The 72,089-nt window shown below is 35.4% G+C and overlaps 5 protein-coding genes across 5 annotated transcripts; 2 read left to right on the forward strand and 3 right to left on the reverse strand.

Moving 5' to 3' along the window:
* Nucleotides 1–13,659: 13,659 nt before the first annotated feature.
* Nucleotides 13,660–15,379, forward strand: LOC119982993 (hydroquinone glucosyltransferase). Its single transcript, XM_038826627.1, has one exon. It carries the CDS (start codon nucleotides 13,813–13,815, stop codon nucleotides 15,208–15,210), a length of 1,398 nt encoding a protein of 465 aa, XP_038682555.1. The 5' UTR covers nucleotides 13,660–13,812; the 3' UTR covers nucleotides 15,211–15,379.
* Nucleotides 15,380–22,193: 6,814 nt separating this feature from the next.
* Nucleotides 22,194–26,203, reverse strand: LOC119982233 (histone H3-like centromeric protein HTR12). Its single transcript, XM_038825499.1, has 7 exons — nucleotides 26,069–26,203; nucleotides 25,927–25,976; nucleotides 25,525–25,570; nucleotides 25,324–25,442; nucleotides 23,809–23,886; nucleotides 23,285–23,360; nucleotides 22,194–22,490 (listed from the first exon to the last, which is right to left on the reverse strand). The coding sequence occupies exons 1-7, from the start codon at nucleotides 26,118–26,120 to the stop codon at nucleotides 22,435–22,437; spliced, it is 477 nt and encodes a 158-aa protein (XP_038681427.1). The 5' UTR covers nucleotides 26,121–26,203; the 3' UTR covers nucleotides 22,194–22,434.
* Nucleotides 26,204–31,120: 4,917 nt separating this feature from the next.
* LOC119981777 (glyoxylate/hydroxypyruvate reductase HPR3-like) lies at nucleotides 31,121–33,243 on the reverse strand. The gene is made up of 2 exons (XM_038824908.1): nucleotides 32,674–33,243; nucleotides 31,121–31,861 (listed from the first exon to the last, which is right to left on the reverse strand). Exons 1-2 carry the CDS (start codon nucleotides 33,139–33,141, stop codon nucleotides 31,337–31,339), a joined length of 993 nt encoding a protein of 330 aa, XP_038680836.1. The 5' UTR covers nucleotides 33,142–33,243; the 3' UTR covers nucleotides 31,121–31,336.
* A 7,314-nt stretch (nucleotides 33,244–40,557) lies between these two features.
* LOC119982635 (xyloglucan endotransglucosylase/hydrolase protein 22-like) lies at nucleotides 40,558–41,857 on the forward strand. The gene is made up of 3 exons (XM_038826114.1): nucleotides 40,558–40,913; nucleotides 40,995–41,188; nucleotides 41,298–41,857. Exons 1-3 carry the CDS (start codon nucleotides 40,653–40,655, stop codon nucleotides 41,704–41,706), a joined length of 864 nt encoding a protein of 287 aa, XP_038682042.1. The 5' UTR covers nucleotides 40,558–40,652; the 3' UTR covers nucleotides 41,707–41,857.
* Nucleotides 41,858–41,978: 121 nt separating this feature from the next.
* Nucleotides 41,979–46,233, reverse strand: LOC119982634 (chitinase domain-containing protein 1). Its single transcript, XM_038826113.1, has 9 exons — nucleotides 46,136–46,233; nucleotides 45,435–45,727; nucleotides 45,239–45,312; nucleotides 44,875–44,955; nucleotides 44,580–44,664; nucleotides 44,199–44,296; nucleotides 43,928–44,015; nucleotides 42,998–43,352; nucleotides 41,979–42,508 (listed from the first exon to the last, which is right to left on the reverse strand). The coding sequence occupies exons 2-9, from the start codon at nucleotides 45,711–45,713 to the stop codon at nucleotides 42,255–42,257; spliced, it is 1,314 nt and encodes a 437-aa protein (XP_038682041.1). The 5' UTR covers nucleotides 45,714–45,727; nucleotides 46,136–46,233; the 3' UTR covers nucleotides 41,979–42,254.
* Between the last annotated feature and the right edge of the window lie 25,856 nt (nucleotides 46,234–72,089).

Raw genomic sequence — 72,089 nt, forward strand, 5'->3', positions numbered from 1 at the left:
ATGACAGAAGGCCATGTCTGATGAGCTTATCACACTTTTTTGAAATGGAACATGAGAACTCATTACCCCCTCACCCTCTCAGAATATTGTTGGATGCAAATGATATTTTCGCATAAAATGGCATCCCGATGGTACATTATCGAAGTACAAAGCCCGTCTTATTGCAAAAGGTTTTCATTAACGTCCGGGTATAGATTTTCATGACACCTTCAGTTGTTGTCAAACCAACGATAATCCATCTTATTCTCACTCTTGATTTATCATCTAATTGGGCACTTTGTCAACTGGATGTGAATAATGCTTTTCTTCAAGGAATTTTCTCTGATGAAGTTTACATGCAACAACCACCTATGATTTTGTTAACTCCCACAGTGACACCTCCATCTTCATTTATCATAACAATGTTACTACGCTTTATTTTCTGGTGTATGTAGATGATCTGATTGTGACTGGTAATGACATTAAGGTTCTCAACTCCTTCTTGCAACCTTGTCCACTTGGTTTTCTATAAAAGATCTTGGAGCAGTTCACTATTTCCTAGGTATTGAGGTATCACCAACATCAACGGGTCTCCTTCTCACTCAGCACAAGTACATCCATGACTTATTGGATCGCACCGGCATGACTGTTTCCAAGGAGTGCACCACGCCAATGTCTTCCAATCAATAACTCATTCTCAATGATGGTTCACTGTCAATGGATGCTACAAAGTTTCGCCAGGTAATTGGGGCACTACAATCTTATCTCTCACTAGACCTAATGTATCTTATCTAGTTAATAAGCTGGAACAGTTCATGCACTCTCCTACTGAGACCCATTGGTCTGCAGCCAAACGTATCTTACGGTACTTAAAATCCACAATACATCATGGTCCTTTCCTCAAACGACATCAACAACTTTCTATCACTACCTTCACGTCTGTTGATAGGGCAGGCAACCGTGATGATCGAAAATCATCCTCAACTCAAAGAAGCAAAAATCTATTACTCGATCATCAACAGAGGCGAAATATAAGGCTCTTGCTTTTTATGCTGCTGAGGTTCTCTGGATTTGAGATTTAATCACTGAATTACATGTTAAGTGTTTGCCATCTCCACAAAGTTTTTGTGACAACATCAGTGCAACTTATCTTTCTGTTAATCTTGTGTTTCATTTGCGAATGAATCATATTTCTATTGATTACAATTTTGTTCGAGATCATGTGGGCTGTGGATCCTTTATTGTCTCACGCATATCTTCCAAAGACCAATGATAAATGTTCAAATATACACTTTAAATGATAAATTATCATGAACATTTGTCATATAATTTGGACGTAAAGTGATTATTACACAATTAAAAGTAAAAATGTCATTTTTTAATCACTTTATATTTATTTCTATATTTTTAGGCCCAAAAACATATAACTCATATTTCAGGTCAGGCTTTATTCCATAAACAATCTTAGTTTTGTTTGACTTTGTATTCTGTTATATATATAAGTCGTAAAGTGCATAGTAACATTACTATTCATGAATAGTAATACATAAAAGTCGCAGAATGTATAGTAATATTTACTATTCATGAACAGTAATATATGTAAAGTCGCATGATGAATAGTAATTATATTATTTCTTCGTCGTTTTTTTTTCTTCTATAAATAGAGACGGAAAACATTGAAGAAAGACATCACAAAACCAGAGAAGAAATCAAGGAGGAAGAGGAGAAAGAAATCAAGGAGTGAGTTCTTGAGTTTTATTTTCTCTTTTACAGCAATTTGCTCACATATTCTTTCTAGAATTTTGTGAGATCAATTGTTGGTTGTGTAAACCTAGTATGAGGAACTAATCCTCTTACTAGGGTGATGATGGATCCACTCTATTGTATCTAAATAAATTTGGTTTGATTATTAGTTTATCTATGCTATGTCAAGTGTTAATTAGCTATTCTTTATTGATAATTAAATCTTGATGCTTAGCTACCATCTAGGTTCGATTACCATGATGCAAATTGAGACAAATGCCCATGTCCAATTTGAGACAAGCTTCTTGCAATTAATACCGGAGTTACCTAGACATAAATGCCATATGCTAGGATCTTTGTGATTGCTACATAAGTTACCATAAATCCTAATGCTTTCTTGATTATCCTAGCCAATCCAAATGCCCATGGATGGTTGCAATTGAGAATAGACGTGGTAAGTCAGATGCCCATGACTATTACATAAATTAGGGGACTTGATCTTTGACATGCATGAATGAAATGATAATTGTCGGCTAAATAATTTAAATACAATAGAGTTGGTGAAATCGGATCCCTAGTGTTTGTTTATTTGTGTTAATCCTTATTTATTTTGTTTCCACTGATAATTACATGAGTTGGAATTGCAGATATTTAATATTCAGTCCCTGTGGGTACGACACTCGTATTTGCCACTTCTATACTACAATTGATTCGTGCACTTGCGAGTATAATTTGGGTTTATAATCGCTATACTTTTAGCGGGTACTAAACCTCACATCAAGTTTTTGGCGCCGTTGTCGGGGACTGATTTAATATATTGTTATCTAACTCTTGTATATATGTATATATGTATATATTAATATTAGTATACTACACCTCCTTAATGGAAGGTTTTTCATTTTTCATTTCATTTTATTTATTTATTTATTCTTTTTTTTTGTGGATGGCTTTACCGCCCCATCTAACTATATATTATTGGCTGGTTCTACTGCTACCGCCTATATCTGTTTATAATAACTGTCACAAACATTTACTAACTTACTAACATTTATTCATTTATTTATTTATACAGTATTATTTATATTTGTGGTTGGCTTTACACTGCCCCACCTGTACATATATACTTATATGGTCGGCTAAGCCGCCTACTATAACTTTTTATTTCTGTTAATACTTATGGTTGGCCTTTATGCCCCATTTTACTGTCTTTTATATTAATTTTTTTATTTTGTGTATATTAACTCTTTTAATTTTGTTGAAAAAAAAAAACTACAAGTTCACCTTGCATAAAAAGTAAAAATAAAAAAAAAATTAAAAAAAATAAAAAAATTTCATTTTGGCCTTTCCACCATCATTCTCTAATGGTTGACTCGACAATCTGCCCAGTTGATATTCCTCATGGTGAAATTAAACGAATTTTGGAGAAGACTGTGAATATCAAAAGAACTGACTGGAGTATAAAATTGAATGATGCTCTTTGGGCATATCGCACTGCATACAAAACTCCAATTGGCATGTCTCCATATCGTTTGATTTTTAGCAAGGGTAGCCATCTTCTTATGGAGCTCGAGCATAAAGCATTCTGGGTAAAAAAAAAGTTGAATTTTCATTACAATGCAGCTGGTGAGAACACTTTGTCTTGCCCAGACATTACTCTCCAAGATCCAGGTAATTGAGTGTTGGGAACACTCCGTCTTGCCCAGACAATAAATACAGCGCTTATGGGAGGCAACCCATATTTCTTTTTCATCTATTTTTTTTTTTTCTTTATTTTATTTTATTTTATTTTTATTTTTTATATATTATCTGATTTAAAAAAAAAAAAACAAAAGAGAAAAAAAAAAAAAAAAAAAAGTCATCCTCGAGTTTGATAATGAGCCGCAAAGTGTGACAGTAAAGTAAGTACTGATGTGACAAGCACCACGAATTTCTTTCTTTATTGTCTCGATCAGTTTTCATTTTCATCTCACTCATTTTCTGGCAAGAGTGTGTTTTCTCTTAACAGAGATCAGAAGCCATGCCGAGGCAACCACGCACCATCGTATCACAATTGCAGTCCAGGCTTGCGTTGTTCAATAAAGCTGAAATAATTTCGGAGTGTCAAATTGACAAAACGATACAACGAGAAGCCATCAACAGATGGGCGATGAACTACTTGAGGGAGCATTCTTTGTTGTTTCTCATAGATCCAGATCCAGAAAATAACTTACTGGTGTATCCTCAGATCATTCGCTCTTTCTATCACACTCTCATCGAGTTACCACGAAGCGAGCGGACTAGGGATCAACTGGTTTATCAGGTTATCATTGCTGGTGTGAAAGTTCAATTCACAACAGCAGATCTGTGTTGCTGCTTAGGGTATCCACCAACAGATGATGAGCCCACTGGATCTCGACAACCAATCTATGCATCAAAGCAAGAAATGATTGATGATATGTGCGGTGGAAAGATGAATAAACACAATAACGCTGCACGCCGCGCCTACTTGCCATCAAAGATGTGGTTGTTGGATGATGCTATTAGGAAAAATCTTTGTCCTATAGGCCATGAGCAAGAACGACGGGGAAAATTCCTGTCTGTTTTATACTATATGTATAAAGGGTGTTGGTTTGATATTGGAAAGATCTATCTGGCCATGATCTGCAAAGCCAAATATGTTGTTGAGAATAAGCCAAAAAAGGTGGGGAAGTTATTTTTCCCACGGCTTATCACAAGGTTGCTTTTGTTCAAAAGCATTCGACCTCCTCGGCCTCAAGCATCTTTGGGTTATCAGGTCACCATGCTGGAAAAATGGACATGGCGTCAGAGCATCAGCCATTTGAAAACAACTTCTGCTAGACAGAAGCAGACCAAAGAAGCTCCCTCAACATCACCACCTGGAGATTCCTCATCAGGAGTTGCAGTATCTCCACAATCAGATCACATGAGTGCAACGATAGCCCGGCTAGAGATGGGGCTACAAACACTAGAGGATGGACAACACAGACTGGAGCACATGATGGCCGCACTCATGGATATGATACGAAAGTGAAAACATAGCCATCCAACGGACAGAATTGTTTTTGTGTCAGGTTGTATTTTTCTGAACCATAGCTTTGCATATGTACTTTTCAAATTTTCCTTTTTTTTATTTTTTTATTTTTATTTTTATTCTCTATTTTATTTTTCTTTTCCCATTGAGGACAATGCCAGATTTTAAGAGGGGGAGGAATTGGTTTGATATTTAAAAAAAAAAAAAAATGGTAGCTAGAGGAGGCAAGTGCTGTGCTACCTTAGGTGCAAGCTTGAAACACTTGTAGTTGATCTCTTAGAGGGATGCCAACTCAACCAGCTAAGTAATTAGTAGTTTGTCCAGGAAACAACCACCGATAAGGTATTTGGGAGTCCTAAGCATGGACTGGACGAAATGTCCATAATTGTAAAGCCCCAAAGTGGAGATACAAAGGACTGTTGACCTTGGCTTGGGTTTTATTGAGCCGACCAGAAACTCTTAGAGAATGACAACCTATTGTAAGGCCTTGTTAGCCTTTTGCCCTTGCTACGGGGTACATCTCTTTAGTTAGGTTGATAGTAACCTAGCATCCAGTCTCAAGGATCCTGGTGTTGAGACAAATTCCGTTTGTTTACGGTGCTTTAGGAATATTGAGTCTTAGAACCGTTTGTTTGTTAAATATCTATTCTGTTTAATGATTGCTAAAAAAAAAAAAAAAAAAATTTGTGAATTGGAAGTCATGTTCTTATCATATTTCTAAATTGGTCTGAATATCTCTAAAGTGTGGATAATAATTTGAGTTGAAAACCCATAATCACTTGTGGATTTTTCTGACTTTAAGTTTTGTCTCACCTATTCTATTTAATAATTGGATCAATTGCACAGAATTACATATTTGTGAGGTATGATATTTAAGATTAATTATGAATACTGTGATTTTCTTGAGTTGAATTAGAATTTTTTGAATATTAATATCTTGGGATACATGTATATATTCATATTTATGTTAAAAAAAAAAAAAAAACATTATGAATAAATGGGAGTGTTTGTAAGTTTTTCTGCTGAGTAACCGGGCCTCTTGCCTCAGTAAGCAGTGAGTGTTCGCGTAAAAAGGTAGAAAAATCAAGACATCAACCCATGTGACAAGCGAAGTTTTGTAGCCTTTTTGACTCGAGTTATTAAACCCGTTGGGGTGTCTTTACACCTAATGCCCTGAGCCAACTGGATTGGGAGTCATTGGTTGAACGCTTGTTACAAGGGTCATTTAGAAAGCTTAATGAGACTGAGCATTGCACAAGTCACATAATATTATATATATATAAAAAAAAAAATGAAAAGTCAATAAATAAAATCCCTTGATATTAATTATTCATTGAGTCTGATGATTCTTGTGATATTGCAATATTTGTGTTAAGATTAAATTAAAGCCACGTATTTATGTTAAATTCGCTACGCACTACACATCACGCTAAGATAGAATGGGTGATATGAGATTTAGTCAGAATGATTGCTTCTAGTGATGGTGGTTGGTAGATTCTTGCATATTTTCATACTCATGAGATAATTGGATTATTTACATATATGACATGAATTGTTTGAGCGCTTCAATTACTAGGGACTAGCAATAAGCTGGTTGGGGGTTGTGATAAATATTCAAATATACACTTTAAATGATAAATTATCATGAACATTTGTCATATAATTTGGACGTAAAGTGATTATTACACAATTAAAAGTACAAATGTCATTTTTTAATCACTTTATATTTATTTCTATATTTTTAGGCCCAAAAACATATAACTCATATTTCAGGTCAGGCTTTATTCCATAAACAATCTTAGTTTTGTTTGACTTTGTATTCTGTTATATATATAAGTCGTAAAGTGCATAGTAACATTACTATTCATGAATAGTAATACATAAAAGTCGCAGAATGTATAGTAACATTACTATTCATGAATAGTAATTATATTATTTCTTCGTCGTTTTTTTTTCTTCTATAAATAAAGACGGAAAACATTGAAGAAAGACATCACAAAACCAGAGAAGAAATCAAGGAGGAAGAGGAGAAAGAAATCAAGGAGTGAGTTCTTGAGTTTTATTTTCTCTTTTACAGCAATTTGCTCACATATTCTTTCTAGAATTTTGTGAGATCAATTGTTGGTTGTGTAAACCTAGTATGAGGAACTAATCCTCTTACTAGGGTGATGATGGATCCACTCTATTGTATCTAAATAAATTTGGTTTGATTATTAGTTTATCTATGCTATGTCAAGTGTTAATTAGCTATTCTTTATTGATAATTAAATCTTGATGCTTAGCTACCATCTAGGTTCGATTACCATGATGCAAATTGAGACAAATGCCCATGTCCAATTTGAGACAAGCTTCTTGCAATTAATACCGGAGTTACCTAGACATAAATGCCATATGCTAGGATCTTTGTGATTGCTACATAAGTTACCATAAATCCTAATGCTTTCTTGATTATCCTAGCCAATCCAAATGCCCATGGATGGTTGCAATTGAGAATAGACGTTGTAAGTCAGATGCCCATGACTATTACATAAATTAGGGGACTTGATCTTTGACATGCATGAATGAAATGATAATTGTCGGCTAAATAATTTAAATACAATAGAGTTGGTGAAATCGGATCCCTAGTGTTTGTTTATTTGTGTTAATCCTTATTTATTTTGTTTCCACTGATAATTACAAGAGTTGGAATTGTAGATATTTAATATTCAGTCCCTGTGGGTACGACACTCGTATTTGCCACTTCTATACTACAATTGATTCGTGCACTTGCGAGTATAATTTGGGTTTATAATCGCTATACTTTTAGCGGGTACTAAACCTCACATCAACCAACTTGCTGATGCTCTCACGAAGCCATTATCATCCTTCATCTTTCATCAACTACGTTCCAAGATCGACATCTCCAATGGGAGCAATGTCTTGTGGGGGCATGTTAGAGAATGTTCAACAGCTCAAGTCAAGTCATCAAACCATCCACAAACCACATGTTATTCAAATGAGCATATCTATTCTGATGCAGTTACAACAACAACAAATTCAAAAATGTGATTAACATTGATCTGTTTATTCAAGTTATTGTAACAAGTTTCATCTATATCTAAGACTCTTTGTAAGGTAGGACTCTTGGTTAACAACATATAGTTATGTACAAGTCACATCTATATATATCTATATTGTAAATCAAATACAGTCAATGAGAAAAGAGATTTATTTTAAACTCTATCAAAACTCTGTAGAAACTACATCCTCAACGTGATACGTAAACAACACCATAAAAGTTAATAAAAGCACATAGAAGCTATTTTAAAATAAAATATTTCATTAAAGCCATAATCATACTAAATAGGGTCTAAATATAAAGAAATTCATTATGATAATATATTTGGTTATGATGCAAGTTGTTACTTGTGGATTGGTTATGATGCAAGTTGTGCAAGCCTCAGTCGCCAAGAGTGAGCAATTTGACTAAGGAACCGGTTAAACTATTTTAATAAATATTGTAATACCAACGTAATGAAAAGAAAAAGGTTGCAGGTAACTTCATTTTAATATTGGGGAAATTAGGGGAAAAGACAATATGATGGTTATATATTCAAGGAAGAACAAAGTGGAAAAAATATTAGAAAAAAGTACATTTGTACTATGTTGACAAAAATACCCTTACAGATATCTCTAAAATCTATCTTAGAGTCACAGGTGTGATGTCATTCTTCTTTCTCCTTTTTTTTTTCTCTCTCTTCTTCTTCCTTCACGTCGATCACCGGAAATTGGTCGTCCGGTCATCATTTTCGACTATCGAACTACCTAATTAAAGCTCTAGGTCAGCTCAATCAAAGCTCAATCATCATTGGCCAATGATTATCACTTGATTCGCCAAAAAAGCTTCTTGAAATCACGGCTACCATTTGAAAAAAAGTTAGATCCGGCCAATACGGCCAACTCTGATGACCATCAACACCAATCAATTCCACGGATCAAGGCGCATCACCTTTAAGGTTTTATTGCTTTTTCGAACTCTTTTTTTTCCTTCTGAAATTGGATCTGAATCTGTAGACAATATATCTGTTTTGGATCTGTTCTTATATGTTATCTGTTTTGGAACTTCAAACAGATAATATTTCATTAAAGACAGATAATATTTTAACAAGACATATAACATTTAACAAGACATATAAAATTATGACAGATATCAAATTAATCAAAACAGATAACATATCACCTGTAGTCTACGACTGGAATCATAAAAAAAAACACGAAAAATCACCACAGAAACTGTCGAAAATAATGATGTGATGCAAGATCGAAGGAAAACTACAAGTCCTATGGTGAGTATGATCATATCTAGAAATTCAAACACCGAGAATATCCAAAATCAATAGAATCGCGAGATGAATCATTATAGAAATTCAAAATTGATGCAAGATTCATATTAGAAAATCAATTTCACAAAGAAAATTAGAAAGAACAATATTCTCTGCAGATATAGTCGTGAAAAAGGAGCTTTCGTAAGTGAGAAAGGAATTTATGTAAACTTTATGATTAATTTTTAAAATTTAAATAATTAAACTGAGATTATTTTAGTCATTTAAAAAAATTAGGATAAGAGTTCTTCTTTTTTGGAATATTAGTTTAAAGTACATGGACTTTATGGAATAAGACTTTTAAGAATGTCCCTATTGGAACAAAGCTATCTCATGAAGGACTTATATTTAATTTTCCCTTTAATATTTTCATTGATGGTAAAGACAACCATTTTTTGTGATATTTTTTATATAACAAGAGATATAGCGTCTCTTTTTAGTGTAAATCAGAGAATATTTGAGTTGGGGTTTGCTCGTAATCTAATATGTGTGAGACGAGGGATTGCACGTCCCCAAGAAAATAATATTCAAGGAGAAGTATTGAATGCTATTGTTAATAGATACATATACTAGGTGCGTAAATCCTCTCCTTATCTTCAAATGCCTTGACGAAGTACAAAGTATTAACATCGAGACTGCTGTTTGAATGAAAAGAAAAAAAAGAAAGACAAGTCAATCTTGGCAAATTCAAGGACCCTATATTCAACTTTTGGTTTTGTTTTATATAATAAAGTCTTCATGATTTGTTTGTATTGTAGTTTTGTTAGGTTACTCCCTCATTAATTTATGGGCCAGTATTTGTTTAATGCCTTGCAGACAACCAACTTTCAAATGTGACCTCCTAATTAGTTGGAACATTATCGTAGGAGCTCACATAAGCCTTACCTTTCAAATGACATCACAACCCATAATCATCAAAGGGTATTTTTGCCAAAACAAGAACGAGCCACACATTTCTCTCCGCTCTAGAAACAACATTCCTACGCATCCCAGCAACATTAATCCCAAAAGTATCCCAGTAGTGTGTGGCATTGATTCATTGGATGTGATTCATGTTTTAGAATGGATGTTGTTGAGATCCTGTACTCCTCCTTGTCCGGACTTTCCCTAGCTTGTTCTTATTATTTATTAGTAAGTAGTTGAAACTAATTTTCTTGAAAAACAAGTAGTTGAAGCCAACTTCAATCTCCTCTCCAAAGTATTTACAGATACATAGGGAGATTAGTCATATGCTAAGATCCCATTAAAAGAAAAAACATAAATAAAACGAAGTTCTTGCCATTGACTTGGCATGTGCTTCAGGGGATTACACCCAAAGCAACAAACATGTTAATGAGTTGAGGGGAGGAGGCGTAATTCCATATAACTTGGATGATCAAAAGTAAAATACAAGAGATGGGTTTGTGTAGTTGACACATAATACAAAATAGGATCACGTACCATATTTTTTTAGGGCAACTTGAATGTATATTTAACAAGCCGAAGACTATAACAAGTAGGAGATAACAACTTATACTTAAAGAGTTGTCCAATAAACAAAAAAAAAAGAAGATGGGAAATGGATCCTTTTGATCTAAATCTAGGCCAGTTTCCATAAGTAAAGTAACTATACTAGAAAAATAAAATCTCCTAACGTTAAACTTGATTTGCATGAGTAATGATTGCGGGAGTACATTTGATAACTCTAAAAATACATATGTTCTATGCCTCTATTTCTTTGGTTGTTGCTTTGTAAGTTCAGTTAGTCTTAGAGATGATTATGGTTATGGAGTAAATTGATGGCATTAAATTATTTTTTACTGCAAAGAAGTGTCGTTCACGCAAAGAAAGAAATTGAACTAGATTTGTACCGTTTGAACTCACACTCGAGCTCAAAAATCCTGATGCTTCAATAGAAGTGTTCAGAGAAGGTTAGCTTGAGCGGAAGCATTACCACTCGAGTGGAATCACGATTGGGTCACAAATTTAACCTAATTCTACAACTAATATGGAAGGGACTTTACAGAAAACAGGGGGACGATTTTGGACAACCGTCTCAGAGCATCTAGGTCATCAACTTAGAGCTTCAAAGGAGGATTTTGGGCAAAATAAGAGAGAAGAGGAGATGGGATTGGAGCTTGTCATCGATTAGAGAAATCCAACCAAAACTAGTTCGCTTCTTTTTCTTTGATTTCTCTTTTCCTTGTTGATTTTTCTAAGGCTACGATTTAGCCTCTCTCCATGAAGATTCAACTCTTTAGTTTGTGTTATTGAAAATTTATTAATACTTATTGAATATATATCATTGTGCCTAATGCTTTTGAATGATTTATCAATATTTGAATGAATTGTTGTGCATGTTGAGATCGAGAGATGATGCATGTAACTTGGTCTTGTGATGTATACCATGAATTGAACGAAAGATAAAGATGTGTCAACATGATTTGTGCGGTTTTGCTATGAAATACCATAAAACTTAATGTGCTCTTATGCTATTAAATTCACATAGAGATATTGTTGGTTATTGTGTATTTAGTAATTTCAATTCTACTCGAGAGAGAGTGTTGGATAAATTAGGGTATTTCACCATCAACTTGGATGATAATTATTCAGTGATATGTGTTCAGGGTTTGGATTGGATTGGTTAGATGAATAGGATGCCTTAGTGTTTTTGCCAATTGGTTGATCCATATTGTTTATAGTAATTTTATTAGTTTGATTTCTACTTAGTTTAATTCACAAAACATCCATTCTTCGATTTTTTTTCAAATAATTTAAGATTAGAACAATTTCATTGTTTGAAGGGTAAACAATTCTAGTGGAATTGACACTTTACTTTCAATATATTACGTAAGTGATTAGTGCACTTGCTAATTGCTATCATCATTAATTTTTATCGTAACAACTTCCAAACAAAGAAAAACACAAACCTCTAGTCACACATATATGACATGTCATTATGGTCCAATATAACGTCATCATCAGCATTTACATGTCTAAACAATGACGTTTTTAGTGTACGCCTCAGCCGCAACCTCTTGAGAGGTACCAAGAGTGAGCAGTTTGACCAAGGAACCAGTCAAACTATTTAAATAAATATGGTAAGATTAACACAACGAAAAGCAAAAAGGTCGCGACGTAACTTTATTTTTACATTTTAAGCCAATCTTTGATGGTAAAGATGGCGAAGGCTTGTACATCACCAAGAAATTAATCAAGAAGAAGTCTTGAACATATATATATATATATATATATAGTGTTTGGATTGAGGGATTTGGGGGAAGGAAAAATGAGTTTCCTTTCAATTCTTTTGCTCTGATAGTTTAGAAAAAAATAAATTAAGGGGAGAGATTTGAAGAGAATTGAGGGAAGATTTCATCAAATTTTTATCAAAATACTTTCTCTTCAAAATAGGATTATTTATAGGGAAAAAATGATTAATTAAGTTACTTATAAGTTAAAAACCGATTATACCCTTGCACATAATACTTTTAAAATAAAAATAATAATAAATTAGTAAATTAAATCGATTTTCTTTCCCTTTTTTTTATCTATCCAAGCATGAGAGAGGGAAAAATATTCTACCTTCCCTTCTATTCCTTTCTCCCTAAATCTCTCAATCCAAACACACGTTAAGTACATGAATCCTCTCCTTATATTCATATGCCTTAACAAAGTACAAAGTATTAACATGGAGAGTAATGTTTGAATGAAAAAAATACATAAAAGAAAAGTCATGCTGGGCAAATTCAACCACCCTATATTCAACTTTTGCGACCTTTTGGTTTTATATAATAAAATCTTTCATGATTTGTTTGTATTGTATTTGTATTAGGTTACTCCCTTATTAATTTTTGGGTCAGTATTTGTTTAATGCCTTGCCAACAACCAACGTTCAAATGTAGCCTCCTGATTCATTAATGACTTGTAGTACTCCAAAGGGGGATCACATAAGCCTTACCTTTGAAATGACATCACAACCCAAAATGATGTAGAGGAAGGAGCTACACGTATCTCTCCGTTCTAGAAATTCTACACTCCTTGTCCAGACCTGACCTTCCCTTGTTTTTATTTTTTGAAAGGGTTTTTATTATTTATTATTATTAAGTAGTTGAAACTTGAAACCAGTTCACATAAAAAAAACAAGTAGTTGATGCCAAATCCAATATCTTCCCTCCAAAGTATTTACATATATATACGGAAAACATAAATTTTACCCAAGAAAAAAAGAAGAAAAATCTTGATATGGAGCATGATTTACTCCAACCATTATAATTAGAACAATGCTAGAAACCCCTAAAATTTGACCCCCAAAAGTCTCATAAATCTATGAGGCATTAAAATAACCATTGATTAAAAACACACATATAGGACTCACATCACATCCAACACTTCACATTAAATGAGGGTCTGTTGGGATTACTTTTTGGGGTCTCAAACATTATCATTATAATTAATAGTATTATTGATTTGGAATGACCCTTTTTCTACTTGATTTTAAGATAATATTCTAAAAGAATCAACACAAGTAATAGTATTATTGATTTGGAATGACCCCACTAATTTGAAAGAAAGACGCACGGCCATCACACAATAATAATATAAATGTATAACACAACCCCCCCAAAACATCTATAAAACTAGCCACCATTCATTCTTCTTCTTCAACAACAAACCACCCATAACCAGACACAACAAGAGAAGCTCATCAATTTGACCATGGAACACCATATAGCCATTCTTCCTACTCCAGGAATGGGTCACCTAATCCCTCTCGTGGAGCTAGCCAAACGACTCCTAATCCACCAATTCTCAATCACCTTCATCGTCCCCACCGATGCTCCTCCCTCCAAAGCCCAAATAGCCGTTCTCAACTCCCTCCATAACAACAAAATTAACCACATCTTCCTCCCTCCGCCCTCTCTCGACGACTTTCCTCAGGACGCCAAAGCTGAAGTAAGGATTGCGTTGATCGTTGCACGCTCTCTTCCTTCTCTGCGCGAGGCCTTGAAGCCGATTGCGGCAACGAAAAGGCTTGTGGCGTTGGTTGTGGATCTTTTTGGTACGGACGCATTCGATGTTGCTAGGGAATTTAATGTCGCTCCGTACATTTTCTATCCATCGACGGCTATGGCTCTTTCTTTCTTTCTTCATTTGCCGAAATTGGATGCAACGGTTTCGTGTGAGTATAGAGATTTGCCCGAACCGATTGAAATACCCGGGTGTGTGCCGGTTCAAGGGAGGGATTTGTTGGACCCGGTTCAGGATCGGAAGAATGATGCGTACAAATGGGTTCTCCACCATGTAAAAAGGTATAGATTGGCGGAGGGTATTATGATAAATAGCTTCGACGAATTGGAAGGTAGAGCTTTAAAATCTTTACAGAAGTTTGAACCGGGTAAGCCGCCGGTATACCCAGTTGGACCACTTGTGAATATAGGCGGGTCGAGTGGCGGGTTGGAGAAGGAGGAGTGTTTGAAATGGTTGGATAATCAGCCACTTGGGTCTGTCTTATATGTTTCTTTCGGTAGCGGTGGCACCCTTTCATTTGATCAGATCACAGAATTGGCTCTAGGATTGGAAACCAGCGAGCAAAGATTTTTATGGGTGATGAGAAGTCCAAATGTGGTTTCCAACGCTACATTTTTCACCGTCGAAAGCCAGAAAGACCCTCTTGATTTTTTGCCAGAAGGGTTTTTGGATAGGACAAGAGGTCGAGGTCTAGTGGTCTCATCCTGGGCCCCTCAGGCCCAGGTGTTGAGCCACAGTTCGGTAGGAGGGTTCTTGACTCATTGTGGTTGGAATTCGACGCTAGAGAGTGTTGTCAACGGCGTGCCGTTAATTGCTTGGCCACTCTATGCGGAGCAGAAAATGAACGCCGTGATGTTAACAGAGGACATAAAAGTGGCATTGAGACCCAAAACTAGACCTGAAGATGGAGTAATTGGAAGAGATGAGATTGCAAAGGTTGTCAGAGATCTAATGGAAGGTGAAGAGGGTAAAAAGGTTAGAAGTCGAATGAAGGAGCTGAAGGAGGCTGCTGCTAAGGTTGTTAGTGAAGATGGGTCTTCCACAAAGGCACTCTCTGAAGTGGCTAACCAGTGGAAGAAACAATGATAAATTATGCAATCAATTAGTGTTATATTATTAGTGTTATCATGTTCTACTTTTCTTCTATATTTTATTTTGTGGCTACTTTTTGCACTATTTTAATTTTTACGTGTATAATAATCAGTCTCTTTTTTGTTTTGGCTTCACTTTATTTAAACATGCTGGTATTAGAACCTATGGGAATTAGGTTACATGCATGTGGGAACGGCCAGTTAAATTTGATGGACCCAAACGACAAGAAGATGGTCATAAAAGTCATTTGGGGTAGTTGGATGGCTTTGTCACCATATTAAATCAAAACTTGAGTACAGAAATTATGTTTACTGCTAGAAAATGGGGACTTGCTTGTCGCCAATCGTACAATTCCAAAAGAAAACTGTTTCACTGATCGAAAACTAGTAAGGAAGAAAAATGAAGGCAATTAATGGGCGCAATTAATTAGTATTAGAGATACATGCATCACATATCTACGAAAACATGGAACAAGACAAGGCCAAACGTTGTTTGTCGCCTCGTATCAAGTTAGATGATAACTTGGATACTCATTTTCCAAATACCAAGAGTTCTTGGTTCACGTGAGAGAGAGGTTATTGAAATAAAATATGTGAAAGTTTAGGCTCAAAATACACAATACATGAGAATCACAAATAATTCAAATGATATTTATGTGTGTATTGTCTTAAAGAGGTTTCGAGTTCGAGTGTCTCCCATGCTTTCACTTCCCTTGTAATAAAAAAAATACACGATACGTTCGGTGGAGCGGAAAAATTTCCCCACAATATATATATATATATAATTTAATTATTTATTGGCATGATGTTGAGGCCACGTCTTTTACTATATGTTTTATTCAATCATATGCTAGACAAATATCGCGAACGTGGGTCCACAACATCTTTCTTTATCACTAAACGCCTATTTCTTTGAACCAGAGAATGAAGAAGCCAACACGAAGAAGACTCCTCAAAAGAGTACGAGAAAAGTCGGCACATTCTTTGCATGCAATGTATGTGACCATTTTTTGCAAAACATTCATTTCTACGACATGCTTTTGTAAGCCTAACGTCATCTGTGGGTTCCATCCGCAATGATTTACTTAGTTATTATCCTATGGATAAATGTTGTTATTGCATGTCTTTAAGTAGGGATGGAAAAAAAATGGTTTCCAGTCGGTTCCAAGTTCCACAATAACAAGTGCTTATGAAATATGTACATATATAGATCCTAACTCGAATTGGATTTTGAACATACTTAAATGACCAACTCCAGATTGGTTTAAATCTGGACAAGTTAATCGGACAATAACCTAATCCGGGTTAGAGTCCAAATAAATAAATTGGACAAGATATCTTTATTTAGACCCGGATCCGGTTTTAAACCGAACAAAGATTTTGTGGTTGAACCCAGATTATGGACATATAACTTATATCCAAACTTAATTTATTCCGAATCGAACAAATTCGATTATCCGGTAGAGTTTTGCAACCTGAATCTTTAATTAATTGCCAACTATATAAATAAACTCGAATATTTTTTAAAGGACTTTTTGTACCCTAATCTTCTTCATTATTTCCCTATACCAACAAATATATATTGGCTCCAACAAACGTTAATATCATCGAGTGAGGGACCTACGATTCAAATTAGCAATATAATCTCAAAAAGGCCTTTGAACCACTCACAAAATGGATAACGTAGCTTAGATATTGCCATGTCCCCACAAAAGCACTCTATGAAGTGGCTCTAATTTTTATCTACTCAATCATTTAGGGTTATAATTATTATGATGTAATCATTTCTTACTTTTATTTTATCCTTTAATTTTTAGTTTTTCAATGATTAATTAGTAATAGATATCTCAAATCAAACTTTTATTACAATAGTTCAACTCTAAATTTTTTCAACCCATGAAATTCATCATTGCATAATATTTATTCCATTAAAAATAAATAATTTTAAAAAATATTTTTTATTGACGAAAATACCATCTAAAATTCTTGGACTTTTATGTCTAAAATGTGTATCAGCAAGAGGGGATTGAGGCAAGCCATCAATGACAACAAGTGAATCCCCTCTAATATGACCTCCCGGCCATTTATTTTCCAAAGCAAAGGCTGCATAAAGGCTTTTGCTTATCAAAACTTAACTTCGCGGATAATCCTTGTTTGGAATCTAATATCATTCCTTTCTCTTCTTCCTTCCTTCAGCCGCTTCTCTCTTCTTCCTTGATTGACACTTCCTTTCTCTTTTTCCTTTGCTACTTCTTCTCTCTTCTGAGGGATCCACTACAAGAAAATAGGTTTTTTGTGATAGAATTTTTCATCGCAAAACAGTGAAATTCCATCGCTAATCCTATTTGCGATGGAAATTTGTCCATCACAAAAACTATCGTCGCAAATAATTAGCAATGGTAAATTGCGACGGAATTTAGTGACTGATTAGCGACGGACTTTTAGCGACAGAATTAAGTTGCGACGAAATTTCTGTCGCAATTAATGGATAAAAAAATAAACTTCCGTCGCTAAAAAAACTGTTTTCTTGTAGTGATCTTGGATAACACAATAGGATGGGATGAATTGTGTCTCCAAATTCCAAATGAGAATCCCCTACACCAAATTCAACAAAGTAATCACCAAATCACATACAAGTTGGTCTCTAGTGATTATCCTAAGTCAATTTCAATCAATGCACAATGTGATACAAATGTGATGTATGACAAGATAATCAAGTCAAATAAACTATCTAAGCACTCAAATATCACCAATTGGGCAATAAGCATAAAACAAGCACTACAATTGGGTATACAATGGTTTACCTAGCAATTCAACTTCAAATCAATCCAAATTTCATACACAAATTAACAATACCCTAATGAACAATATATATCAAATTCAAGTCCAAAATCACAAGAGAACCGAGTCAACTAAGTAGGGCATATTCGGGACAGATTATGAACAAGAGGCTTAATCTACTTAAACAATCAACCTAATGATCTAGAGAGATCTCCACTAATACAAATAATAAACCTCACACAAATCCTCAACACATAAGGGTAGAAAACTTATTTTAATGCAAGGTCTTCAATGACCATAATCGATTTTGAAAGCAAGTAAGCAATTAGGCAAGTAATAAAGCAAAAAATCAAAAATCGTCACAAATATTTAGAGTGGTTCAGAGACCCTTCTCCTATATCCACTACCTAGGTTCACCAACTTAGTACTTTTTCAACTCCACTAAGGTGTGGTTTTAAGAGCCTCACAAAACTCTCTACACATGGGTTTCAATGAACTCCCCCAAACTTCAAGTTTACAAATGCCCTCACAAGGGAATTTTGCAAGTATGGTAGAACAAGGTTCTCACAAGGTAGCACGAACCTATTTTTGATTGAGAACACTCAATAAGATTCACACAACCTCACGTGAGGGTTTAGAAGTTTAGCTTGAGAGGTATTTTTGAGAGAAATACAAACTTGAGTAGCTGATGGGTAGGACAACCTCTTTGCATTAGCAAATTGATGAAGTTTTCTACTATAACTCATGGGTAGAAGCTTAGAATCTAAAAGAATGTAGGCTTGAAAGCTTGAGCAACTTGAGAGCTGTAATTTCTTACTTTTCCAAAAAATGTCTCCAAAGAGCGAAGGTGATAAAGATCCATACTAAGAAAGAGCTTCTCCTTCAATACTAGCCATCAGATGTAGTGCTTCACATGATCTTGGCCATCAATGTAACTTCTAATCTCAACCCTTGGAAGATTTGATTTAACTTCATAAAATCTCCACCATCCATAACCTAGTAATTGCACACAAGTAGCAAATTAAGATGAAAGCTTTGTATTTTAAGGAAAATGACATACATACATAATTTTTTAGATACATAATATACGTAATCTATGTGGCATGCCAACTAGGCATGCTACATAGATATATTGACACAAAACCCTAAATGCCCACTTTTTTTTTCCGCTTCTCTCTCTTTAGACTCTCTCCTCTATTAGTAGTAAAATACACTGTTAATACGTAATGTATTAAATACTGAAAAACAAATACACTGTCAAAAACATAATGTAATAAGGTACTGCATGATAACAATCGAACTTGCCAAAAAATGGGAAACAAATACACTGTCAAAACATAATGTAATAAGTCACTGCCATGATTAGCTTGGTTAAATACACTGATAATTCGTAATGCATTAACAACTGAGAATCAAATACATTGTAAAATTATCTTGCCCATCGGCACCAATGACAAATGAATTGTAACTCTTGTTCGGTCGAATTCCAACAATATCATTAATCTCTTGTTGCATTTTCACACTTGGGTTTATTTCCTTGTTACACACGAAGAATCTAGAATGACAATGACTTAGATCATGGTTGTGGATATCTTCAAACAATGTAATATTCCACTTCCCATCGTCTTGTTATCCAACCTCCCGCATGTAAATATCAGATATTTGTAATCACCATTCGCATCCTTCGTTATTGACCTCCTCTTGATTGAAAACTCATCTCTTCACTACAAAACAATATTGAAACATACATTTGTTTGATAAATACATAAATTTAGTGATTGATAATGTAATAACTCATATAATATCAACACCAAAATGAAATGACTCTGTCATTATTACACTATCATACTAGAGTGTAATAATTCATATGCCATAAAAAGTGAAACCAATGTATTTAACAAGGAAAATGACTATGTAATAAACAGCAGTGCTAAATACACTGGTAATTCGTAATGCATTATAAACTGGCAAACAAATACATTGTGCAAATATATAATGTAATAAGTCACTGCCATGAAAAAAATGGGTATACCCAGTGATAAAGTCTCACCATGAAAGACATATTAAAGGAATGACAATATTCATCACCAACAAATTGTTCAACTTTTTTAGCAAATAATACTTCAATGGCAACAAAATCTAAAAGGAATAAAATTAGCATCTACCACATTCAACTCAGTTACAACAAATCTAAAAGGAAAAACGTGAGCATCTACCACATCCAACTTAGTCTCAACAAATTCATACAGAAACACAAACATAAACTCCAGTCTTCATCAAAATACGTTGAATAAGATAATAAGAACCTGGAACAACTAGGGAAACATTATGCAGACTGGCAGTGTAGTTAGAAAATAGTAAAATAGTTCCAATGAATTCACCCAATTCAGTCCACTTTCCTAATAAGTACATTTTTTGTCATGACAGTGCAATAACCCATTGTTAAGCTTCACAAGTAATCCATAAGACGTTCAATCAACTGAAAAAAACTAACCAAACAATCAAACAAAAAAAAAACAACATGACCAATCTCAAATACATTATGCATATTGGCAGTGTAGTTAACTATATTTTTCAAACAAACCATGAAACAAAATAAACTACTAAATCATAGAATGAGACGACACAAACTAAATTCCCCAATTCTGCATTATGCATTCTACAAGTGTATTTATATCACTTTTCTAGCCAAACAATGAAACAAAAAAAAACTACAGGACCTACTAATCTCAAATACGTTATGCATACTGACAGTGTAGTTAACTATATTTTTCAAACAAATCATGAAAAAAAATAAACTACTAAATCATCGAATGAGACAACATAAGCTAAATTTCCCAAACTGTTAGTGTAGTTAACTATATTTTCCAAACAAACCATGAAACAAAATAATTATACTTTTCGTTATGACAGTGCAATAACCCACTATCAAGCTTCACAAGTAATCCATAAGACATTCAATCAACAGAAAAAGCTAAATACACTGCCAAATGTATAGTGTAATAACGCACTGGATCATACCTTCGAGGTGGGTCTCCGTTTTTCGGTGGCCATTTCGGTCGACGAATGGCTGGGCTAGGTGCTCCTCACGTAGGGGAGTCCATTGGTGGTATTGGGTCGCCAAACCAACACCGAAATCAACCGGATCTGTGAATTTTGTTCGGTGGATACTCATGGCTTCATGATGGATTTCCGACAAAATCAACAACCGGTGACGGCAAGTGGTGACTGGGCATTGCTCTTGGGGGGCCGGACGCTTCTTTTGATTGCAACGGTGGTCATATCGGTGGCCAGACGACGGAGGTCCATTATTGGCCGTGAGAGATATGAGGATAGATAAAAGTAATTTGTAGGGTTTGATTTTTTATTTTTGAATTTGTCTAGTCTGCATATCTAGTCAGCTGTCACATCATTATATATCTTTTATGTACACAAATCCTATATATGTATATCACTACCGGTATATTAATGTGTTGTTTCATGCACAACCTTTGGATTAAAACGAACCTCAAATCTAGACCATCAATCTTGACTTCAAATCTGAGTCATAGATGCACGTATACTTTTAAATTTGGATCCTCCAAGAATCACAAGAATATCTCCTTTTGTAAAGCCATGTTTGGACGTAGCAACCAAGTCTTCATTGATCTCGCAATGTCCATCACAAGAATATCTATTTCTTTTGTCAAGAGCTTCTCGCATGGATAAGTTATTGATAATCTAAGTTGGATAGAGCTTTTAGTTGGAAGAGACTTTTGATGCCCGTGTTCAAGCTACAATGGAGATTACCGAAACTCGTGTTGAAGCATGTTTTGAATCTCGTGTTGATGCGGCAATTCAGGTCATTTTAGCAAAGTTTAGGGTAGATCAATAACGACCTTGATGATGTACTTCTGACGTAAGTAACATATATGCCCATAAAATTTAATAGAATTACTTATTTTTGTACATATATATAGTTGTTCCCCCCTTCAATGGCTTTGCTTTCTCTTTCCCCAAGTCCGAAGTGCAAGCGCCCCTTTTCTTCTTTTGTCCAGTTCTCGGCCCGGCTTTCCCTGTCATCATAGGCTGCAATAGATGAACCGAACTAACTGGGGGAACCGCAATGAACCCAGCATTATAGTGTAACCAGACAAGATTCACTTGCCTATGTCACTATGTAACAGAGAGACACACAGATTTAAACTATGGAAACTCTTCTAATTAATCCCCAACAGATTCTCCTTCTAAAAAAGACCGAGTCAATGTTAAAAAATACAATTAATTTCCTAACAGTTAAGGTTTCCAACATTTTTCCTGACAGCATAATCACAGCCAACTCTCTTGCCTATTTTCTGATTACCAGTAACCGTATAACAAAATAGTTTGTACATGAAACACCAATTGTAATCTATGGTAATGGTTACAATAACCGGGCCATGGAATCGCATGTCGCACCTCACCAAGGCTGCCCCTTCCCTCCAATACGACGAGCCAATTCCAAATCCTTTTTCACTGAGGCAACAAAAAACAAATAGAGAAAACAATATTTTTAAAAAGATGTTAACAAGGTTTAGCATTGTCTGAATATATATGAAGAGAGTATAACAGGGAAGGCAAAACAAGATGGCATGGAAAGTTGGATAACTGTCATCTACAATTGATCAAAACGGTTGGTATTAATTATCTCAAACACAAAGCCATGCAGGTGAGAACTCTGTCATTCTAACAAATCAAATCAGAAATTATATGTTGTATGATTTCATATCTACTGTTCTAATAGAGGATGAGAAATTGGTATACTTTTAAGGACATGAACCTGTGGTCCTATTTTTAAGATTTCATGTAAAAGAGCTAGTAAAAGTTGTCCAGATAATAGGTAGAGAAGCCCAATATTTTTGCCACAGTACAAGCCTAGAACAGTAATGGAATTCCAAAAGTGATAGAAAGCTCATAAAAAGTTCTAAGGCTAGTCTAGCCACACCCGAAAAAGAAAGAAAGAAATGAAACAATAAGTGAAATGAAAATAGACTATACAAATGAGGTAAATATTAAGGATTGAATTAGTTTGAGAATTGGAAAAATCAACATTCCTCGGATAAAGTAAAACTATCAGTTTTTAGTGAAAAAATGGAAGAAGAGAATGGCCAAGAACGTGTTAATAAGCTGTTTGTGGAACAATTTTCCATTGCTGAAACATGTTTCACCTTTTTCCTTAACTTGGTTAAAAGCAGTATCCAAATTCGTACAAAAAAGATATGCATGGGTAGGAAAGACCATAAGATACTTTTCTCTGGTCTATAACTTACTCAGCGTAACTCTCTTGGCATGAATCGCACATAGCATTCCATCTTCGAACAAATGAACCAAGAAATCCTCTGCAGCCTACAAAAAAAGCCAAGCTAATGATCATTATGCATTAGATCTATTACATGATTTTTCCGAATCGTGGTAGGACAATTTTCCCGGGTACTAAAAGAGCAGGAAGCAAGATAGAGCAATTAACACCAGTCTTATTCAAATTACAAAAAAAAAAAAAAAAAAACACTTAGGGATTGTAGACACTCTGAACTAAATAGAACAAAAAACCAACTGGTAATAAATTAAATCATCAGTATGAAACAAGATTTTTTCAAGATAACACTTTATGGAGTGAAAAGTTAAATATGTTCACCGCGAAGAGGATTCACATGTTTATCAATGGTATCAGACGTAAAACTGAAAAGTAGAAGATGTAACCACAGAGTTTAGAACAATGAAGGTGCAATCACTCAACCTTTCCTAGTGTAAGCATCTAGACATTGTATTTAGCAATTTAAAAAAGCCAAGGTACCTCTTGCAGTGCTACTAAAGCTTCAGCTGTCCAGCGGCTGATTTCTGGAGGAGCAAATTGAGTGGTGATTTCCTTGACCTGTGACAAATGAAAATGACTGTTGAGCACATTTCAATAAACTCATTACAGTAATATGCCTAAAAGACAAACAATGAATACAGAAGGGCCACCTTAACATACAACTATACAGAATCTTTGTCATAAAAGAAGAGTAGGTTCTATGGGAAAAAAAGACAATTACAGCTAATCAAAATTTTGTTTCAGGATTACAGACCAGAATGTGCATTCATTCTATGATATCTTCTACTTCAAATAATCATTTTCCAAAATTTGGTTTCATGATTAATATCATATATGAAGGGCTAAATTAGATAAAAATTCATATGATAGTATAATCCACTTGAAGCAAAAGGTCTAGACAGGTGTTCAACTTTAATTTTGGGTAAAGTCCGGTAATGCAATATGAATCCCATTCCTATGGCAATAACTACGATCAAGCACTGCTCAGAGATTAAAGAAAACAAGCAAGACCTCTAACGTTGATTTTCAACACCCAGCCAGCACAATTGTGAATCTGAATCCAGTTATCTATGTTGCTTTTAAGAAACAAAGAAGGTTGTACAGCCTCTACAACCATCACTTACGTGAAAGTAGGGAAAAAAAGAAGCTAAGGTCAATATTACCTATAATTAAAAATCTTCCACAACATTGTCTATTTTATGTTTCTCAAATAGCCTATAAATGTGAGAGGGACAAACTTTAGAAGTATATAATTGACACACAAAAGCAATTTTACTAATCAAAACTTAATGATCATAAATTCAAAACATAGGTTACTGAGGAAATGAAGAAAGATTTTGGTTTCCTGGATTATCTGTCTATGATTCCATTATGACAGACAAAATCTAATAATCCAAATATCATTTAAAGTTGAATTGAGAAGTGAAATTGGGATATTATCCAGGCTAAATATAAGGAATAAGGCTACATTTTAGGGAAAAAAATTCCAGCACTGAATAATGGTCCATGGATCATAAGTTATTTACACGATAGAAAGGGAAGAAAATCCAGGATGGCACACAGATAATAGTAGCAAACAAAAAAGATAATTACCTTTTAACATATAAATAGGCAGCTAGGAGCTCTCACAAGATGGCTAAAATCATCATCGAAAAATAAATACTCATTCAAGGACCCAATCAACCATGAACCTAAAAAGGTCACTTGCTACCAAGAATTTTACAGAAGCACAAAGACAATGTACCCTGTAGACAACCACACTGCTCTGAGTTGAGGATATATAATGTGTTAAGGCAGAATGACATCTTAAAAATCTTTACTCTCATCTCCCTTCAATTGCTACCCTGATGCTTATATACTTGTGCATCTGTGAACTAATTCATTAGATACTAAAATAAAGATCAGTTAAAGGCTTAAAGCAGTTTATGTTGGACACTCCACCCATACAAAGACTCATACGGTAGAGGCAGAGAGAGAGAGAGAGAGAGAGCTAACAGTTCTCATGAAAGGAGCAGCTGGGATGAGCAACTTCCAACTCTTCTGGAAACGCCGAATTTCTTGAAGAGCAACTGTACCAGGCTTGAAGCGATGAGGCTTCCTCTGAGTTGGGGTAGCTTTAGAATTTCAAAGAAGAAGAGAAAATTAATGCTATTATGATCATTAAAAATTGGGAAAAGAGAATACACAGCAACTCACCTGGTGGAGCATTCCTTCTCTTTTTGCTTGAACTTTCTCCTGGCCCCTTAAAATTTTTAAGGAAGAACAAAACCTAACTTAGATCCCACCAGAACAGACAGAACTTGAAAGAAATATAAAACGGAATGCTTTAAATCTAAAATTTCACGTTGTTAGGGTTTTAGAGAAACATATCACTGGAAAACCTCAAAAATGAAATTGGTCGTTCTTAGGGCTTCAGAGCAACTAACCACGTCAGGAAAAACAAAAACAAACAGCTTGGCTGCACTAATTTGCAGCAGCAGGGACGAATTTCCTAAAATTTTCACTGAAAACTGAACACGCATGATGGTCTTGAAAAGTTTGATTCAGTTGGTTGGCGACTGTAGTGACTAAAAAGAAAAAAAGAAGAAACAGACTTACTGAAGGCGGTGCAGAAGGTGGAGTTGATTCGGCAGTGGAGGCCACTCGATCTGTCAGTGATCAGAGAAACGAAACGAACGGGTTAAATAAGAGGGAGGGAGAGTCATTATGCCAAGATCGAGATTGAAACCAAATATCTCACCAGATTGTCTTCGTTTTGGTCTCCTGGGGGCAACTTGTTTGGTTCTCGCCATTGATGGATTTGAAATCGCAGAGACGAGGTGAGAACATTTCGAAAAACCGGCTCCCGCTTTTTATTTATTTATTTACTTGCCGGATAAAAAAAATATTTCATTTCTTAAATAATAATGATCAGAGTTTTTATATAATAAAAACCCAAATATATTTTGAAGTCAAAAAAAAGTATGAGAATATGGCATATGGGTATATAATTGTTGAATGATTATTTCTAATGTGATTAATTTTTTTTTAAAAAATGGTCGTTTACATGAGGCAAATATTTATGTATTATGTTACAAATTGCTCCGTTGTAGCTCTAGATGAAATCCTCAACCACTATCCTTTGTTTGTGTGTTGCATATTGTAAAAGAGAGGTGGTATCCTCACCCCCTATTTAGTAATCTCATCCCCAATAATTGGTTTGTATTTTTTATATTATTTTATGTTTGATTTGATATTTGATTCTTTTTATTTACATGCGACTTGATATTAAATTCGCATTTTCATAATTGGTTTTCCCACCCTAACAATTAAATAAGGTAACTTATTATATCACATTAAAGCAGATTGATGGGTACATTTAATGTATGCTGCAAGTTATTCACTGTACGGAACGACCCATTAGTTGATCTATTTGATGGTTATGAGCGTGTATTTTCTATCCATAACTCACTGGTATTTTTTGAAACAGATAGACCAGCACCGCTTGAGAACTGGAAGTCAATGCCAAATATGAGTCACTTGATTGCTTCTAAGTACAATGTGGTGTTACACCTTCTTAACTCACTTTTTTGCCCCTGCGTTCTATACCCCACCTCGACATGAGCGTATAACTATCGCAATGGGATTTGTGAATGGTAATCACTTCGTTCAATTGGCATTAACATATGATTACTCGATGCCTCTTATTATGATTCAGTGGTTTAGATATAGTTATGATTCTGGAAACAAATTGGTCACTCCATACAGTGAACAACTTGTAGCATACATTAAATGTACCCGTCAATCTACTTTGATGTGATATAATAAGTAATTTTATTTAATTGTTGGGGGTGGGAAAACGAATTATGGAAATGTGAATCTAATGTCAAATCATATGCAAATCAAAAAAATCAAATATCAAATCAAACATAAAATAATATAAAAATACAAACCGATTATTACGGGATGGGATTACTAAATAGGAGGGGTGAGGATACCACCTCTTGATCATCACAAGCATATAACACTCGCCCAAATAATCACTCATTCAAACAATATATATATGTAACAAAACCAACATAACGGTAACCTCCAAAAACAAGAGATGTTAAGAAGTCTATCTACATAATACCAAAAAACCTAAGAAGAACACAATCTATTAAAAACCAAAGTACACCCAACAAAAACATAGAAATCCACACTAGAACAATTACTAAGCATTAACTGGAGACCCCAAAAACCAAGATTTTGGAAGGGATGGGAGGCGCTGCAATCTACATTGCAGCTATTATTTGAAATCATATGGATCTTAACCATTCATTTCATCCAACGGTCAAGAGTAAAACCATTCAAAAAAAAAGATGCTTTCTATTCCCCTTCATTCCGTCTCATCTCATATTTGCTACGCTCTTTCCTCTTCACTCTACCCTCTCCCTTCCCTTTGTTCGATTGAGACCTAACCTCTTTGGCTCAATGTCCCCCAAAAATCTCAGGAGCCAATAGCGAATAGACATTCATTATAAGCTCATCTCTAACATCGACATCAACAGAATCTCCTTGGCTCATCCTCCTTGGAAACATTTATTATTTGTTTGATAAGGAAGAGACATAAGAAAACTGCTTCAATGTTGGAGAAGAACCATTGTTGATTTGTTATGCTTCAGAGAATAAGAAGATAGAAGAGGAACTGACGCATATTTTTGTTTTTTTGAGTTGTGTTTACGCTTGACCGTAGGACGAAATGAACGATTAAGATTAAAAAGATTTCAAGTAATAACTGCAATCCACATTACAGCTCCCCCCATCCCATCTTGGAATGGTGAGGTTATATGCATTCCATGGACTCTCATTCACACCCCAAAACTAAGAAACCTCATTAAAATTTATCCTTGTCTGAATACACCCATTTTTTTATGTTTTTTCAAAAAAAAAAACAGATACACCCCAGCTATCATCGCATTCCATGAGGCAATATCTCGCTGTGAACACCTTCTTTGCACTATCAAGACGGCCAGCTTTGATAGGATTAGCACTTGTCCTGCTTCCTTTTGTTACTAATCTAGGTCTGGACGATATGTACGTATCGCTTCAGTTCTTCCTTTTGTTACTAGTCTAGGTTTGACAATTTACATTGTTCTGAAACTTTGGTAAAAAAACAATGTAAATGCAGGTCTGTGAGGCAAAAAAACCATGTAAATGCAGGTCTGTGGGGCCAAAAAAAACAGTGTAACCACATGTTTGTGGCAAAAAAAAACAATGTAATCGCAGGTCTGTATGTCAAAAAACAATGTAATCACATGTCTGTATGTAAAAAAAAACAATGTAATCACATTCCTTTTCAATGTAATCCATGAATATGAATGATTTACTTGTCTATTTGTAGTTAAATGAGATATGATTAAATCATGAAAGTGGAAGAGAAAAGGAAAGTGGGAGATAAAAGAGGTAGTATTTGATTTTCAAATTTTAAACATCATAGGAGTGAGGGAGAGAACGAAAATATGATTTTCAAAAATGTGTGTCATGTCAACAATTCATTCCATGTTGGCATTCTTACTAAGCATACCACCTAGGTGCCGCCTAGACTTGGGATTTGTTGGGTTAAAAAAAGTTGGGTCATTTAGAGTTTTCGTTATAAGATTGACTCAATTGAGTGGACATGAGTTTCTCATCAACCGTACTCAAAATATTATAGTTATAAATAGTTGTGGGCAGAGAGTTAAATATTTCTACTGCAAGCATTGGGACTATTTGATTACATACCCAGACTGGCGTGAAACTTTTCCCAAGTAGCGGCCGCGTATTTTTGAGAGGACAGATGATGGAGGTTGGAAGATGTGCTTACTGTTGCTTGATGCGGGGGAGAGAGGTGAGGAAAGAGAAGGACGGTGGCGTTGAAGATTTTAAAGAGAGAGGAAAGGGAAGAAACAAAGAGGGAGAGGACAGAAAAGGGAGAAGGAGGGAATGAGAATAGGTTGACGTGTGGAGTGTTTTCCAGGCTATGATTTTTTTTTATGTTTTAGGGTACGAATGGGAATCCGTGGAGTGCAAATAAGCCCCACCTCTTGAAATGGCTTTATTGAGGAGAGGCTAGATAGAATTGTCGCCACCAATTCTTGGAAGAATTTATTCCCATCAACCCGTGTCACACACTTAGTATGCTCACTTGCTCAGCATCTTATCAAAGCCATTGTTACTCCAAATAGCATCAAACCCCACTTCTCCTACTCCAAATAATCCATCTCGTCAGGAATTTTGGTGTCACCACCAAGACTGCGAAGGCATTATTTCTAAAGCTTGGATGATACCCCTATGGCCTCAATTCTTCGGAGACAAATAAGTGTTTCATCCAGTTCGTACACCTGGAATTCTCTGTCTTTTGGCCAAATTCAGAAGGATCTCAAGTGTTTTGGATGAGATTTCTAACATTATGCGTTTGGCTTTCTAGAGAAAAAACTTACACTTGATATTTTATCAGAAATCCCATCTCATATATGCCAACAATATTGTCCATTTTGGATCTAATGGTTCACTGTGAATATTATATCGAGCCTGCAAAGTTTTATTCTTCATGGGCCTTCTTCTTTAATGGTACTTGAGCCAATGAAAATGCCTTGTTAACATAGAAGGAGGTGGACTTACCCATATAAATATTTTTTCATCTCTCATATTTGGATAAATAAATAAAAAAAGAAATGAAATGATTTGTAATTTCTATTGTTTGAATAGTCATCATAAAAACAACGAAAGGAAAGAAAATTAGTTTAATTGACTTATTTATCTTTATTTTTATATTATGTACAAGGGTAAAATATATTTTTAACCTATAAATAATCTAACTCTCTCCTCTCTACCTTTCAAATGACCCCATTTTAAAGAGCAAATTATTTTGACAAAAATTTGTTGAAATCTTCATTAGAATTCTCTTAAAATCTCTCCCTTTATTTTATTTTTCTAAACTATCTAAACAATTTTTTTTCTAAACTATCTAAACAATAAAATTGAAATGTCTCCTTTCCCTAAATTCCTAAATCTAAACACATTCTAATGAATTTTATGAATTGACATTGTAAGTGTCGAGAACTTTTACACGTTCCAAGTTTTTTTCCCCCAAGAAATTAGTATTGTATATTGCATTACATAATAGGAAATGTAGCCCGGATCTAGAATTGAGTTTGATGGCCGATAAAATGAAAGCACAATATGAGGGAAACATGGATATAATGAATATGTACAAGTCCCATTGCAGCAACTTGGCAGTAGTTATCTAATAAATAACAATGTTGCACTTGTTAAGCTCGAAGGTTAAAAATAAGAGCACAAAATATTGTTTTACTATGAAAAAAAAAAGCAGCCAAATTCTAGTTATCAACATTACATAATTAGACTCTCAATATTGTACTTGAGAGGAATTACCAGTGTTAGGTCACCATGATAAGAATCTCACATCAAAAGATGATGAATTTAGAGTCTAGCTTATAAGGGATGACAAACCTCCTATTATCAACCTGAATTTTCAATAGATAATTATATCCAAACTTATGATACTAGACTTGAGCCCCCATCACAAAAAGAGGTTTGTTTTCCCTTATAAATAAGACTCTAAACCCACCATCTTCCGTTGTGAATTCTTATCACACTATAACAACTTCTGAGCACTATTATTCTTTTCATTTCTCTGAAACTAATGCTCAACTCAATCTTGTGTTTCTTTTTTGATTACAGGGGAAGGGGAAGGGGATGAGGAGGCTCGAACTCGAAACCTCTATGAGATACCACACATGTGAGTGTAATATGTGCTACTAGTGGTTGGTTCTCTCAATCTTGTGTTTATAAATAGAGTTACATAATGAACAAAGAAGTAGACACTCTCTTAAGGTATAACCATCCATGATTGGGGACACATATCTATCTTCAAATATGTTTGTTATTTGTCAATAGTTAAAAACAAAAGAGAAATTCATCTCCAATTACCAGAATAATGGCACTTGCCGAATAGACTGACGAGCAGATAAAACAGCAAATTCATTCAGTCATCCATGTATGGAGAAAGTAATGGTCTATTTGCAAAGAAAGCCTCCAAATTCCCCACCACATGTTTCGCTACATCGTGCATAGATTCCGGTGTAAATACTGCATTATGTGGTGTCATCACGACATTGTCCAATGCAAAGAGCTCCTTAGGAACATCAGGCTCATTCTCAAACACATCCAAACCAGCACCTCCAAGCTCTCCTTGCACCAAAAGCCGCACCATTTCCTTCTCATCAATTATAGGACCACGACCAATATTAACGATTACTCCATTCTTCCCCAGAGCGGCTAATACTTCCTTATCAATCATGTGATAAGTTTGATCAGTCAATCCACAGCAAACAATAATGGCATCGCTATTAGCTGCAAGTTCCCGTACTTCTGGATAAAAGGGGTAGGAGACAGATGGCTTTTTATTCCTGGAGTTGTAGGATATTTGGCATCCAAAAGCTTCAAGCCTTTTAGCAACCAGAGATCCAATGTTTCCTAGTCCGACAATCCCAACTCGCTTGCCTCCCAACTGACAACACAAATTACAAAAAATACAATCAGAAAACTAGACCCCTACAATTAAGGATTAGTCTCTTCTGAAACACCATGAACATGAAGTATAGTGCATATTCATTGGACAACATTTTCCAGTAAAAGATCATAGAAGCAGAGACTAACATAATCTTAACTCGATTTTGATCCTACAAATCTACAATTTATTAGAATCACATGAACTTAGTAAAGATCATAGAAGCAGAGACAACATATAACATCCCTATCTTAACTCGATTTTGATCCCTACAATTTATTAGAATCACATGAACTTAGCAAATTCTGATCCAAAGCATAAACCACAGATTAATTTCCTCATTTTTGCTTTCCCAACCCAAATTCAAATTAACGTATCCAAATCCTTGAAATTGCGATACATACTAATCCAGCGGATTTTCGAAGATCTGACTCGTAATTAACCACATTGAAATAACTGATCAGATGACAAAACCTCCAATCAGCACAAACTATTCTCATGTCCATTCCAAAAGAGAAAACAATCACAATTCACAACCAATTCCAATTGCACAAGTACATTTACAGGTCCATGGTTGTATATGTCAATAAAGATACATGTCACAGTTCATATTTCCAGTGTACAGACGTAGTAGTGAAGTCGTTGTTAAAGATAATACGACATAGATTGGAACTTTGTGTCTTCGTCCCTAAACTTCAAATCAGGAAGGGAAGCTTATACTCTTTTCCATCACTTAAATCTTATCAACATTGGAACTTCGAATTTTTGTATTCAAACTTTCAAGATGATCATAGCGAGAGAAGAACACAAACCTTAGAACCAAGAGGATAATCTCCTCTGGCAGCCCAAAACCCTTGCTTCACATACCGACCAGCAACAGTGATTTTCCTCAACACAGAAATCAGCAAACCCACCGCCGCGTCCGCCACGTCAGCTGAATAAACATCGCCGGAATTGGCGACAATAACCCCACGGCGGCGACACTCGGGCAGGTCGATCTGGTTTAGGCCGGCGCTGGTGGTGACGACCACACGCACATTAGGGAGCTGGCGGAGGATCTCCGTGTTGACAGGCACGCTGCCGGAGGAGAGGATTGCCTGGATCGACTTTGCGTGAGTGGCCAAGAACTGATCGAGAGGTAGGGGTGACTCGTAGGCCTTCAAATACTGGAACTTGGTGGAGGTAAATGGTTGTTCACCGATGAGATTCATGGATGGAGGTGGCTTGAAAAGCAGCACTTTTGGGGAATCTCGAGATTGATGGTCTTCATGAGAAGCCATGGAAGCGTCGGGGCACTGGGGCAGCCGGGCAGGACAGTGAGTGCCGAAGTGGTGATGCTGTTGCCTGTTGGCCGGTCGAGTAAGATATTGTGTGTGTTTTGCTTAGATAAACTGTGAGAGGTGTTCGGTGGAGTTCTGAGGTGAGATAGGCGTTTGATCAAGTTGTTAATTATTGTTAACGGTTAGTTTGTTTAAAATATATTTATTTATATTATTATTAATTATAAGTATAATTTATTAGGTAAAAATTATAATTCTTTTAATTTAATATTTAAATTGTAATATAATATATAATATATAATATATAATATAATATATAATATAAATATATAAATGAATAAATATAATTTAATATAGATAATTATAATAATTATAAATGGATATATATATGCTTATCAAAAAAAAAAATTATAAATGGATAAATATAAATTATTATAAGAATTAATAATTTATTATTGTTATTGATTTATTTTAATATTTATTAAGAATTAAATACAATAATAGTATATTGTTTAATTTATTTCATATAAATATTATTTAAATGTAAAACAGGTGAGTCCCATTATTTTTAAATAAAAAAATGAAAAAGTTAACTTTCATGTGAGATCACGTGAGTCCCACATTAAAAAAAAATTTAAAAAAAAAGTCTAACCGCCTTTGAAAAAGCTTCAATTCGCTAGCAGGCCTGCTTCGCGACCCGCTTCACCAAACAAAGCCATTTAAATTTTATAATTTTTTTGTTCCTCACTAGTATTATTTTTAAAAATATGAATCCTTAATTTTATGTCACCATAATGTTTTGCTTCGCAAATGTCATATAAGTACTACTTTGGCAATTTATGGATACATAGGTCCACTTGAAAATCTTTTTTCCACATAATTACATCTTTTTTACGTAAGTGTCTCTTTTAAAAAATTAATAATTTATACTCTCATATCTTCTCCTCCATTGTCTCACCATTGCCACCAACACCTCCACCATTGTCACCATCTGCCTCCACCACTACCATCGTCTATCCCCACTATCACACCTCTACCACCGTGGCACCTCTACCATCATCTTCTTCATTTTCTTATTCTCCATCTTCTTATTTTTAGTATTCTTCTTTTTTATCTTCTTAGATTTGAGATGTAATATGAGATATGATATTGTAATATGAGGTGTACAGAGTTCAGATATGAAATTGTACAGATCTGAAACTGTAACATATGTCTATGTTAGATGTCTAATGTTACAGTATACGAACAAAACGGGTCAACTTTGGGTCTTCCTTTTTGGTGGTCATTTTGGACGGAATCTGGCTGGGCATTGTGCATCTCAGTGAAGGGAGTCCAACGGCAGTGGTGGTGTAGCAAACCGTCGCTCAAATCATTTGAATTTGAGACTTTTTCTTTCATCTTACAGTTTCAAACATAACATGAACTTATGTATAACGAGGGTAGTAATGTAATTGGCATGCCCAAGGATACTTATGTGTCCATGTGTTTTTTTAAGTGGACCTAGATGTCCAAAAGTCTTCTTAGGGGTACCGGCCTAGAATTTTCCTTATTTTGCTTATAAGACAAGAGAGCGTCAGGCTCCCATATGCAAGCCTGTGAGTTTAATGATAGGAAAATTTCAGGTCGATACTTAAGTAGTGACTTTTGAACATCTAGGTCTATTGAAAAAATTCTTAGACATTTAAATAATCCATAAATTGTTCAATTACATTTTTATCCTAGGTTAAGATCTAGGTCTACTTTTGTAGCTTCATGGTTGCTCAAGGAGCTGCCAACATTGTTCATGGCTTCATATGCTTGACTAGTAGTCGTGGCTTCTCTAGTTCACTCTCTAGAGTCATTTTTTCTTCAACGATCCAGAATATCTACGGGAGTCACTTACTCAACTTCGTCCCCTTCGGATCTTCTCTTCGATTGCGACGGAGTGCTTGTGGATACCAAGAAAGATGGACATATGACTTCCTTTAATGATACTTTTGACAAATTTAGTGTTAGAGGTGTAATTCCACATACTCATCTCTTTGATTTTTGATTTGCCACAACCCCATTTGAGAATTCTGAGGAAATTTTTTGTTTTATTTGATCATTGCAGTATAGTGGAAATGTTGTACACGTCATTCTTAATGACAGCGAGAATTGAATACCTAATTCGAGGATCCCTGTTAAAATGTCGTAGAAGATGAGTATCGGGTTTGGAACACACAAGAATCCTCCACCGATACAACCTCCAACTTCAACTATGATAACCTTGTCAAAGTCTTCCTCGTGAACTACCAATAATATCAAGCCACCTTGTTTTGAAGTATGCTTTCAGAGAAGAAGGTTTCAAAGACTTTCTGGCTTAAAGTAGTCAATTGGACCAACCATGTTCTGAATAGAAGTCTAACACTTGCAGTAAGAAATATGACCCCATAGGAAGCTTGGAGTGGATTTAAACCCTAAGTTGAGCATTTTAAAGTGTTTGGATGTGTATCACATGTCCATATTCCAGATAATAAAGATCCAAACTTGATGGCAAGAGCCTGAAATGTGTTATTCTTGGAGTTAGTAGGGAGTCAAAGGCTTATAGGTTGTATGATCCAGCTTCTCAGAAAATAATATTGAGTAGTGATATGGTGTTGATGAAGACAAAAGTTAGAATTGGGAGGAGACATAATAATGCAATCATGGCTAATCTTAACTAGGGTGAGGAAGAAGAATGCAGAGCTACTGTTGATCTAGATGACAGTAGTGGAGGTTTTGAAGAAGATTTGAATGAAGACATAGAATAAATAGAAAATGATGTTTCAGATGAATCACCATAAGAAATTGGAAATGATGAGTGAGTTAACCGAAACATCTTCTAGACATAATGAAGGACGAGCTAGGAGACAATCTACTTGGGTTGCGGTAGGGCTTTTCTCGATCTTTTTTTTTTGGAAACCAAGTTTTATTAAACCAAGAGAATCTTAAATGTTTCTTTCCTTCATTTCTTGTGTGAGCAACAATATTGAGCCCACATATGAATGATTTGGGGAAACAATGCACTAACACTCTCATTTAATTTTTCGCGGATAAATCGATAATGACTCTTATTTGAAAGAGCTTTTCCATGTTTATTAACATAAATGTGTGTATAATAATACATTAGTAGATATAAAAAAATAAAAAGACAAACATATACCATAAAAATAAATAAATTGATGCATATGAGAATTTATGAACAATTTGATCAATAAAAATAATGTTTAAATTTTGTCATTATTGGTACATGTTTTAATTAAACCCATGAATTTTATGGTATAAATATTAATTGCATGAATATATGGGAACATGACTTCTAAATTTTATATTCGGTGATAATTAGCCATCCTTTTGATATGTTATCTTGATCCCCCAATAATACAATGAATATATATATATAGGAACACTTCTCTTATACATACCAAGTATACGAATGTGCAATCCAACTGTAGTGGGGCATGTGATGTCATGAGCGTGGGGGGCCATATCTGCTATGATTGATTTGAACTGCCGGATTACGCGTCCGTAAACTTAGTTTGTAAATTTAGTGTGTAGGAGAGAATCTTCCTCTATATATAGACATATACATACGCGTAATTTTTCCCGTTGTATACTTCTTTATTTGGGGACCCGATATTTACGCCCATTAATTTGATATTTGCACCCACTAAAGCTCATTGAAAAATGCGTATTTTTTTTTCTATTTCTACGTAAAATCATTTCTCCATTTGAACCACAAAAAACTATGTTGATTTTTACACTCATTTTTGAAACACGTGCAACTTTGTCTTTGTAACAAACTCCAAAAAAAAAACTTTGTCATTTTATGAATCAATATTAGAGTGGTCTCATTATTACTTGGTCAGGGGCACTCGTGTGCCATGAAATTTCTTTCCCCACAGAGTTGGATCCGTCCAGATAGGTCAAAGTAGCTGTCCAGACAGATGTATAAATTGGGTATATATTCGACTTTCGCGAGAAAAGAAAAAGAATTTTTTAAAGAACTAAAATTATCATAAATAAATTAAAGAGACATATACTTATTATAAAAATAAAATATTACATGTTATGCAAATTATAAGATAATAACTTCAAAAGAAAACGTAAAACGATTATGTTGAACGTATGTTGCAAGGTGTTCCAAATAGGATGTAACCTATACAGCTGTATAATCATACATGTATCTAAATCACTGAATCATAATAGGAGAAATCGGATAACCCTCTATCAAGGCCAATTGAACAAAGTGATTATTATTTACGGACCCGATAGTGATAGCTACATGTTCATGCTGTGGTGGAGGTATTGATCATTGAGGTAAAAAAGTTAAGCACTACAAAACTAAGAAGGTATAATATAACATTGTACTTTGAAGTAATCAAATGACCCATATCTGACATTATCATCCAATTCTCAAGAGGTGCTAGTCTATCTTATATGTAGAAGTTCAGTGAGTTGTAAATGGAACATGTCCGCTTATAACCATCAAGTAGATCAACATATTGCCCAAAATGCTTTCAACCTTTTAATCAAGTTTTGTCGAACATAGATCCACGCATGCTCACTAAAACCAAGCAACCCAACAATAGCCCAAAAGGCACAATTTCCATCTTTTACACACATTATATAAGGGAGCAAAATATGCGGAAACTGACTAATATAGACATGTTGCTAGTTAACCTTAAACGATCTTGACCTCCTTTGTTTAGGGATCAATGGAGGATTGTAGATAGAGGAACAACTGTGTCTACCTGATTCCTGAGAATGAAGAAATTTGTGGTTAACGTACTCGAATGCACATAGAATACGATGAGTAGATGTGTCAACTTTCTTATTTGAGGAAAAGCGTCCACGAGTATTTGTCTTCACAACCAGTTCGACAAGGGTCGTGGTTGATGGGTTAATTAGCTTTATCAACTTCCTAAGTAGACTGACTTAGCCCTTGACTTATGTTCAAATTATTGTGTGAACAACTCTAGCTCGACACTGCAACTAATATTATCATCTTTAAGAGAATCACAAGGCAAAAAGTCAAGCTTCTTCCGAAATTTATCAATGCATGCAAGTGGGATAGGACGACATTCATCTATGTATACTTTAAGCACATGGTAATCCATGTGTCAAACATTTAGACGCTGCAAGAGTGGATGTTTGCTCTAACAACTTTAGACCACTCAAATTCCACCAAAATATGCTGTAACGCATCAATGGAAACAAAACCTCATATTTCTTGGAATTGCTCTGGTTTGAATTGATGTTGGACAATATTTTTACTTTTCTCGAAACTAACTTTTATTGTTGTGAATTGATCTTGAAGGAGCTAATGAATAGACGACTATGTTGACTCCAAGTCCAACTGTGATGAGCCCATGTATCATTTTAATTTAGAATGCTGATCCCGTTTGTTGTTTGGTTTCCGAAATACTTATAGATATCGGTCTAGGTAGATATGAACATCTCTTTGTATGACGTCAACCAGACGTATTTGTATAATTCGAGATAGCCGAATTGTCTTGTAAATTTACCTCAATAGTGGATAAATTATATACATATTCTATCTCAATTTCTTATTCTACTAATGTGTGCCACATTGAGTAGAATGCATCCTAAGATTCCTGGTCCACAAACCTTTTTTACGATTCGTCATAACACTTTTATCGCTATGCCATTTACAGAGTAATTTCAAGCATAGTTTTTAAAACCATATCATACCAGCTGTTCAATCGGTTGAATTGTGAACCGTGAGGTTCGAATGTACGATACATCTAAAATATCGTTTAAACATTCAAATCGTCTACGCCACCAGAATATTGTCAAACTGTGAATATACAATGAATCGTTTAAACCTTAAAATTGGCAATTTTGTGTGTAAAATATCAATTAAACCCGGGTTTAAAAGCCGTTTAAACCTTGAAATATCTCTAAAATGACTCATGGATGATTTATATTGTAGATTATAATAGAATTTTATTTTTTAACTAAGTAAAATTATATATTGGTAATATATTATATATATTATTGCCAAATTATATACTTATGTAGTATATAGTTATATACTATATATCTAATAAATATTAATTTATTATGTATTAAAAAACAGCGGTTCAACCTTCATCGTACCGATTGAACCTTAAAAATCGTGAACTTTCGGCCTACACGATATGGTTTTAAAAACTATAGTTTCAAGGCCTCGAGAAAATACTTGGGCACACGAATTCATCAACGCCAAATCTCTATTAGTGAAAACAACTCTTGGATTAATGCATCCATCCATCATTGACCACAAACAACTTAAACCCCAAGTATAATTGGCTTTTTTTTTTATTGCAAGAAAATAAATGCTATACAAAATGTCATGTTTGTTGAGTTACGTTCACAATCTCAAAAGGAGGCATCATGAACCTATTAGTTTTGTATGTCACATCCATCAGTAAAACATACGGAAATGCACGCGATAGTTCTAACAAGTGTGGATGTGCAAAGAATAAATCTTGGAGCTCATTAGTTAAAACATTATTTCGATGAAAGAAAATGTATTGTAGTGGTTTAGGAATGAAAAGAGTTGTTGCATTTGGGATTTACCAGCTTTCTCTACAGTCCGAAACTTTTTATGTGCATTGTATATAGTTTGAACGGTTGACAAGTTATTCAGATCCCTGTTTTTGTGTAAGGCTCTTTTTGTATACTCCTAAAACATTAGGATCTCATAAAGCTATTTACCAAGAGCATCACTATACTTCATAAGCAATCCAAGTATCCAACTAAAGCATCAATAGTCTCTATTGCTCATTCTAAATATTCAAAGTGAAGACCCTTGATTTTACACCAACGATTTGAAACATGTGGGATCCAAAGCAGTAGGCCCCATTTGTCATCTCATTTATCCACGCCATTAAAAAGTGATTATTACTTTACACCCTTACTTTACACTTTTATGTGAGAATTCCTATGTATATATGTGTGTGGGTACATAAATCATTCTACGCGTATGTCTCTCTCTTCTATCACAAGAATTTGAAATAACTTCAAAGTTTGCCAGCTTTGTGTGAACTGGTTTGGTTACAATGTTGTTTGGCATATTTGCATCTCCTTCTCTCACTCAAGGTACCTTCTTGCGAATTATTGTGCATATTAAAGTAGTTTTTGCGTGGTCAACTTTTTTTTATAATCTCCAACCTCACTGAAACACAAGTTAATCCCATATTATAATGTAGTTTTTGTATGGTCAACACACGTTAATCGCATACCCACCTCCTCTTACCACATAAAACCATTTATTATATCTGGTTTTTTATGCTTCTTCGTTGCTTCTCATGTTAAAATGCAAGCCTGTCCCAGAGACAAAGTTAGCATGCCAGCTTTGTCCACCCTACACACGTTAACACCATAGCTATATAAAGGCCACAAGAAGATTACTCTGCATCATCAGCATTCAGCACTCTAGCTACCTCCTCTGCCTCAATCAGTTTAGCTCTCTGTTTTTCTGTTCTTAAGAGAAGTAGTTAAACATGTCAACTGTTCAATTTTTGCTTGCTCTGTTCCTAAGTTGGTTCATGGCAACTTCCAAGGCCAATTTCTACGACGACATCCAAGTAACGTGGGGCGATCAACGTGGGAAGATACTCGAAGGAGGACAGCTTCTCACACTCTCTCTTGACAAGTATTCAGGTTCTGGTTTCCAATCCAAGAACGAGTACCTATTCGGAAGGATCGATATGCAAATCAAGCTTGTTCCTGGCAACTCTGCTGACACTGTCACCACATTTTATGTAAGTTTAAAAGTAGTCGATTCTCAATGTCCCTTCTCTAGTAATTCAAGATGAGTTTTCTCATGTGGAACTCTTGTGCAGTTATCTTCTCAAGGACCTAACCATGATGAGATCGACTTTGAGTTCTTGGGCAACGTATCAGGAGATCCATACATACTTCATACCAATGTCTTCTCTCAGGGGAAAGGCAACAGAGAACAACAATTCTACCTTTGGTTTGATCCCACAAATACCTTCCACACCTACTCCATTGTTTGGAATCGCCAACGCATCATGTAACAATCTAACACTACTTAAATTCCCTATGAATCTCAACTTTCTTGAATTATAATTCAAGATCATATAAGTCTTTCTAATACATTTACGATACATTTTTCGTTACAGTTTCTTGGTCGATGACATTCCGATAAGAGTGTTCAACAATATGGAATCGAATGGAGTTCCATTCCCAAGCAACCAACCAATGAGGCTTTACTCAAGTCTCTGGAATGCAGATGACTGGGCAACCAGGGGAGGCCTAGTAAAGACAGACTGGACCAATGCTCCTTTCACTGCTTCTTACAGAAATTACAAGGCCAACGCTTGTGTTTGGTCACAATCTAGTTCTTCTTGCGCCTCCAAATCCTCAAATGGCTTGCAAGACAGTGCATGGCAAGAACAGGGGCTTGATTCCAAGGGCAGAAACAGACTTAGATGGGTGCAGCAGAAATACATGATATACAACTACTGCACTGACTTCAAACGCTTCTCTCAAGGCCTCCCAACTGAATGCAAGCGATCAAGATTTCTCTAGAAAGAAATATTACAGGCTACAATCACCTTGAACATTTAATTAATTGACTCAATTCATGAAATTCTTTGATTCTTTCTTGTGCAAAAATATCATTGTATTATTCAATAAATGTGTTCTCTCTTCATTTCAATATCGAACTCTGAAACTTCTATCTAGTGTGCAAAACATCCTTTAGGACGAAACATTAGTAGTGAAGAAAATAGAAATGTAGTGAACATAGGGCATATTTGAACACATTTTCACCACCATTAGTTTAAGCAGCAACAGAGACATTACTTGAACACAATAATATATTCATGAGAACCTATAAAACAGTCACGCAGACGTGGAATCTGTCTTCATGGATCATGCCTCCAAATTTACCGCAACTTAAATCACCAGACAAGTTCAGCGATTGGGTAATTGGGCTATTGCCAAGGTTCACAGATATCTTAAGATAGAGGTGGCGAGCTCTTAGCAATTATAAATCATTGAATAAATGATGCACTAACCAAAATTTGTTGACTGAAGCCCTGAAGATGGCCTACATAAGCAAGAAAACATACCGCCTACAGAAGATCCATAAAGTAATCCAAACCTTGCCCAATTTCCCAGATTGAGATACCAGTCCCCCAACGACGAGCTTCCTCAAGCCGCATAGATATTGACATCAATGAAGGGTAGAAAACTGCATGTTTCTTTTGGTCCTCATCAGCATACAAGAAGTAGTGTTCCCCGCTGTTCTTTTCCCACTGCAATGCGGGCCTGTGCTTCTCTAACAATGAAAGGTAATCCATTCCAGTGATAGCCCCACCTCCTGAGCCTGCAGTTTTAACATACATAGTCAGATACAAGTATGCTGACATACTTATCCTCCTGTCTCCTACAAAACCACACTTAAACCTAATCACAATGTAGTTACCATTTCAAAAACAAATTTTGATCTAAAAATGACTCCGAAAATCAAATGTCAAGAAAGAAAAACAAATTTTAAGATACCAAAACTATAGAATATATCATTAGATGGCCTCAACTGACATGCCATTAGCGAGTTAAACACCAGCTGTTGGAGAGGGCCAACTGGACGAGTAACACATTCTAAAGACAACTCCTCGATGCCTAGGAAAAAATGTGAAGGGTTTAGAGTCATAAGGGTATTTGGTACATTTGCTGAGGACTCGGGCACAGGTTTTCAGATACACTGCATTCATGCCATTGTTAATGATGGCCAAACTGTACATAAAATAAATAATGTGCCTCCTCCAACACGAATCATGAACATTTCAAAAGGGGGGAAAAGGGAATAGAGTACCTCCAGAATGGATGAAATCATTTCCATAAAAATTGATGCCAAGAAATATCTTGTGGGCCAGGCTTTGATCATCACGGTCAGACATACCAAGAAGCGTCTGTAGGGTGAAATGGATCCACTTGAGAGGTGCATTAGGCCCTGGATGTTGAGGGCTTGAGAAATCATAGGTCATAAGTGAGAAACCGTCCACAGCATTGCTCAGACTGTTGAGATCTTCTGGGCCAAAGTCATGCGCTTGAGCTTTCTCTGAGTGGGGCGGACCAATAACATATATCAACGTCAAACGTTGCTCAGGTTTCCTCATTGAGCTCACATAGTGTAGGGCGTGACCAAGTTCTTTGATAAATTGCAGTGCCTAAGGTTAGAAAGAAAAAAAGATCCATTAAACTCCACTGGACCACAGATCTTAGAAAGCAAAAAAGGCTACATAGATCTTTGCTTGGGAGCAAATATTATCATTAACATGATATACAATAGAAATACGCATTGAGAATTATCAATATATAAGAGTACAGTAATGGTTATTTATGATTTACTGATTAGCAGGTTGTTCTCCACTCAGCTACTAATGCTTTTTATCCAAGCTAGATAACTCAATCTCTTGGATTCAGCTATCCAGAATCTTAATATTTCAGTATGAATAGGAGGTTAATATTATATTCATAAACTTGAAATCATTGCTGGTTAGTTCAGGAATTAGCACAAACTGACAATATAAGGCTGGAAAGAGAGCAACATGACATTTGTTCCAAATGCTTTTCAAGTCAACTTTATCTACAAACTTAGTCGAGTTAAAACAGAACAGTATAACAATAAGATCTTCAGTTACACACTAGTTCATCAAAAATGTACCAAAATCTTAAGTATGTGAAATCTAAAAAGCATCACAAAATATACCACAGAAGGGGAATTATAAATGCACATCTTTACCATATTCCTCATGTCCAGATCATGCAAAATACCATAAGCTGCCCATCTGGACCAAGACTCTAGCACAATACCATCGTACTCCATTTCCCTAACATCAAGGAGAGGGTCGCCAAAAGATTAGATAAAATATCCGTAAGACTGAAATCTTTCAGTAAATGTCAATTCTTAAGATATGATGTTGTAGAACTAAACCATATAATTCGGACACCAATTGCCAATAACGTGCAAAACAATATTCTTCTAAAGAAAGGAATGAGAATTGGAGGCATACTTGCACTCTTTCACAATAAGGTCAATAGCTTTACTTCTTAGTGTCTTCTTCCTAAGAAACTCCACAGGAGAGGCTTCCAGAACAACTCTAGGTAGCACCTACATCCAAAATGCAATTAAGTGATATTACTTCTTGAATCAAGCATACTTGAAGAGTCAATCATTATTTAGAAGAAGCCTCTTCCTTTCCATAAAAATCTTCGAAGGGAGCTATAACAGCAAATCAGCTAAAAATAAAAATACATATCACACAAACAACTTCAGAGAATATTAACCATGGAATGTTTTGGGAAAAAAAAAATGCTTTTGCTAAGTTAGCCAGGTAATAGTACTCTCACCAATTCACAAGAGCAAGAGGGAGAGCGGGCGACATTTTCAATACCTGAGCATTTCCTCTCCTTCTGAGTTCTGAAATCCAATCTACATCAGCATTATGTCTCCCCTCCAGAGTTAAGTGTGTCCCTTGGCTGGTCCAAAAAAAATGAGGGAACTTTGAGGAGTTGTAATGTAATGATGCCGTTTCTTTTTTCTAAAATTCATAATTTTCTACAGAACATAAATCAGAAACCTCTTCCAACACTTCACTAATATATTCTATACTTTATCATGCTAGTGTTATTCAAAACAAAGTCCTGACTGGAAATTGGGGAATGCAGAAAAACATTTACAGTGTTTACCTCTTCAAATCATACCAGACAGGTGATAAATGCGTGAACTTAGAGTTAAACTCCTTTGCGATGTCATAACCTTTAGAATTCCTGCGAGAGTGAGAATTCTTTCAGCAATACTTACTACTTGACCCAGCAACAAGAATATCACATTCCATTAGCAACTTATTCAATATAAATTGAACAAAATTGTCGATATAAAAATCCGTAGTCATCATATTAGGAAATGTGCAGGCAACAAAAGAGGTTGGTATAACAGACAAGAAAGAAAATTTAAGAGGACATGAAAATCAGAAAACAACACTCTAATTTCAGAAAGTTACTTAAAATTTTACTTAAATGATGAAAGACCAAAATAGAGTCATACACCTACCATGGAGTTATATAGGCTAAAACAGGATACGTGTAATGCCGAAGAGACAAGTTCTCTGAAACTTTTGAGTGCTCCTGTAATCCTTGAAAGTATTAAAATTAGTCATACCCAAGAAAAGAACCAGCGATTTTGAGTCTCTTCAAATTTTCAATTCATGACTCGCAACGTGGAATAAGAGGAAGATAACAGAACATACAGAGAGGATTTCTTGGAACTTCACATCAGTTTTGGCAAGGCGGTGCTGATGCACAATTGAAGATGAGTCAGAACTGTGCGTAGGTGGAGTAAATTTGATTCGATAGACAAGCACGGAGATGGCTGGAATGACGATAAAGAAGAAAACGAAGATGGCAAAGAGGTTGCGATTCGAAGCTGAATCGCTGAGTTCTTCCGCTTGCCTAGACCTATCGACTTGGCTGCGGCCGCCATCGGAACTCGTTTCGACGCGACGGCCTCGCCTCTTCGCCACCGCCATCTGTAATGTAGTGCCTCTTTGTTGGGTGGCTGGGACCTGCTGTAAATTTTTTACAGCAGGTCCCGCTGTAATGAATCTAAAGGGACTAAAATTTTTTTTTTTTTTTTTTAAAATTATGGATGTGTTTTGATCAGGTTTACCGTTTACGAGTGTAATGGTATATTTTTTGTCTCATACAAAAATCAAATTGAACATGAAAAAGAGATGAAAATTGTGAACCGTTGAATATAAACCCGTAACATTATATGTCTATCTTGTGATGAATTTGATTTTTGTTTCGGATGAAAATTATACCGTTAGATTCGTAAACACGATCAAAATACATTCATAATTTTATTTTATTTTTAAAAAAATTTTAAATACTTCTTATTTATTAAAGTGGGGTCTGCTGTAAAAAAAATTACAGCAGACCCCCGGCATCCCTCTTTGTTGGACCGAGGAGACGGATCAGAAAACTTCGAGTAGCGCCACCGTAAACGACACCGTATGTATTAACCAACTTCTCTTAACAAAATTTGGGATATTAATTATTACTTTTAAATTTTAATTACTAATATTTTGGGATAAAAAGTGTGGATTCCAAATTTCCAAGTCATCCACAAAAGTATACGACTAAGTCCCTGAGTCAAATACTCTTTGTTGGGCATAACTGACTCGAAGGAAACGAGAAAAAAGGTATGGCAATGCAAAATGTACGTGGAAAAGTTTAATGGGCGGACCAAAAAACCCGATATCATAGTCCCAACTCCCAACATTCCATAAAAATAACAGAAAGTTGGTAGGCGTTCATATTTGAAATCCACCCATAATGATCCACCATACCCATCTGAGAGCTTACAATTGTTGATGTAGATTGTTGTACTTGTTGAAACTAATAGAGAAAGAAAAATCTCACATTGAAAATGGATAAGAGTTTTAAACATTTAAGAGAGAGAATGGAGGGACCGCCAATATATATATATATATGTATGTGGACATCAACAAATTAACATAACTTGCGCACTTCTATCTCAGCTATTTGATCTATTGGATGGTTGAGATTAAAAAATTATGGGTTCCAAAATTTAACCCGTTTTCTACCATAACCCGTTTCAATCCCAGCATGCTTCCTCCTCGCGACTTTCCTCCCTCTCAAAATTCCATCCCAGCGTTCTCATCATTTCCCGTCTTCTTCACCGCGATATCCTCTTCTTTATCTCTAGTTTACTTATTCATCATCAGATAAACCCAATTTGCTTCATCTCTGGTTTGCTTCTTCCACATCATCTTCTTCATCTCTGGTTTCAATTATTTCGAACAAAAGTTCTTTGGGTTTGCGGTCGCGAATCACGACAAACAAATAAGGTCGTCTCATCTCCGAGAAGGTCAAGTAGTTCTCCTCATCTCCGATGCCTCGAAGAGACAACAATTCATTGTCCAACACTAACAAAGAAGAATGTGACTTGTCGAAGAGATCTACAGATTGGGGTTCTTGGCCTGTCCAGGCCATTGACATCTAGTTATTTTCGATTTCTGGATATTGTTGTCGATTGAAGTTGTTTCAATTTGCATATTGGGTTCATGTCATTGTAAATGTTTTCGATTTCAATTGTGGTATATTGAAAAATTTTGGGTAACATTTCTGGTATATTGGAAAATTGACAAATTTTGATCTCGATATCTTTTAATTGTGAACAATTCTGGTTTGATATTCATTTTTTAAGGGTCTATATTCTGGTTCGATTGAAAGCCTAAAGGGTTTCTCCCTTGTTTCTTCTTCTCCAGCTCTACCGAGGTCTGTGGAGTTGAGTTCTCAGTCTCAACGAAGTCATCTCCTTTGTGCCCTTGGATTAATTGGGCCTTTCTCTTGAAGGCTTTATTATGGGCTTTAGGACTTTGACTTAGTTATTGTTATGTTCTGTATTGGGCCTGTTCTAAATGGCTTTTTATCATTCAAATGATTCAAACATTATTTATATTATTTTGTTGTAAATTGTCTTGTCACAAGACAGATTCAAATGGCTTCAGTAGCCGTTGTATTATACACTTTTTCATGAATGAGATTGACAGATTCTTCTTCTTCCTCCATGTTCTCTGAACTTTCTTCATCTTCTTGACCTTCTACTTCTGCAATCTTTAAAGATACTTTGCATAACCAAAGTATATCATGGTATCGGAGCAGCTCACAGTTCCTCTCATAATCCCAGTGACTTCTGGAACTGGTATGACCTCTCAGGTTGATCTTCCATCGACAACCATGGAAGGTGCTATGACCTCAGATTCTTTAACTGAGGTTTCTCAACTGTTGAAGAGTGCACAGACATTATCTTCAAATATTGCAGCCTCTGCAGCTGAATTCATGACCTCAGGAAATGCTGCACACCTGACTTCATCAACTATCACTTCAATCCCTCCACTGATACCTGCCATGACACCATTGCAGTTAGCAAATCTTATTAATAGCATCAATACTGCAGGTATGATGAGCAATAGTTCAAACCAGAATCCACCTATTCTACCCACACCCACACCCTCTTTTTTTCAAAACCCAAACATGCATAATATGTTTCCTGTAGCTCAAACTACTCAATTTCAAACAAGTCCTTTCCTAAATCCTTATAACATACTACCAAATGATTTTTCTATCAACAAACTGATTTCACTGGAGCTCAATGGGAACAATTATCATCTTTGGAGTGCTAATTTCATCAATGCTCTTCAAGCTAGAAACAAGGTTGGGTTTGTAGATGGATCTCTTCCTATTCCAGAGCCTGAAGATCAAAATCATGAACTCTGGAAGCAGGCAAATAGTCTGATTAAGAGCTGGATAACTAATTCAGTTGCACCAAATATTCTACAAAGCATATCTACATGGCCATCTGCCGAAGAAATCTGGACAGATTTAAAGAATAGGTACTCCCTGGTCAATGAAACTAGAGTGTATGAGGTGAAAAGAGAAATATCAACTATGAAGCAAGGGAGTAAGACAGTGGCAGATTTCTATGCAGCTATGAAGAGTCTATGGGATGAGCTTCAAGAATATGAAGCACTTCCAAAATTCAAGTGTATGCAGTGTACAGCTGATGTGTTGAAGCCATTGCAACTTCAAAGGGAAAAGGAAAAGGTGATGCAGTTTCTCATGGGTCTCAATGACAATTTCAGTGCTGTTGGTAGTCAAATTCTGATAATGCAGCCTTTTCCAGACACCAACAAAGCTTACAACATTATCTCACAAGAAGAGAGAAAACAAAAACTTGCAGATAAAGGATCTACTATGACTCAAGAAGCAATGGCTATGGCATTTAAGACTTTCTCTGCTAATAATAACAGTGGTGCTGCATTCAACAATGGTGGGACTTCAAAGCCTCATCATAAAAATTCTCAAGGGAATTCACAAGGCAAAAGGAATTCAGATCATAACAATGGAAAACCACAACAAGGAAATAAAGATGGGCTATTTTGCAACTATTGCAAGATGACCAACCACACAATAGACAAATGTTTTAAACTCAATGGATTCCCACAGCCTCCAAAGAAGCCCAGATACAACAACAACAATGGTCATGGGAAGTCCTATGCGAATCAAGCAAATGCTGATAATGAAGCTACCAAACCTGCCATGGAGTTTACACCAGAGCAATGCCAGCAGTTTATGAACTTCATTCAATCTAAGAACGCTCAGACAGATACAAATCAAATCAAATCATCTCAGGCAGGTTCAGTGGCTTCTGCATCAGGTAACTTACTTTTCAATAATCAGAAATTTATGCATAAATGGCTTATTGATAGTGGTGCTTCAGATCACATAATCTGTCATGCATCTTTGTATGAAACATGTCATGAAATTAAGCATGCATTTGTTCATTTGCCTAATGGACAGAAACATGTCATCTCACACATAGGCACAGTCAAAATATCATCAAAACTTAGTCTTACTGATGTTTTATGTGTGCCATCTTTCTCTTTTAATCTGATATCAGTGAGTAAATTAACAAAAGATGATAAATATGCCATAATATTTACAAAAGAAAAATGTGAAATGCAGGACATAGCCACTTTGGAGAAGATTGGCTTGGGATTGATGCTTAGGGATCTCTATCTTCTCAAGAATGATCATTTTGTTAAATTAAACACCTCAGTTGTAGCTAATTCTGTAGTTAGTAATGATGTTTTGCATAGAAGGCTTGGGCACCCTTCTACACAGGTTTTTAAGCTTATTCATGATATCCCTAATGATGCTCAGTTGGAATGTGAGGAATGTGTTATTGGGAAAATGAAAAGAGCACCTTTTGGTACTAGCATGACTCATTCAGATAGTTCTTTTGATCTTGTTCATATTGACATTTGGGGACCTAACTGAAAGAATCTAGGTAACACAAGAGGGGGGGTGAATTGTTTTACCCTTAAAAATATGTCAAATTTGAGTTTAAACTTACTGATTTCAGATTACTTTAAATCTTATAGAAACTTGATATTAGTGAATATAAGCTTGAGGTCTAGGTTAGTTCAAGTAGGAATCAAGTACTAGAATTAAATACAACAAGCACACACACAAATAAACAAGTAAAGAGTAGGGTAAGAGAGTGCAAACAGATTTATAGTGGTTCGGCTACGTATAGTCCTACATCCACTCCTCAAGGCTCCTCCTTGAGAGTTTGAATCCACTATGATTTGCTTGTTGAAGAGCCAAGCCTCTCTCTTTACACCAGCTGTTGTTTAAAGTGCCAACTTCACTTTACAATGGCTGTTTTGGCTTACCAAGTGCCAGCCTCACTTTCTTGTGATTTTGTAAGCTAACCACCAGCACTTAGACTCTTAATTGTGTGTACAAAGTGACTCTATAATGATCAAGGAGTGTACAATGAAGCTTGAGTATTTTCTGAGTAAGAATGAAGGCTTGAATGCTTGTAAAACTCTAAGAGAATTGGAATCAAGTTCTGTGTGGTTCTATGGAGTATATAGAAGCATTTATATGCACTAGAATTCCTAAACATGACCGTTGCATGGAGCTAGACCTTTTTGACTTTTAAGGCTTTGTGATCTTGAAAGATTTCAGCTCCCATTTGCAGCTATATTTCACTTCTTGTCTTCTCCATTTATTTCTTCATCTCTTCAATATTTCCAACTTCTTTTACAGCCAACTTTGACTTCTTATCTCTTTCACCTACTTCATTGCTTTTCTTTTCAACAATTGCAGCCATCTTTAACTTTTTGCAGTAACTTGAACATGTGATGTTTGTAGGTGCTAGGAAAGTCTTCATAATTTAATTTTCAGCAAGCTTTGACTTTATAGGATGACAACTTGTGATATGCTAACTTGTGTAAGAGTAGCAAAGGCCAAAACAACAAGACAATTCATAGTGAAATCTGGAACCTGAAACTTAGTGACTTGTAAGCTTGATTAAAAGCTTCATGTGTTGATCTTTGTTAGCCTTGCAAATTAAAGCATTAAAGGATAGAAACAAGTTCAGAATATAATTAAGAATGCATAGCAAACATAGAACACATATTTTGATCAACATATAGAATGCACACTTCATCATTAAAACTCATATCATAACATTCTCCCCCTTTTTGATGATGCCAAAATATGTATGACTTAATTCAGATTTAAGTCTTGATGTTTGTCAATGTTTCTCCCCCTTTTTGGAATAATCAAAAAGAATAATATTGAATGCTCCCCCTGAAATGATGCATGGTAGAAACGAAGATGTTTGAGTTAATCCTAGTTCATGTCTTAAGAATTTAAATCTCTCAGAATTCAAGGGCTTTGTAAAAATGTCAGCAAGTTGGTGAGTAGTGTCAATGTATTCTATGCTAACATTACCCTTTATGACATGGTCCCTGATAAAATGGTGCCTAACATCTATGTGTTTGGCTTTGGAATGATGCACAGGGTTGTTTGATAGATTGATTGAACTTGTGTTATCACACATAATTGGGATTTTTGAATATGTGAGTCCAAAATCACTTAGTTGTTGTCTTATCCATAATAGTTGACTACAACAGCCCGCTAAAGCTACATATTCTGCCTCTGTGGTTGATAGAGCCACACTGTATTGCTTTTTAGAATACCAGGAAACTAACATTCTTCCTAGAAATTGACATGTGCCAGAGGTACTTTTCCTATCAATTATGCTGCCTGCATAATCAGCATCAGAGAAACCAAACAAATCAAAGTTTGATTCTCTAGAATACCATAGTCCTAAAGTAGGGGTACCATTTAAGTATCTAAAAATTCTTTTGACAGCTTTTAGATGTGATTCCTTAGGATTTGATTGAAATCTAGCACACAAACATACACTAAACATGATACCTGGTCTACTGGCAGTTAAATATAGCAAAGATCCAATCATGGATCTATAGAGTTTTGAATTTACCTCATTGCCTTCTGAGTCTATGTCAAGTTTAGTTGTAGTTGCCATAGGAGTTGGAGAAGGTTTAGCTTTGTCCATTCCAAATTTGATCTGAAGATCCTTTATGTATTTGGTTTGATTGATGTGTGTTCCCTTAGGCGTTTGTTTCACTTGTAAGCCAAGAAAATAGGTAAGTTCACCCATCATGCTCATCTCAAACTCCCCCTGCATTCTTGCAGCAAATTCCTTGCACATACACTCATTAGTAGCTCCAAAAATCACATCATCAACATATATTTGTACTAGTAGTATATCTTGATCTTTAATCTTAATAAACAAAGTGTTATCAATTTTCCCACGGCTAAAACCACATTGAATTAAGAAGCTGGACAGCTTCTCATACCAGGCTCTAGGAGCTTGTTTTAATCCATAAAGAGCTTTATTTAATTTGAAAACATAATCTGGATGTTTCAAGTCTTCAAACCCTGGTGGTTGTTTAACATACACTTCTTCATTAATTTTTCCATTCAAGAAAGCACTTTTAACATCCATTTGAAATAATTTTATTCCTTTGTAACATGCAAATGCAATTAATAGTCTTATGGCTTCCATTCTAGCTACGGGTGCATAAGTTTCACCAAAATCAATGCCTTCTTGTTGATTATAACCTTGTGCAACTAACCTTGCTTTATTCCTTGTAACTACACCACTTTCATCCATTTTATTTCTATAAATCCATCTAGTACCTATGATTGATTTATTTGCTGGTTTTGGAACTAGTTCCCATACATTACATTTTTGAAATTGATCTAATTCTTCCTGCATGGCAATAACCCAATCATTGTCATCTATAGCTTCACTTATATTCCTAGGTTCAATCTTAGAAATGAGTGCAACAAAATTGAAAACATTAAGAGATGATAATCTGGAATTTCTGGTCTGAATTCCTTCATGTACATCACCAATTATTTCTTTTGGTGAATGATATGTTGTGTACCTTGGTTTCTTTGGATCCACTACTATGGTTGGTATTGAAGTTGTGCTTTCATGAGTTTCATACTCATTTTTCTCTTCTTGTTTCTTTGTTCCAAAAATGTCAACTTCCTCTTCAGAGTCATCTTCCTTCTCTGGAGAAATTGTACCAGCTTTTTCCTTGTTTGTTAATTCTGCAATTTCTGTTACTATATCCGCATTTTTCTCACAAGAAGGTGTTAGAGTAGATAATTCATCAAATTTAACATGTATTGCTTCTTCAACACATTTAGTTCTTTTATTAAACACCCTATAGGCTTTACTAACCAGTGAGTAGCCTAGAAAGATACCTAAATCAGATTTGGAATCAAATTTGTCTAGATTATCCTTGGTATTTAGAATAAAACATTTACATCCAAAAACTTTAAAATAATCAACTCTAGGAGGTCTTCCATTCCACAACTCATAAGGGGTTTTCTTAAGAATAGGTCTTATTGTTAACCTATTTGAGACATAACAAGCTGTATTTATTGCTTCAGCCCAAAAATACTTAGGTGAATTGTTTTCAAGCATCATAGTTCTTCCAATTTCTTGTAAAGTTCTATTTTTCCTTTCCACCACACCATTTTGCTGTGGTGTTCTAGAAACTGAAAAATTATGTGAAATACCTTGTTCATCACAATATTTTACAAATTCATTGTTCTCAAACTCACCTCCATGGTCACTTCTTATTCTAGATATGCAACAACTCTTTTCATTTTGCAATTTCTTTACTAGTTTTGAAAATTCAGTTAAGGCCTCATTTTTATGTGCTAAAAATAGAACCCATGTAAATCTTGTATAGTCATCAACTAGAACAAAAGCATAAGATTTTCCACCAAGACTTTTTACTCTACTAGGACCAAAAAGGTCCAAATGCAATAGTTGTAATGGCCTTGAAGTAGAAACTACATCTTTAGGTTTAAAAGAGCTTTTCACTTGCTTGCCTCTTGTGCAAGTATCACAGACACCATTATTGACAAAATTCAGATTTGGAACTCCTTTAACTAGCCCTCTTTTAGTCAATTTAGCTAAGGTGCTCATACCTATATGTCCAAGTCTTCTATGCCAATTTTCAATTACTAATTCAGATGCAACTAAGCATTTTACAGAACTTGCATGTAACATTTCCAAGTCAATTTTATAAACGTTACCTTTTCTGAAACCAGTTAAAGCTGTGACATTTTCAGCACTTGTTATAAGACATTTTTTCTTAGAAAAACACACATTAAGATCTCTATCTGTTAATTGACTAATACTTAATAGATTGTAAGATAAACCATCTACCAAGAGCACATTTTCAATGCAAAAAGAAGAGAGATTACCTATAGACCCTATACCTAGGATCTTACCCTTTGCATTGTCTCCAAAAGTTACATATCCTCCATCTTCTTTCTTTGTGAAGGACGAAAACAATTTTGGATTTCCAGTCATATGTCTAGAACACCCGCTGTCCAGAAACCATTCACAAGCTTTAAGGCTTGATTTTAGACAAACCTGCAGAAAATTTGTGTTTATTTAGGTACCCACACTTTGTGGGGTCCTTGGTGGTTAGTATCAACAACATATGTTCCATTAGGTACCCAAATTTGGACAATTTTTTTATTTGTAGTTCTTGTCCTGAATCTGGAATTTTTAATTACTGAGCTGGTAGAGGCATTAAAATCAAAGTTGCTTCTTTGTATTAATGTTTCCTTCAATTTAGTAGGATTGTATCCTATCCCTGTTTTATCTAGATATGGTTTTTGCATAGATAGGATGTTATCAAGCTTGTCTGAACTAGCATAAAATTTTTTAAAAGACTCTTCTAAGCATTTGTTCTTTTCTTTTAGACATCTAAGTTCTTCTAGCATATCTGAATTATCAGGCATAGTAATGTCCTTAAAATTTTTTAGCTCCTCTAGTTCTATGTTTAAGTTGTTAAGCTTGCTTTGTAATTTACTTATTTCTTCTAGACATGCTTTCTCTTTATCTTTCAAGCTAGTATTTTCCTTTTTCAAGTTCTTGTTTACAAAGATAAGTTTTTCATTTTGATTGCACATTTCCTGGAAAGATTTAAATAATTCATCAATAGAAATATCTTCATAATCAGAGTCCAAATCAGATTCACTAACCTCTGCAGAAGAATGAGCTTCTTCCTTAGCAACTAGGTAAAAGTTTGCCCTGATATCTTCATTATCAGATTGGTCCGACTCTGAAGAATCTAGATCCCAAGTAGATTTAAGTGCTTTCTTATCTTCTTTCTTCTTATCTATGTAGTGTGCTCTTTTCCTCCTTGGACATTCATTTTTAACATGTCCTGCTTTGCCACAATTAAAGCAAACAACTTCATCAATTGTTTTACCTTTTTCATTTCTTTTGCTTCTGTTAGGAAACTTCTTCCTGTACTTCATAAATTTTTTGAAATTTTTAACCAGCAAAACTGTATCAGCATCACTATCATCTTAACTATCTTCATGGGAACTATGTACAGCAAGTGCAGTAGTTCTTTTCTTGCTGTCCTCTTCTTCCTCTACTTCTCTATCCTTCAATTTTAGCTCATGAGTCATTAGAGAACCAATGAGTTCCTCAAGAGGTAATGTCTTCAAGTTCTTTGATTCTTGAATTGCTGTCACCTTGGCATCCCACTTTTTAGGTAGAGATCTTAGGATCTTTTGAACTTGATCTGCATCTGAAAACACTTTACCAAGAGCAGTTAAATCATTTACTAAACCAGTAAGCCTTCCATACATATCAGATATTGACTCATGAGGTTCCATTTTGAACAACTCATACTTATGAACAAGAATATTTATTTTAGAGTCTTTAACTTGACTTGTCCCTTCATGCTTAACTTCTAATTTCTTCCATATATCTCTAGCTGTTACACATGTAGAAATGTGATTATATTCTTGTCTACTTAGTCCACAGTGTAATATGTTTTTAGCTTTTGCATTATAGGACACTAACTTCTTGTCATTTTCACTCCATTCACTTCTAGGTTTATCAATCTCTGATTCTTCTTCACCTTTCTTGATCTGTTTTGTTGGTTTATATGGTCCATTTGCTACAATTTCCCATAACTCAATGTCATTTGATTGTAGAAAAATCTCCATTCTATTTTTCCAAAAAGCATAGTCTTTTCCTTTAAAGAATGGTGGTTTATTAATTGACATTCCAAACTCTTCAGCCATCTAATTCTCTAGAATGTTATTTCTTATGAGAATTTAAAACCTTGCTCCGATACCAATTGAAAGAATCTAGGTAACACAAGAGGGGGGGTGAATTGTTTTACCCTTAAAAATATGTCAAATTTGAGTTTAAACTTACTGATTTCAGATTACTTTAAATCTTATAGAAACTTGATATTAGTGAATATAAGCTTGAGGTCTAGGTTAGTTTAAGTAGGAATCAAGTACTAGAATTAAATACAACAAGCACACACACAAATAAACAAGTAAAGAGTAGGGTAAGAGAGTGCAAACAGATTTATAGTGGTTCGGCTACGTATAGTCCTACATCCACTCCTCAAGGCTCCTCCTTGAGAGTTTGAATCCACTATGATTTGCTTGTTGAAGAGCCAAGCCTCTCTCTTTACACCAGCTGTTGTTTAAAGTGCCAACTTCACTTTACAATGGCTGTTTTGGCTTACCAAGTGCCAGCCTCACTTTCTTGTGATTTTGTAAGCTAACCACCAGCACTTAGACTCTTAATTGTGTGTACAAAGTGACTCTATAATGATCAAGGAGTGTACAATGAAGCTTGAGTATTTTCTGAGTAAGAATGAAGGCTTGAATGCTTGTAAAACTCTCAGAGAATTGGAATCAAGTTCTGTGTGGTTCTATGGAGTATATAGAAGCATTTATATGCACTAGAATTCCTAAACATGACCGTTGCATGGAGCTAGACCTTTTTGACTTTTAAGGCTTTGTGATCTTGAAAGATTTCAGCTCCCATTTGCAGCTATATTTCACTTCTTGTCTTCTCCATTTATTTCTTCATCTCTTCAATATTTCCAACTTCTTTTACAGCCAACTTTGACTTCTTATCTCTTTCACCTATTTCATTGCTTTTCTTTTCAACAATTGCAGCCATCTTTAACTTTTTGCAGTAACTTGAACATGTGATGTTTGTAGGTGCTAGGAAAGTCTTCATAATTTAATTTTCAGCAAGCTTTGACTTTATAGGATGACAACTTGTGATATGCTAACTTGTGTAAGAGTAGCAAATGCCAAAACAACAAGACAATTCATAGTGAAATCTGGAACCTGAAACTTAGTGACTTGTAAGCTTGATTAAAAGCTTCATGTGTTGATCTTTGTTAGCCTTGCAAATTAAAGCATTAAAGGATAGAAACAAGTTCAGAATATAATTAAGAATGCATAGCAAACATAGAACACATATTTTGATCAACATATAGAATGCACACTTCATCATTAAAACTCATATCATAACACTAACTCCATTACTTCACTAGATGGTTACAGATATTTCTTGACCATAGTAGATGATTACTCTAGGATGACTTGGGTTTATTTAATGAACAACAAGGCTCAAACTAGGGAATACCTTAAAGGGTTCATAGAACTCATTAAAACACAATTTCACAAAACTATTAAGAATCTTAGATCAGATAATGGCTTAGAATTTCACATGCCTGAATATTATATGACACATGGGATACAACATCAAAGAAGTTGTCCATACACCCCTCAACAAAATGGAGTTGTTGAGAGGAAACACCAACATATATTAAATGTGGCCAGAACCATTAAATTACATAGTGGGCTACCTGAAACATATTGGTCTCATTGCATTCAAACAGCTGTTTTCTTAATTAATAGAATGCCTAGCAGAGTTCTAGATAAACTATCACCTTATGTCATTTTATACAATAAACAGTTTAATTTCAAAGATCTTAGGGTTTTTGGTTGTGAATGTTTTGCAAAAGATAATAGACCTGTGGCTTCTAAATTCCAACCAAAAGCTAAACAATGTGTATTTCTAGGATATCCTTTGGGTACCAAGGGATACAAACTGTTGGATCTGGAAAGCAATCAAATTTTCAACTCAAGGGATGTAATTTTTCATGAAAATGAATTTCCTTTCTTAAAACAGAATAATCCTACTCAGAACATTGAACAACATAATCAGAATATAACACAGACTACTGACATTGACTTGAACATACAGAATGTTCAAGGCAGACCTCAAAGAATCACTAAAACACCTGCCTACTTGGCAGACTATAATTGCAATAATAGTACTCTGTCTAATAATACATCTCATGCACATTTCATTGCATCCATAGCACTTCACAAAGAACCTAAACACTACAATGAGGCTCTTAGAGATCCTAAGTGGTGTGAAGCTATGGAATCAGAAATTCAAGCTTTAAAAGCAAATAAAACATGGGATTTGGCTATTCTGCCAGAAGGCAGGAAAGCTATAGGGTGCAAGTGGATATATAAACTTAAATACAAGTCTGATGGAACATTAGAGAGATATAAAGCTAGGTTGGTAGCTCAAGGTTTCAATCAAAGTGAAGGTTTTGATTATAAAGAAACCTTTGCTCCTGTGGTGAAGATAACCACTGTCAGAATTTTTCTAGCCTTAGCTAGCATGCACAAATGGCATATTCATCACATTGATGTTCATAATGCATTCTTAAATGGTGATTTAGAGGAGGAAGTTTACATGAAACTTCCTCCAGGATGCAACAATCGAGACAGAAATGTAGTTTGTAAACTTAATAAGTCAATTTATGGGCTTAAACAAGCCTCTAGGCAATGGAATGAAAAATGTAGCAAAGCATTGATTGCTTTTGGGTTTACCCAAAGCAAGTCAGATTATTCTTTATTTTATTATCATAAAGATAACAACATTCTCATACTTCTATTGTATGTTGATGATATGGCAATAGGAGGAAACAATTTAAAGCTTATTCAAGCAGTGAAAAATTATATTTCTAGATGTTTCAAAATAAAAGATTTAGGGACTTTAAAATATTTTTTAGGTTTAGAAATTCAACAAACAAATTCAGGTCTTTACCTTGACCAAAGAAAGTATACTTTGGATCTAGTTAAAGATACCAATCTCATTCATGCTAAGACTAGCAACACACCTAGTGACACTAACACAAAATTAGCACTGGACATAGGAACTCCACTGGATGATCCTCTTCAGTACAGAAGACTTATTGGTAGATTAATGTATCTAACCATCACTAGACCTGACATCAGTTACTCAGTTAATACTCTAAGTCAGTTTATGAAAGCCCCTACAGATGCTCATTTACATGCAGCACACAGAATTGTCAGGTATCTTAAAGGAACCACTAGCAAAGGTATTTTTTATCCTGCGACTAACAATTTGCAGATTAATGCTTATTGTGATGCGGATTGGGCTTCCTGCACAGACACTAGAAGGTCTGTAACAGGTTTTTGCATCAAATTGGGAGATTCTCTCATTTCCTGGAAATCCAAGAAACAGACAACCACTTCAAAGTCTTCCGCTGAAGCAGAATATAGGTCAATTGCATCTACTGCAAGTGAACTACAATGGATTTCCAGTCTGCTCAAAGAAATCAAGATTCAATTAATCTATCCTATGAAGCTTTTCTGCGACAGTCAAGCTGCAATCTATATTGCTCATAATCCAGTTTTTCACGAAAGGACTAAGCACATAGAGATAGATCTTCATTTTATCAGAGAGAAAATCCAAGCAGGGATGATCTTCTTGACATACCTGAAATCGCAAGACCAACCAGGTGACCTTTTCACCAAAGCTCTCTCTGCACCTCGACTCCAGCATCTCTTGGGCAAGTTGAACTTGTTTGACAACCATGTTCAACTTGAGGGGGGGTGAAAGCCTAGAAGGGTTCCTCCCTTGTTTCTTCTTCTCCAGCTCTACCGAGGTCTGTGGAGTTGAGTTCTCAGTCTCAACGAAGTCATCTCCTTTGTGCCCTTGGATTAATTGGGCCTTTCTCTTGAAGGCTTTATTATGGGCTTTAGGACTTTGACTTAGTTATTGTTATATTCTGTATTGGGCCTGTTCTAAATGGCTTTTTATCATTCAAATGATTCAAACATTATTTATATTATTTTGTTGTAAATTGTCTTGTCACAAGACAGATTCAAATGGCTTCAGTAGCCGTTGTATTACACACTTTTTCATTAATGAGATTGACAGATTCTTCTTCTTCCTCCATGTTCTCTGAACTTTCTTCATCTTCTTGACCTTCTACTTCTGCAATCTTTAAAGATACTTTGCATAACCAAAGTATATCATCGATGTTTACTGGTGTAGAACTAAAAAATGTGCCTAACTGGTATGCAAACTAGTGCCAAAATGCAAAATTGGTGTTGACCAAGTGGGGAATGTGCATTTCACATGTTGGATATTCAACTTCTCTAGTGTTTGGGTTCAATTGGATGCATATGTTTGCCCCACTTTGAATCATGCGGTACGCAAAGGTTTTCTTTTCTGTGAAATTTCGAGAGGGAGGAGTGTCGGGAAGAGGAAGCACGTTGGGATTGAAACTGGTGTGGGTAGAAAATGGATTAAATTTTGGGAATCCATAATTTTTTAATCTCAGCTGTCTAATAGATTCAATGACTGAGATATAAGTGTACAAGTTATGTTAATTTTTTAAAACTTTGCACTTGCATGTGCCTTAAATTAATATAAATTTTTTTGTGATTTTCAGATTTTTTATCTAATTTTTTGAGACATGAAAAGTCATGTCTGTTGGAAAAACTTCCCGCACTTTATTTCGGATCCGGGGGAGGTCCAGTGTCAAAAAACACTGGACCCCTCCAGTGAGAGGTCACAGCCGTGAGGTTAATCACTTAATCTGTGGCTTCTTTTTTATTTTACGGCACATATTAAATTAAAATAAATTTCATTTTATCTTCTCTCCATCCCTATCTCGTTAACGTACTCACTTTACCAGTTTATCTTCTTCCCAAATCTGTTCCTCAAATCCTCTCCGAAAGCATGCTTTGAGTCTCCCTTAAATATTTTCAACTTGTAGTCTAAAGACACACACATCCAAAGATTATACAAGAACTAAGAGAGATAAATTTTGGCGGGTGGGGGGAATATGGAAAATGGCAGAGAAAAAGCAAAAGATTCAGAGACCAACAAGACCCTCAGACATGGAAAGAATAAGATTCAGAAACCAAGAAGAATTTCGACATTTCAAGATCTGTTCTCAGTCCAAATAGTTCATGATGGATGGAAGAAAGATGCGCCCGGAGCTCCGATGGAGCCTATCAAACGGCACGAAAGTGCGGACCTCTGAGATGAAGGAATCGGAGTTGAAATCAGGGGAGAGGAAGAGGGAGGGCATGCAAAATAAGATTTGGCAAAAAATGGGTTTGGGGAAGAAGAAACGAAAGTTAGAGATGGGGAGGAAGAGAGAGACAAGTTACAAATTCAATTGTAATTATGTGTTAAAATAATTAATTAATTAATTTCCTAGCCGTCAGATTAATCTAATGGCTAGGAGCTTTCACTAGAGAGGTCCAGTGTTTATAGACAATGGACCTCCCCTGGATACCTTTCGTAGTGAATGTTCAGTGTGCAGACCGATAACTGCTAGCAGTTTTTGGAATGAAGAAACATGTTTTTTCAATTTTATAACTATTGGATTTTCATGTCTCTTGAGAGTAGGGGTCACCATTTGGTCTGCGGGCTTAGATCCGGCCCAATCCGAAATTAGACCGGGCTTGGACAGTCCGGCCCGACCCCTTGGGAGGGCCTGAGCTCCATTTTTGGGGCCGGGCCCGGCTCAAAGCCCGACACCTCGGGTCAATTTTGGCCCGATCCGAGCCCGACATTATTTATTTATATATATATATATACACACACATATACAGACAGTGCAGTGTGCACTGTCTGTGTATGTATATATATGTATATACATATGCATATATATGTATATGTAAATGTAATATATATACATATATACATATATAATATATATAATATATATATATATATATATACAGAGGTTCTCACACTCGGGATCCCGCAGTGTCTTTATTTTGCGGGATTGTATTCTCAACCGTTTGATCTGATCAACGGTTGATATTAAACTTAATAAAAAATTCAAAAAATATTTAGAAACAAATGTAAATCGGCGTTCAACTTGTATACGATACGTCGCCTTCCGGTCAACGTTTCGGTTGGAAATTGGTTGGGGTGGGTATGGATTGTCAAGAAGAGTCTAATGGTACTGTCGTTCGTCGGAGAAGACGACGTATTTAGCCGAATCGACGATGGGAAGAGGGGAATACTGCAACTTCAACCTCAATTTCCGGCCAATATCCGATGTGATTCAGATTGAGGATGGTCTGGAAAGCTTTTTCAAGGTTGGGAGCTTCGTTTCGGTACATCGGCCGTCTGAAATGATTGTCGGACGTCGACTTTTGGTGCAGCCAGTGCCATCTGCAATTTTGGAGAATTTGAATTTGTTTTTTAATTTTTTTTGTTACTTTTAATCTTAGCCACTGCTTTAATCGGATGGCTGAGAATACAATCCCGCACAATGTATAATTTGCGGGATCCCGCGGGTGAGAACCGCTGTATATATATATTATTGCAATGTATGTGTATATATATACATAATACGTATATATTACACATATGCATATATATAATACGTTTTCCTCAAATAATACATATATAAATATTATATAGTCAAAAATTCGGGCCCGGCCCGAAGCCTGATCCTCAAAATAGGGCCCGCGCCGGCCCGAGCCCTACTTGGGAGCATATAAATACTGGTATTAAGAAACAATTCATTTAACCCTTTCAACATGGCTTTCTCTACAACATCAATAAGAAGTTCTTCAGTGAAAACTTTCAAGATTGTTGACTATAAATTTTCTGGCTTTGTTACATCCTGAGGGTGATTTGTCATTAATCCAGCAGCAAACTAATATGGTGGGGGCAAATATCACATAAAGTGATACTTCATGCCTCAAAACCATTTATTTTCTATACTTTCCCAACAATTTTAAGGTGATATTTGAAGATGGCTTTAGCGACAAAAACTTCAATTAAGTTGATGAATCAAGACTTCAAGTTGAACATATTTGATGGAACAAATTTTATTCGTTGAAAGGACACGATAAATTTTTTGCTAACAAAATTGAAGGTCTCCTATGTTTTGGAGTCCAATATGCCATAAATTCATGCACCACAATCTGATGAAGTCAAAAAGCATCGAATGAAACATGAGGAAGATGAAGTGCACTGCAGGGATTATATTATGAACACTTTATCAAATCGTTTATATGATTTCTTTCTATCCATCAAGTCACCAAAGGAAATCTAGAGTGCTTTGGAGTTCAGGTACAAAACTGAAAAGCAAAGTATAGATAAATTCATATCTTTGAAGTACTTTGAATTCAATATTAATGACAATAAATCTATCATGAATCAAGTAAATGAACTGTAAGTTTTATTGTCCAAACTCAAATATTTGAAGGTGGAGGTTTCTGGACTATTACAAATTACTGTAGTTATTACAAAATTATCAACATCTTGGAATGATTACATAAATAAACTCCCTTATTCTTTTGAGGATTTCACCATTGACCAACTCCTTAAGCATATTCGAATTGAAGAGAAAACTCAAATTCGTGAAAAAGCACATTCAGTGGAGTCTAGTACCAAAGTGAATTATATCGACTCTGACACTGAGGATAACAGTAAGTCCCAAAGAAAACAAAAAGAAGTTTTCTTATTCCAACAACTCCAACGTTGCAAAGAAAGCAAGACATGTTTTTATTGTGGAAAGAAAGGACATTTAAAGCGTTATTTCAGACATTGAAAAAAATAAAAGACCGATAATTTTAACAAAGCAAACATGGTTGAACAAGAAACTACTGAAATTGTTGGTTTCTGGTATGCATATTAGCATGATTTATTAATTACATATGACAACAGTGACCAAATCAGTAGACTGGTGGTATGATTATGGTGTTACCATACATGTTTGTTATGGTAAGTCTCAATTCAAGGACTATGAAGAAATTGCAGAGGAACAACATGTGCTTATGGTAAATAATAATACCGCAAAGGTACTTGGAAAATATACTCTTGAAATGTAATTCGCTTTTGAAAAGATACTTATTCTTATTAATGTTCTTCATATTCCTCAAATTATGAAGTATTTATTGTTCCTAAGCTTGTTATGTAAAAAGGGTATAAAAGCTTTATTAGAGGCTAAAAAATTGATCATTTTCAGGAATGAGGTGCTTGTTAGAAAATGATACTATTGTGATGAAATGTTTAAGTTCAGTATTTTTAATAACTAGAATCGGGACCGCACGCTGCAGCGGGGGTTTAATTAAAAGGCATTTGTACTAGGGAGATAAATAGGACGAAGGTGAGAGCAGTAATTGAAGCATTAAAGGAGTTTATCGTAGATTACATCAATAGCAGATGGATGAATGGTAGAGGTCAATGAAAGAATGGAAGCTAATGATTGAGTACATGTGCTATTAGATCACACGACACAACAAAACAAAATGAAGACAGATGAAATGACGTGGTTTTATAAACATTTGTTTTCAATTTTTTTTGATAGTTTTGATCGAACCATATATTTTGGTTGAATCAGAAATGAATTTTAACATGTAAAATGTATGAAATATTTTTTGTCATATATTTTTCATGTTAAATTTTGTGTCATATTTTTTATCATGTATGAAATTTCTTTAGTGCTTTAATTGTTGCTCTCACCTTGATCCTGTTTATTTGCTCAATATGTCTCGATCCACACGATTCATGAACCTTATCTTTCCTCTCATGTGGGTTATATTCCTTTCTCCCTCCTCTCTCTCTCTCCCCAAATCTTACGGGTCATTGTTGTGGTCCCCTCTCCAAATGCGCAGACTTCCCTAATCCAACAATTGCATTGCATTTGACACCATCCCTTTAAATAAATTCTTTAGATAGCACTAAAATTTTCTCCATTTACTAAGCTTAATAAAAGTCATTTAGCTTAACCAAATTTAGACCTCAAATTAAATTAAATACTCAGAACAACGAAGTAGGAGCAAGATGATTCAAATATGATAATTGTTAAAAGTGAACATGGAGAAGAAGAGAGACCTAAGGGAGTAAAAGTTAAATTTTTGTATGGAGGGAGTGAGTCGTGAGTGAACATGGAAAAGAAGAAGAGGCTTATAAAAGATGATAAACAATATACAACAAAACCCCAACAACTCAACCCACATAACAAAATAAAAAGAAATTGTAAATAAATGACAACACCAAATCTATACGTACAGAATAGGAGTGTAACAAGCCGTTGAACCATAGATTGGAGCATAGAATTGTACGAGCAGATTGATTTGTTACATGAAAGAAATGAACCTGCAAACAACACACAAAGTGGAGTTATTCAACGGAAATTGTGAAGTTATATATTTTTGGATGTCGGATGTAATAGTATTGTTGTTTTAGGTATATGTGTGGATCTTTTTTGATATTTTATACGGTTTTGGTTTTGTTATATTACATTTATATGTCATTATTAATTTTCATTATTTTGTATATGTAAACCATTAGTATTTGTTGTGTGGGCCTGGGTCGATAAATTGACTTTATCATGGGCCCAAGTGTTGCTGCAAATACTATGTGGGCCTTGAGTAGTTGTGTGATTTATTGGTATTTTAATTTTCGAGGTTATTTTTTGGTGTTTATTATGATTGGGGGTTTTGTTGAGGTATTAATTGAGCAGGTTATTGTATTAATTGAGTTTGGGAGGCAGATCAGGGTTGTCTTATTTGGGAGGGAGTTTCTTGGCTGTTGTGCGAGCTTTATTGTAGAGACATCTTCAGTTGTGGTTTTTTTGGTTGGTTGATCAAGTCTGTCTAGTGATTTTTGTTTTTTTTTTGATGTTTTCATTATATTGTGACGTTTGTTTGCAGTAGATTTTATGTGTTTTTTTTTGAAATTGTGTGGGATATTTATTGTTGATGTTTTTGTCCTTGTTTTTATGCATTTGGTTATTTTAGGTCATTATAATTTGTCTGTTTTTAATGAGTTTTTTTCCTTTCATATTTTACCCTGTAACTATTGATGATGTGTTATATTGTTTGCGAGTCAATTTTTTTCGACGAGATTTGGTTTTTATTAGCATATATTTTTTTAACATCTTTTATTCTTTTAATTGTTGGTTGTTTATCTATAGTGACAATTTTTTGTTGAATGGATTTGAAAGGTGTTTTCACCTTGAAAGTTCATCATGGTGGTTTTTTTAGTGACGACTATAGCAAATATGTTGGTGGCACAATACTGTGTTGACCAATGCAATTATAGAGAGTTGGTGTAGAGAACGCTGTGCTCGTATCCTGAAGCATTATGTATTAATAGATTTGGAGTATGTTTCTCTTAAGTACCTGAGCAATTCATCATTGTTGAACAATGGTTTAGTAGATGTCGAAGGTGTAAAAGATTATATGAAAATGGACATCACTGGTCTTATGAGGGGATTTGTTGAGTTGTATATTTCTCATCCTTTTTTGGATTTGTCATCTTACAATGACACAAATAATATTGGTTCATCCTTTGCAGTATATACTTTTATCTTAAGCTTGTTTGTTAAGTTATTTTTTATTCTCGTGAAGTAATATATTTTTTGTGGTGTTAGCATTTGTTGGAAAAATCTAGTTCTGGTTATTATAGATGTGGAAGTCTAGATGGAGTCCCTAGACGATTTTCTTTAAGGTTAGCATAATTGGGTAGTACATCAACTTTCAAATTAGCTGATTTGCCAAGTGGTGGTGATGATAGTGGCTTCTCTGTGTTGCACACAACGATGTATGAGGTAAATGAATTGAAATTGTTCATGGTTTTTGGGTGAGAATGTTCTCTGATAATAAAATTTATCCTAAGACATTATATTTTATGTAGATGTGTCAAATTCGCATCGAAGATATCAGTGATGTAGAGACTTCCATTGCTTGTATATGAACTTTGGTCGTTGAGCACCTTATATTGTTGATGGTTTTTTTAGGCTTTTGAAGGTAAACTAGATCTTCCCCCGCGCTTCGCGCGGCATTTACTTAATTATGTGGTTTATATCAATCAATTTGTATTCATGTACATTATATAGCTCAAAATTCTAAGTTAAATTTACCTAAATAACTTAGAATTTTGAGTTTTTTTTAATCCAATAATAAATTAATTAAATATTACATTTTTTGTTTTGTTGTTTATAAACCGAAGGTGAAGAGGACATTATGTTCATAATTGACTAAAGATCGCTTCCACCTTTACTCTCATTCTCATAATCGAAAAGGTCATTAGAGGCCCTGACAGAATACACAGGGTTCAGTGTATTAAAAAGATGTCACATCACAAAGAGTTGCACACCACAATTGAGATTGAAAAAAAAATTGAATTGAAATGGCTCGAAAAATTATATGCATTATGATGTTTACTACACCAAATACTCCATTAGCAATCCGAATTTTGGTTACCCATTAAGGAAAAACCACAAGGACACACATATACTTTCTGAGAATAATGAATTAGAATAAAACAATATTACCATTAAGCAATCCGCAAATTGGGTAAAAATCCGATGGTTATTATTAAGATTAACATGAAATAATATCCAAGGAAAATGTTTAAACAACATACCCTATTGCCAATTCATAAAGAACATAAATATTGTTTCCTCACATGAAAACATCCCCTCATATATGCTTTTTTCACCAGAACCTACAAAGGAAATTTAAAATCTAATTAATCATAAGGAAATGCAAATCCTAAGTTGCTGAAATGTCAACCAAAACAAACTTAATCTTTATAATTTACAATGAAATTCAACAACTCATTTTAAAAATGATTTAAAAGAATTGATATAATATTGATTGCACATAGAGATAGATATCAAGTGGTAAATAGCTCTAACCATGACGTCGATATTGCTCGAAATTAGTCTCTACATAGCCTCTACAACTTTCAGTCAATCTCAAATAGATATGTCTTTCAATCTGTGTGAAGAAAATTGCAAGCAAATTGTTCATCAATCTAGAAATAAAGGGGATCGGAGGATGTGAAGACATATCACCACTTGCCACATTAAAATGCAACAATGAGTCAATAATTTCAACTTTAAGATTCCTAGACATTTAATGACTATCAATGGCTAAAGGTAAAGAAATAAATAGGGGAATTGAAGAGTGTAAACGACATCCAAACCCCTAACTACAGTTTGATCTTATTTAATTTTATTTAAAACAATAATAAATAGACATTATTTGTGTATAAGTGCATAACTTGAATTTATTTGTTTTAATTTAATCTTTATCATAATTCCACATGGCAATCATAGAGCTAGTTAAGGAGCTGATGTGGCTACACCAAAAGCATTCTCTTATTCAGTAATCATACTATGTATATGATATGATGTTTGTCTTTATTATTAGGACATTAACCATAATGTCATTTTGTCATAGTGGTTGTCAAATAATATGGATTTATAGAATACTATATTCACATTATTGCTATAATGCATAGGTCTCCAAAAGATGCGTCCACCAAAGTTTATTTACAAACATGTCTTACTTGTGATATATTTTAAAGTTGTTCAAAAAAAGAGCAGAGGTTCCCTATTCATCTTGCTGGTCCCTTGCCTTAGTGTGTTCGTTGTTGGGATATTTAGCGTTTGTTCTGTCTACGGACACATTTGCCATCGTTGGATCTATGTATATTTGCAAATGTGTATTTTATGTATGTTATTATGTTAGATATTTGCAGTAGTATTGAAGTCATTAATTCATGTTGTAGCAGAGAATATAATAGAAGCTATGAACCATGACACAGTGTCATGAATTCATATAGCTCATGATTCTTATCTATGCTTGTTTATTGGAAATCAAAAGAAGTAATCTTTAATTTTTCACATTGTTGATTCTCTTTTCCTCTTGTTGCTGTTAACTTTAGTGGCCTTTGCTTTCTTCAATTGTTGTGATTCATGTTCGTAGTTTGAGCCATTCTTCTCTATTTTTTTTGCCATAATGTTGACATTTTCCCTGATCTCAAATATCTCACCTATCACTGGTATGAATGTTTTGCCATTATTCCTTGTTGGAATAATATTGTCATTGCTCTTGTTTTCATCCTCATCACTTCTGTCTATTTTATCACCCGTTTTGTTTGAGATTTTTTTCTTCTTCCACATCAGATAATTCGAATGTTTCTTTGAGAGCTATTGTGGGTCAGCATCTCCATTTGAACTCTGCACCAGTCCATTTTTTCAATTGTTTTCAGTAGAGGTGTTGTGCCTTTCTGTTTATATGCGTTGCTTATTTCTGCCCCCAAGCCTTGTGGCATTTTTGGCTTTAACTTTTCATCACTTAACTGTAGCAGCTTCTCATATATTGCCCATGTTTCTTTGAAAAGTGACTTCACACTTGGCAGCGAATACATCTTCTTCTTATCTTCTCTTGTGGATGTTAGAATTTGCACATGTTGTTTGATTATTTTCCTCATCAGCATATCTGTTTCTTTTTGCTCGTTGCTGCACATTAGTTCATCGGCTTTATAGGAGCGATTCAAATTCTCAAAATTTTCAGAGTGTTGGATTTCCCCCATCAAAGATGTTTTTAAGCGTCCCTTACGTTGCATATTTCTTTTGTGTTCTTAATCAAGAAATCCATTTCTTTTTCACATATATTTTTGTTGTTTGTTGCAACTATTTCCACTTGTATAGGTGTTGTAAACATTTTGGATGAATCCTGTGATAAATGTCGTCAATATTGTGATGCTAATATGTTATTGTGACATTCATGTAGTAAAATGATGCATGTAATCAAAGTTGAGATGCTATTTTGTTTGACAATGGAAAATTTGCTCTTCATATTATATGTTTTTGGCTAGCTAATTTGGATTCAATAGATTGAAAAATATTTTTCACCTTGAATCAGTTTATTTATAAGGTGGAAGGTAGTAAAATCCTGATATTGTGGGCTCTTAATGATGGGATTTAGTTTCTTGATTTGACGTATGTTATTGGTTGTTTTTATCTGGTTGAGTTCAATTTTCTTAGTTTATTGATTTAGTCCATACTTAGTTAATTTGGTTGGGGATATGATTATGTTTTTAAAAAGTTGGTTTTCTGATCTATCTAATGAGTAAAATGAGACGTTCCAAATAGCAGAGCTAGAGTTGATTTCATTTCATCACAAATGGATTATTTGAGTATGTTAGAGATGTGTATTTTGTATATTTTTAGTATAGAAGGGTAGTATGGTCTTCTCTTCATTCTCTTGTCTATATACTCATGTATTACTCATTTGTTACACAAAATATACAATTTTACCTTTGTAACATGGTATCGAGCTAGGTTTATTCTCTCAAATTTTTTATCTTGTCGCCTCTTTCCTTCCGGCACTTCCCTTCTCCGGCGAGCCTTATCTCTCCTGCTCACTGCTTCTCCGGCGAGCTCTCTCTCTCCTGCTCACTGCTTCTCCGACGAGCTCTCTCTCTCCTGCTCACTCTGCTCAACTGCTTCTCCGACGATCTCTCTCCTGCACAACTATCGTGTGTGTCACAGGCGAAAGGTCCTTCTTATTTTGGGAAAGCAAGTACAACTTCTGCAACTCAAACTGCAGAGAAAAGAACTGACATGGAACTCCCAAGAGAGGAAATCACACTAGATGGTCACGCGCAACCCAGCCTGATCTGTTTTTGATCTTCTGACATTGCAGTTTGGCCCTCCATATTTCTAAAATTGCAGTTTGGTCCCTTCAGCTTTCTGACATTGCGGTTTGGTCCCTCCAGCTTTCTGACATTGCAGTTTGGCCCTCCATATTTCTGAAATTGTAGTTTGGTCCCTCCAGCTTTCTGACATTGTAGTTTGGTCCCTCTATATTTTTGAAATTTCAGTTTGGTCCCTCCAGATTTCTGAAATTGCATTTTGGTCTCTCCCGCTTTCTGAACTTACAGTTTAGTCCCTACAGATTTTTTTTGAAATTGTAGTTTGTATTGATGGCAACTCTTGGTGCTGATTTTCCACCTTTGACGGGGACTGGTTCCTCTGCCACTCGGTCTTTGTCGACCTCGGCTGTTACTACGACACTCTCATCATCATCGACGACCGTTGGTTTGACCACCCTTGACCTTCCTCGGGATTTTCTTCCCACTTCGACTGATTTTCGGCTCACTTCAGCCGGTGACTAGCCTACTTGGAGTGCCACGGTTCGTAATGCCTTGTTTGGCTGAGGGCTCTTATCTTATCTCACAGATGGTTCACCTGCTGATGGTTCTGATGATGTTTTAGCTGCTTGGACTCTTCGAACTAACCGGGTCTCCAGTTATCTGATTGAGTCTCTCGACCCGGCTCTCCGTCCTGATCTAGTTACTCAAGCTGCCCATGTTGTTTGGAGATCTCTTACCGCTCGTTTTGTTAAGCGCAGTGGGGCTCGTTAGTATTCACTTCTCACTCAGGCTGCTACTGCTCGTCAGGATGATCGGTCTATTCAGCAGTTCTATCACCACATGCATGGTTTTTGGCGTGAGTTGGAGGTTTTTCTCCCTGCTGGCAGTCATATTGTTGCTGATGTATTTTTTTGGGATATGCGTCACATGTACGAGTTTCTGATGGCTCTCCGCCCCGAGTTTGGTCCTCTGGTTGGTCAGCTTATACATCGCGACCCCCCTCCCAGCCTCGAGACTGCAGTTGCTGAGTTAGTCGCCGAGGAGACTCGTCTTCGCCTACTAGGTGGGGTCAAGTCTACTCCTGCACCCTCTAGTTTCTCCGGTGTTCTTGCTGCAGCTCCCTCTGGTGTTTCCACAGCTCCTTCACCTCCATCTGGTCGTCCTACTTGCCCTCATTGCATGCGGCCAGGTCATACTATAGATGACTGTTGGAAGCTCCACCCCGAGCGTCGTGTTGGACCTCGTGGCCGCGGCCGCCGTGCCTCCACTTCCACTGTTGCGGCTGTTACTCATGCATTTCCTTCTCCTGCTCCTGCTCCTGCTCTTGCTTTGCCTCAGATTGATATTCAGCAATTTCAGC

This window comes from Tripterygium wilfordii, chromosome 17, assembly GCF_013401445.1.
Source record: "Tripterygium wilfordii isolate XIE 37 chromosome 17, ASM1340144v1, whole genome shotgun sequence".
In the NCBI taxonomy this organism is placed as follows: Eukaryota; Viridiplantae; Streptophyta; class Magnoliopsida; order Celastrales; family Celastraceae; genus Tripterygium; species Tripterygium wilfordii.

What these genes read in the sequence shown, in the direction of transcription:
- LOC119982993 (XM_038826627.1), top strand. Translation starts at nt 13,813, where the DNA reads ATGGAACACCATATAGCCATTCTTCCTACTCCAGGAATGGGTCACCTA.
- LOC119982233 (XM_038825499.1), bottom strand. Translation starts at nt 26,120, where the DNA reads ATGGCGAGAACCAAACAAGTTGCCCCCAGGAGACCAAAACGAAGACAA. An exon ending in GAGAAGGAATGCTCCACCAG is followed by an intron (nt 25,443 to 25,524) that starts GTGAGTTGCTGT and finishes GAAATTCTAAAG; the next exon opens with CTACCCCAACTCAGAGGAAG. An exon ending in TGCCAAGAGAGTTACGCTGA is followed by an intron (nt 22,491 to 23,284) that starts GTAAGTTATAGA and finishes TTGTTGCCTCAG; the next exon opens with TGAAAAAGGATTTGGAATTG.
- LOC119981777 (XM_038824908.1), bottom strand. Translation starts at nt 33,141, where the DNA reads ATGGCTTCTCATGAAGACCATCAATCTCGAGATTCCCCAAAAGTGCTG. An exon ending in ATTATCCTCTTGGTTCTAAG is followed by an intron (nt 31,862 to 32,673) that starts GTTTGTGTTCTT and finishes TTGTGTTGTCAG; the next exon opens with TTGGGAGGCAAGCGAGTTGG.
- LOC119982635 (XM_038826114.1), top strand. Translation starts at nt 40,653, where the DNA reads ATGTCAACTGTTCAATTTTTGCTTGCTCTGTTCCTAAGTTGGTTCATG. An exon ending in ACACTGTCACCACATTTTAT is followed by an intron (nt 40,914 to 40,994) that starts GTAAGTTTAAAA and finishes ACTCTTGTGCAG; the next exon opens with TTATCTTCTCAAGGACCTAA. An exon ending in TGGAATCGCCAACGCATCAT is followed by an intron (nt 41,189 to 41,297) that starts GTAACAATCTAA and finishes TTTTCGTTACAG; the next exon opens with TTTCTTGGTCGATGACATTC.
- LOC119982634 (XM_038826113.1), bottom strand. Translation starts at nt 45,713, where the DNA reads ATGGCGGTGGCGAAGAGGCGAGGCCGTCGCGTCGAAACGAGTTCCGAT. An exon ending in AGTTCCAAGAAATCCTCTCT is followed by an intron (nt 45,313 to 45,434) that starts GTATGTTCTGTT and finishes CAAGGATTACAG; the next exon opens with GAGCACTCAAAAGTTTCAGA. An exon ending in TTAGCCTATATAACTCCATG is followed by an intron (nt 44,956 to 45,238) that starts GTAGGTGTATGA and finishes TCACTCTCGCAG; the next exon opens with GAATTCTAAAGGTTATGACA.